Source organism: Chiloscyllium punctatum, chromosome 2, assembly GCF_047496795.1.
Source record: "Chiloscyllium punctatum isolate Juve2018m chromosome 2, sChiPun1.3, whole genome shotgun sequence".
Classification (NCBI taxonomy): Eukaryota; Metazoa; Chordata; class Chondrichthyes; order Orectolobiformes; family Hemiscylliidae; genus Chiloscyllium; species Chiloscyllium punctatum.
The window spans coordinates 53,182,843-53,254,931 of NC_092740.1; the positions used below are offsets into that span (position 1 = coordinate 53,182,843).

General features: G+C 40.4%; 1 protein-coding gene and 1 non-coding gene across 2 annotated transcripts; both read left to right on the forward strand.

Annotated features, from left to right (window-relative positions):
* Positions 1 to 30,597: 30,597 nt before the first annotated feature.
* On the forward strand, positions 30,598 to 34,861 carry cox7c (cytochrome c oxidase subunit 7C). Its single transcript, XM_072582803.1, has 3 exons — positions 30,598 to 30,767; positions 33,552 to 33,682; positions 34,750 to 34,861. The coding sequence occupies exons 1-2, from the start codon at positions 30,690 to 30,692 to the stop codon at positions 33,666 to 33,668; spliced, it is 195 nt and encodes a 64-aa protein (XP_072438904.1). The 5' UTR covers positions 30,598 to 30,689; the 3' UTR covers positions 33,669 to 33,682; positions 34,750 to 34,861.
* Positions 33,743 to 33,807, forward strand: LOC140453567 (small nucleolar RNA Z39). The gene has a single exon (XR_011952436.1). It is a non-coding gene; the product is annotated as a small nucleolar RNA Z39 (small nucleolar RNA).
* Positions 34,862 to 72,089: the final 37,228 nt, after the last annotated feature.

Below are 72,089 nucleotides of genomic sequence, written 5' to 3' on the forward strand. Positions count from 1 at the left end.
AACTCCCAGGTCAGTCCAGAAGCAGGGACTTTAAAATTAGGGGGCATCTTCTCATGGCAGAGATGAAGACAATGTTTTTCTCTGAGGGTTGTGTGATTTTGGAGCTGTAGAAGTGGGGATCATTGAATATTTTTAAGGCAGAAGCAGATAGATTTTGTCAAGCTGAAAAATCAAGGGTCATCAGGAATGTGGAATTCAAAATGCAAACACATCAGCCATGATCATATAGGCAGAACAGGCTAGCAGGGCTGAATGGCCTACTCCTGCTCCTAAATGTGTCAAAATCTTGCAAAATGATCATATAGATGCATGAATCTCCACTTTCTTCAGACCCTAGCTCAATTTTTGGGCATATGGATAATGTCATTTTGATTTAATACAGTTATTGCAGCAGGAGCACTGCTAATCATGAAAGATGTCAGAAGTCAGATGACACCGGGTTATAGTCCAACAGATTTATTTTAAATCACAAGATTTCAGAACATTGCCCCTTCATCAAAACACAAAGAGACAATGCTCTGAAAGCTTGTGATTTCAAATAAGCTCGTTGGACTATAATTCGTCTGAATTCTGACTTTGTCCACCCTAGTCTAACACCAGCACCTCCACAGTAATAGTTTTAAAAGAGGCAACTTTCAATTAAGAGCACAAGTGTCACTGGGAGATCAAATATCACAGAGTCAGAGTGAGATCACACTTGTGAGGACAACTGCGAGCTTGGAAGGTTCCCAAAGACAAACTTATTATGGAGAATAATCCAAACCATCATCTCAGGTTCTCTGGTCCAAAAGAATTACTAAGGTTAATAATGCTACTAATACTAAAACTAACTCACACCATCATGCTATTCAAATATTCCACGTAAAAATATACTCTACCTCATTTGCTGGATGAAGTATCAAAAATTGTCATCGGGGCACTCTGTCTGAGGAAGGCCACTGAACTGAAATCCCCATTCCTATTATCGGCATGAGTTGTCAATTTCTAACACTTACTTGTCTGTGGAATTTAGGATATTGCTCATGCACGAATGGTTGAGCTGTAATTGGCTCTTCTCCACTTTCCTGACTAAAAATACCACAAGTCTAAAACAAAACCAAAAAGAAAAATGGAAATGTACAACAAATTGACAAGGACTAGTGGATTAAAACTTGGTTGGATTCTTCACTGAACCAGAGTGCTGTGAATTCAAGCATGGTCGCTTTTATTGCTTCTGCTCAGATTGTTTACAACTTTTGAATTACCACTTGCTAAGATATGACACGGGTTCTAAGACTCACAAAATGATTAACTTTCAAACAATATTACTATACATTCAATCAGAGTCATGCTGCAGCAGATCAGTGGAACAGCTAATCAGTCAAGCTTCAATCATGTCATTGAATTGATGGTTGAGTCAATTCAGTTAAACTGTATCAGATGAAAAGAAAGGCAGCAAACAGCAGCAAAGTATGGATATCGTAATAGCAGATTAGTCAACTGAAATAGCTATAACTGACAGTTTCAACTGTACTTAGCCAATGGTTCATCAACCTTAGATCTAAGAATAATTTCAGTACACTACATAATATTTTTATGTACTTATCTATCATTCTGGTGCCAAACAAACTCTTTAACTACCTTATCATATCTGGTCCAGTGATAAACAATGTCAAAATATAAATCTATGAATAGATTTGTTTTAAGGTATATATCTTTTGCCCAGTATTCTCTCCCTTACCTCCTCACCTTCTGCTGCCAATCATTGGTGTGAGACTTGAGTTTAATGACTACCAGCAGCTCTCCAGCTCTCAGTGTCACTCCAATCACAATTTTTCAGAAGGGGAAATAATTAGTGAATGCCAACAGCTAACTCAGCCATGAGGGACAGTACAGCTGATCTTAAATCTGATCTTGCCTTACATTCACATAGGTTCATAATAAGAAATTTGTTTATCTCAGCCTTAACAATTCCCAACAATGAAGCATCCATAACACTCTGGTATAGATAACCGCAGGAAATATTCATTCATTTCAATTCCAATTCAATACTCCTGTGTTCTAGATTCTCCAGTAATGGGAAGCAATCTCTCAGTGTCAAACTTGTCAAGACTCTTTAGAATCTGATATGTTTTAGTGAGAGCGCTTATCATTCTTCTAAACTCCAAAGATTGTACATCCAATTTTCTCAGTCGCTTATCACAACACAATGCTTTCATCCCATGTGTTGTGTAGTTAATGGACCTGAAAGGGTGAATGTTGAAGTGCATTAATCCCTATTCAGTCTGATGATCATAGAATCATAGAATCCCTACAATCCTGTAAGATAGCGGTGGAGTAGGACTGTATGTCTGAGGCCCGTCCATTCAGTCTACTTATCTTTTTGTTGCTTTTCCTCTTTCCCTCTTTTTTTGATTTAAAAAAAAAATCTTATTTTGGCTTATTTGTTGTTGAAGAACTCAATCGCAGCAATGGCATTGATGGTGACAAAAGTAGGCCCTGCACAAACTGGTGGCAGTTGGTGAGTAGGCCCAGCACGGACTGATTAGAGACAAAACAAACTGCAGATGCTGGAATCCAAAATAGAGGCCGGAGGCTGGAAGAACACAGCAAGCCAGGCAGCACCAGGAGGTGGAGATGTCAATGTATCAGGTGTAATCCTTCTTCAGGAGTCCTGAAGAAGGATTACACCTGAAATGTCAACTTCTCCACCCCCCGATGCTGCCTCGCTTGCTGTGTTTTTCCAGCTTTCTGCCTGTCAGCATGGACTGGTGGCAGTTGGTGATAAGACCCAATGCAGACCGGAGGCACTCAATGAATAAGCCCAGCGCAGACTGGTGGCAGTCAGTGAGTAGGCCCAACATGGACTCGGGTCAGTCAGTGCGTTGGCCCAGCATGGACTCGAGTCAGTCAGTGCGTAGGCCCAGCATGGACTCAAGTCAGTTGATGAGTAGGCCCAGCATGGATTCGAGTCAGTCAACATCTCTGCAAGATTGTGGTAGAGTAGGCTTGTCTACTCCATCTTTTCCTTCTTTTCTCTTTTTTTTTAGTGCATTTATACTAACTTACATTCTGGAGAGTGGCAGTCTCAGTATTGGACCCATTGAATATGGTTGTCTGCTAGTCCAGTGCGAGTCTGTGGCTGGGGCCTGACCCAGGACTCTCAGTGAGTTCCCGATGCCTGGTATGCAAACCGATAGAGAGGCTGAGGCCTGGCAGAGACAGCACCTGGATCGGAGCTTTGGCAGTCCAGTATGTGGCAGTAGTTGAAGGCCTGGATCTGGACTTTGGCTGTCTGTGATCCTAAGAGCAAGCCCAATGCAGCAACGTAGGTTCCCCTGACATCTGGAGTGATGCTGAGAGCAGGATAGATTGAGTAAGTTCAGGGAAAGTGCCAAATCGGAGGAGATTGAACACTTGTAGGAAATGCAGTGACAGCATGGCTAAGCACTTAAGAAAGACTTAATATTAAGAATTTTTAACTTTTAACGTCATTCATTATTTGTGTTATATCAACAGTGACTGTGATGTTTAACTTTTATCTTTGTTCTTTATTTATTTCTACCTTGATCTTAAGTTTTCGTACCTAGGTATGTGTACCTGAGATGGGGCCACGTGTATTGACATTGAAAACTTTTCACTATACTTGTGTACTTGAATACACATGACGATAAAATCTGAAACAAAATGTTGAAGTAAGCCATTTTGCCCATTGAGTCCACACCAACCAGAAGAGTATCCCAACCAGACCCACCCCCCTCTCCTATGGGCAATTTAACATGGCAATCCGCTTAACCTGCATTTCTTTGGACTCTAGGAGGAAACCATGGAGCACAGCCGCACAGATACAGACACGTGGAGGCTGTACAAACTCCACACAGACAGTTGCTTGAGGGTGGAATCAAACCCTGGTCCCTAGTGTTGTGAGGTAGCAGTGATAATCACCGAACCACTGTGCCACCATTGATGATGATATAATTCCATCTTGGATGGGGAAGCCAGGAGAATAGTTCTGGATCATGAATGGAACAGATCTGTAATTTGTATCTCCCAACAATCAGTATCTGATTGATATCAGGCAATGAACCAAATCTTGTTACGATAAGGAGCTCTTCTTGTTAAGAAGCACAAGCACCTGTACAACTGTCACTGTAAACCAAATTGGCTCTTAAATTCAGTCAAGGCAAGTGCAGTGGCAGCATTTTCTACCCACATATGCCACGTGGTGGGAGTAGTGAGAATACCACAAGGTAGAATCAGGGGAGGAAAAGTCCATTGAATCCAAGGGAAGAAATATCATGAAGACCAAGCTTAAAGACATTACCACTTTAATAACTATTCATGCAGACTGTTAGCACTAGCAAGTGCATGGAACAATAAAGCAGTTAGCAGGAACTCATGGAAAGATCAGCAGGAGAGAAACAGCATTCCAGGCTGAAGCCTTTACTTTGGATCTGGTAAAAAGTGCAAAAGAAGTAGTGCAGGCTAGAAACAGCTTAGAGACAAGTCACGTCTGGTAGTTAGTGATTCCATCAGGAAAGAAGATCTACAGGAGTATTCCCATAAAGAGCTGCAGCTAGGAAGAAAATGTATCAAAGCTCTGCAATTAAAGTTTTAAAAAATCCTGAAAGGGGAAACGATTTAAATTAATGGTACAAGAATGATTGAGAAGGCTAGAAGTAAAAACCAAAGGTATATTTATAGCTCACAATGAGCATTGCCATGATGGCAAGTAAACCACATAAAGCAGAGGTACAGTGGGGAAATCAAGGGCTATATAAATACTTAATAGTGAGTTCACAGTACTAAGAACATCATGAAGCAGAATTAAGGTGACAAAAGGGACAATTTAAAGCTAAAGCAGACAGGATTGAACAGAAGAAGATTGCTAAAAGACAGTTGAGACTGTGATAAGAGCAGGAGATCCATCATTTAAACAGCAGTTCTGGCAAGAAGAATTTATTAAGGCTGCAGGCACAAGCATTTTAGAGAGGTCATAGAAAAAGATTTACATTCTGTATTAGGCCCTGAAACGCAAGAACTTGACCACTTTGCTTAAAGGATGATGAGAAACCTTTGCCTTGTACACAGAAAGTGGAAAAATTCTACTTTAACTATAAAAACATTGGGAAAAACAGTAAACTGTACAGATACATAGTATTATTATGTAACTGAATAACATGCTTTATAAGAAGGAACAGAACACAGCTTTACATATTTTAAGTGTTTTAAGGTAAGGAAGATGAACAACTGTGCTACTTACAACCAAAACTTACAGATGCAAGAGTCATCCACAAAATAACAACTGCATTCAGGTACTACAGAAGTTAAAAAAAATTAAATTCAGGAGAACAAATAACCACATTAGAAGGCATGGAGGAGAATTGAAACCTATTTGCAACTTTTAAGAGAAGACAAGACCAAATGGAACACAATATTGGACATCTTGGAAATTCTGTTCTTAAAATACAGAACGACTTCAATCTTAAGTGCTAAATAACAATTTGAAAAATTAAATGCTCTATTGTGCTCAACATGATTTACAATTGACATGATAAATTACCAAAAGATAAAGGAAGGCAAGGACGCCTCTAAAGTAGTGCCACAAGTTTTAGATAATAAGTTAAGCTGAAAACAATTAAATTGTTAAAGAAACAAGATTTAACAGAAGAGTTCAGCATCCAGATGTATTTATAGATATATTAATTATCTCTACAAGTTAGAGGAAAACTACTACGATGGAGCTTTAAGATCAGAATTCATAAGAAACTGAATTGTCATTGAAATTATTGATGAACCTTTGTCAGACATCATACTGTTCCAAAGAAGATTTGAATTTAAAAAAAAAGCTATTCAGCTTATGCGAGAAGCAGAAACCAAGAAGATTCATATGAAAATCCTGAGAGGAGGAAGAAAGCTTTATCACAGGACAACAACAGAATGTATCTACCTTATGACGTCTGAATCCACCTTATAAGAATGTGACATGTGCAAGTCAATACAAAGTGTGGTACAAGCAGAAATTACAAAGAATCCATGTTAAAAATATGGAACAAAAAGCCTCACAAGCAGTGTCTGGGCATGTAAGCAGAACACTACATCAGCAAAACTATATATTATTTACAGAGAATGTCATAGTCATAGGAATGTACAGCACAGAAACAGACCTTTTGGTCCTACTCATCCATGCCAACCAGATAACATTTACAAGTCTAATTCCATTTGCTTAGGGAACATGAGTTCAAGTCTTGCTGGAGCAACTAGTGGAATTTAAATTCAATCAATAAAAAAACTGTAACTAAAGGTTAGTCTCGGTAATAATGACCAATTAATCGACATCTATTGTCATTTAGAGAAAGAAATCTGCTTCCTTACCATGAGTCCAGCAAGAATGTATCCATGGATATAGAGATTCTGACATCACCAACCCAAGGAAACCTAAACACATAAACAGGATGCAGAACATAACACCAGCACTTCACCAGAGGCTCACTGGTGATGTTACCTAGTATGGTGATGAAATATCTGAAAATGAACCTTCCAGCTCAGTGAGTAAACTTACATGCAGATTCAGAAATAAAACCAAGAACTGAGAATGCTAGAAATCTGAAACAGAAGCAGAAATCGCTAGAGAAATTCAGTAGATTTGGTAGTATCTGTGGAAAGAAAGCAAAGCTCTGCTCTGATAAAGGGTGACTGGACCCAAAACATTGACTCTGATAAATTATTGATCCCCACTACCTCCCCCACTAGACCATGAGAATGAGTTGGAACTCATTTATGTATGTTTCATGGATGATCTTTCCTTATTGCTGTCAACTGTTCTTTTCACTGGATTGAGGTGAAAAATTCATATCTCACCAACACAGAAGAATGTTGTCAGTTTCTTACATGAAATATTCATTACACATGGGAGCCATGATGTGACCGTGTCAGAAAAAGGACCACAGTTTGTTAGCGAGTCTTTAGCCAGTTCTGAATTATAACATGTAACTAATTTACTGGGATATCTGCAGTTGAATGGGGAACCTGAGAAAGTAATGCTGATTTTTATTTATCCTTGTTAAACTTCCAGTCCATCCTCTCCAGCTGACTTATTGTGGGACTAGATTAATATAGGATATCTGGTTGGTGTGGATGAGTCTATTTCTGTGCTGTACATCTCTATGGCTCTAAGTATCTTTTAAAAATGAAAACTTGAACAAAACCTCTGCTATTTAACTAATTGCAAAGCTTTCTAAACATTATTTCCTGTTAACTCACATTGTAAATTCAAGCAAATGTCTATGTGATTATAAATAGTTAGATTGGCACATTCCATCATATAAAGACAGAATTAAAGTAGTTGTAGTAATAAAAGGAAGTGATTATCTGAATATCTTATTACTTCAAGAAAAATTAGTGTAATGGCCACAAAAATGTAAAAGATACATGAAATATGTTTCATTTTAAAGGTTATCAATATTAAAATAATGAATCACCTTTTATTTATAAATTGATTAATTGCTAATTGCAAGAGCACCTCACATTGGATAAATGAATGAAGGATTATTTCAGGTGAAGATTGGTATTCACTGAAGATGAAAGTGTGCATTTCAAACAACTTTGTTCTCCATAAAAACTCTCCCATCATGGGGCTGATGGTCTTCTTTTATTCAGGTGAACTTTTTTTTAAAAAAAAGATTGGTGTCATATTTTGATATTCTTTATTTAGTTGTGTTCTCCTAAATTGACAAAAAAGATTTTTTTTAGAAAGTTTTAAGGTTGCAGAGATTGGAATTAAAGTTGATGGTCATAAATCTCAGTTATCTGAAGGGAGACTTAATGTTCAGGGTGCTAGTTTAAGTGAAACATGGCATTTGGTTAAAAAATGCCACACCAAATGTGGATATAAGCATGGGTGTTAAATATGTGAGCTGAAGATATGTAGAGTGAGCAGGTTGTGACATCAAACAGTTGATTTGACACACATTGTACCATTTTTGACCTTGTATTTTGTTTTGTTTATTTATTCATGGGATGTGGGTGTTACCAGCTAAGCTAATATTCATTGGCCATCTCTAAGTACCCTTGAAAAGGTAGTGATGAACTGCCTTTTTGAACTGCTGCTGCACACTTTGGGATACACAATGCTGTTTACGGAGGGAGTTTCAGGATTTCAATCCAGCAACAGTGAAGGAATGGCAATATAGTCCAAGTCATGTTGGTATGTGGTTTGGGTAGGTCATGTTCCCATGCATCTATGTCCTTCTCCTTCCAGGTAATAGAAATTGTAGATTTGTAAAGTACTGTCAGAGATGCAGTGCAATAGTGAACTATTGCACTGCATCTTATAAGTGCTGCAACAGTGGTAAAGGGATTGTTAGGGTGCCAGTTAAGTGGGCTGTTTCATCCTGGACAAGGTCAAGCACTTTGGGTGTTATTGGAGCTGCTGCCATCCAGGCAATGGGAGAATATTCCATCACATTCCTGACTTACGCCTTGTAGATTGCTGACAAACTTTGGGAATCAGGGCACAAGTTACTCACCACAGAGTCTTTCAAAAACTCTCAATCCTCTGTCAGAAAACAAATCTCCACACCTCTGTCTTAAATGGACGACCCCTTATTTTTAAGTAGTAATTATTCTAGATTATTCCAGATGGGGAAACATGGTGTTCATAACCACCCTGTCAAGATGCCTCAGGACATTATGTGTTTCAAATAAGTCATTTCTTAATCTTCTAAATTCCAGCAGCTACAAGCCTAGCTCATCCAATCTTTTTTCACAACAGAACCCAGCCATTCCACGTATTAAAACAGTAAACTTTCTTTAAACTGCTTCTACTGTATTTTCATCCTACCTTAAGCAAGGAGATGAATACTGTGCTTATTTTTCCGAATGTGGTGTCACCAGTGCCCTACATAACTGAAACACAATTTCCCTACTTTTATATTCAATTGTTCTCTCAATAAACAATAATATTCCAGTGGCTTTCCTAATTAAGGGGAACTTCGATTATCCGGCATTCGATTATCTGAATATCGGATTATCTGGCAAGATCGCAAGGTCGCAATGCTTGGCTAAACTATGTTATCCAGCATTCAATTATCCAGCATTCGATTAAACGAACGAAATCCTTCCCACCCTTGTCCTTCAGATAATCGAGGTTCCTCTGTACTTGCTATACCTGCAAACCAACCTTTTGTGATTCATACGCTAGGACATCCAAATCCTCCTACATCTCATGGCATTGCAATCAATTACCACAGAATCACATGATTATTATGATCAGAATGAGACTATTTGGCCCATTGCGCCTCCACTAACTCTCTGAGTAATTTACATTTGTGGCAATCTCTTGTTTTATCCTCATAACTGTGTACATTGTTTCTATTTAAATAGTCATCCAGTGTTCTCTTAAATGACTAAAATGAACCTGCCTCTAACAGACTCCCAGGCAGTGCACTCCAGACCCTAACTATTTGGTGTGTAAAGATTTATTTTCTCAGCTTGCATTTGCTTCTTTAACAAAGCACTTTAAAACTATGCCCTCTGGTTCTTGATCCACCCCCCTCTCCTTCAAATGAAATAAAATTCAATCGTTTATAATTGGCGCTTTCTAGGGGCTCCCTTACCTTGAGATCATTAATTACTTTTATCTCATTGTACAATACCAGGTCAAACATAGCCTACTCTTGAGTTGGCTCCAGAACCTATTGTTTTAAGAAACTATCCCCAAACACTCTATAATATCTTCTGCTTAACAAAGCTGCCTATCTGACTTTGCCACTTCAAATTCTGTGTGCAATCAGATTCAGGATCTTTACTTTATTATAGAGTCATAGCATTATAGAGACATATAGCATGGAAATCGACCCTTTAATCCAACTAGTCCATGCCAACCATGATCCCAAACTAAACTAGTCCATGCTGCCTGCCTGTTCTTGGCCAAGATCCCTCCAAATATTCCTTATTCATGTACTTACCTAAATGTTATAACTGTACCCGCATCCACCACTTTGTCTGGAAGTTCCACACACAAATCATTTTCAGTGTAAAAAAATTACTCCTTATGTCTTTTATCAATCTTTCTCCTCACATCTTAAAAATATGCCCCCTCATCTTGAAATCCTCCACCCGAGGGAAAAGACACCTGCCATTTACCCTATCTTCACACCTCATGATTTTATAGACCTCTGTAAGGTCACGCTTCAACCTCCTACACTCCAGTGAAAAACAACCCAGCCTATCCAGCCTCTCTTATAGCATAAACCCTCTATTCCTAACAACACCTTGGCAAATCTCTCCTGAACTCTCCTCATCTTAATAATATCCCACCTATAGCAAGATGACCAGAACTGCCACAGTACTTCAACATAACATTCTAATTCCTATGCTCAAAAGCCTGAGCTGTAAAGGCAAGCATGCTAATTGCCTTCTTCACTACCCAATCTATATGTGATGCAAACTTCAAAGAATTATGTGCCTGAACCCTCTAGGTCACTCTATTCTACAATACTATTATTAATTGTATAAATCTTACTTTTGTTTGTTTTACCAAAACACAATACCTCACATTCATCCAAATTTAAATCTGTCATTCTTCAGCCCATTAACCAAGTTGTGGATGATCTCAAGTTTACAGGCAATAGAATGAGGAAGTCCAGCTCGGATTCCATTCAATTTTGAAGAAGTAACAAAGAGGATTGATGAGGGCAGAGTGGTAGATGTGATCTATATGGACTTCAGTCAGGTGTTCGACAAGGTTCCCCAGGGGAGACTGGTTAGCAAGGTTAGATCTCATGGACTACAGGGAGAAGTAGCCATTTTGATACAGAACTGGCTCAAAGGTGGAGGGAGGTGGTGGAGGGTTGCTTTTCAGATTGGAGGCCTGTGACCAGTGGAGTGCCACAAGGATCGGTCCTGGGTCCACTATTTTTCATTATTTATATAAATGATTTGGATGAGAGCAAAGAGGTATAGTTGTTAAGTTTGCTGATGACACTAAAATTGGAGATATAGTGGACAGCGAAAAAAGTTACCTCAGATTACAACAGGATCTTAATCGCATGGGCCAATGGGCTGAGAAGTGGCAGATGGAGATTAATTCAGATAAATGTGAGGTGCCGCATTTTGGGAAAGCAAATCTTAGCAGTACTTACACACTTAATGGTAAGGTCCTAGGGAGTGTTGCTACACAAAGGACCTTGGAGTGCAGATTCATAGTTCCTTGAAAGTGGAGTTGCAGGTAGATAGGATAGTGAAGAAGGTATTCGGTATGCTTTCTTTTATTGGTCAGAGTATTGAGTACAGGAGTTGGGAGGTCATGTTGCAGCTGTACGGGACATTGGTTAGTCTACTTTTGGAATATTACGTGCAATTCTGTTCTCCTTCCTATTGGAAAGATGTTGTGAAACTTGAAAAAAATCAGAAAAAAATTACAAGGATGTTGCCAGGATTGGAGAATTTGAGCTATTGGGAGGGGTTGAATAGCCTCGGTCTGTTTTCCCTGGAGCATCAGAGGCTGAAGGGTGACCTTATAGAGATTTATAAAATCATAAGGGGCATGGATAGGATAAATAGACAAAGTCTTTTCCCTGGGGTGGGGGAGTCCAGAACTAGAGGGGATAGGTTTAGGGTGAGAGAGGAAAGATATAAAAGAGACCTATGGGGCAACTTTTTCACACAGAGGGTGGCACGTGAATGAAATGAGCTGCCAAAGGAAGTGGTGGAGGCTGGTACAATTGCAACATTTAAGAGGCATTTGGATGGGTATATGAAAAGGAAGAGTTTGGAGGGATATGGGCCGGGTGCTGGCAGGTGGGACTGGATTAGGTTGGGATATCTGGTCGGCATAGACGGGTTGGACTGAAGGGTCTGGTTCAGTGCTGTACATCTCTATGGCTCTATGACTCAATGTGGATTTTAGCAATAGGTGAATTGATCCTGGTGCAAAGTGCAGGAAAGAGAACAGAATCAAAAAGCTCGCTGAAAGACTGAGATAAGAGAGATGGAATGGGAACAGATTGGTGAGATTGTAAAAACCCCACTAGTTGGAGTGAATAGCCTATTTCTCTTCCCAATGATTTATGCAATATCATGTCCTTATGATGATTGCCTTGAAGAATGTTCCAACTTTCTCAAGTAAAATCAAAATCTATTAATTCTCGCTGCATGCTTCGGATGCCAATATGTTGACCTTTAGAATTTTCATTTTCAAGTCAATGGTTCCAACTCTTTCCTCTTATTGATCTGGATGGCACTACATTCAAATCTTATATTTCTTTAATGATGGTAAACCATGCCAATTAGTTATCTTTAATTCGTGTGGTTCTAGCAATCCTGCTAAATACCTGGTATTGGAGGAATTTTAATTTTATGTTGTACAGCAGACTTTTCATGTTCTGCAGTTGTCAAGGTAGCTGATTCTTGCCTTGTCTCTATTTTTTGATTTGCCACATCTTGCCAATTTTGATCCCTTAATCCACTATTTAGATTAAAGGCTTCTCGATTTACCTAGTTAGGCAGCTAGCTAGAATACCGCTCTTCAAATAAAAGACAACTAAAAGCCACTGTTCACTCCCAACTTTATACAACAATATATTCAATGCAATACTCAACTAATTCCTTTTGTGCTTTGCTTTGATGCCTGACTGTTGGGTGTCTTTGGCTGTCCTAGTGTACCATGTACAAGATATTGTGCTATCTGAAAGTGGTTGTAGCATGGCTAATGAAAATATGTTGAAATTCAGCGGCAAAGACTGCAGAAGGCTATGGAAGATTCCCTCCAGATTTTCTGAACTTTGAAGACTGCACCTCCAGCAGGAATCTGGTCTGGTTAACCGACAGGCTACAACAGGACATCAGTGGAGCAGCAGTAGTAGTAAGACAACAAATGCTGGCATTCTGAGAGAGGACAACAGGTTCACACTCAATGGAATCAGTGTCATTTGCACAAACTGGCACATTACTAAGTTCAATGATCTACTGGAGCACAAATTGCTGACATGTTTGGAAACATGCAAGCTCCTTTGTCATTGTTATCTCCAGTTATGATTGAACCAGTCAGAACCTGCATGGCACAATGGGGACTTTGTATAGCAATGAGCTGAGATTTCAGTACTTTGATCTGAATTTCCAATGCAGCACTTAGATATAAAGTAGCTTCTGCATGTGCTGAAAAGGAAGCTGAGACATCAGATGTTACAACATGGTTCGTTCTGCGGACGTCCTCATGGTGTTAGCCATCACTTCCACATGAAAAAGAAGGGACTTCCTGTTCTGTGTAAAGTTCTGCACTATGTTGAATTGGACCTCTGACCCGATGCTCCTTAGTAAACAATAACTGTCTTGCAGACCTGTCAAGGTTGGGATATCTGGTCGGCATAGACGGGTTGGACTGAAGGGTCTGGTTCAGTGCTGTACATCTCTATGGCTCTATGACTCAATGTGGATTTTAGCAATAGGTGAATTGATCCTGGTGCAAAGTGCAGGAAAGAGAACAGAATCAAAAAGCTCGCTGAAAGACTGAGATAAGAGAGATGGAATGGGAACAGATTGGTGAGATTGTAAAAACCCCACTAGTTGGAGTGAATAGCCTGTTTCTCTTCCCAATGATTTATGCAATATCATGTCCTTATGATGATTGCCTTGAAGAATGTTCCAACTTTCTCAAGTAAAATCAAAATCTATTAATTCTCGCTGCATGCTTCGGATGCCAATATGTTGACCTTTAGAATTTTCATTTTCAAGTCAATGGTTCCAACTCTTTCCTCTTATTGATCTGGATGGCACTACATTCAAATCTTATATTTCTTTAATGATGGTAAACCATGCCAATTAGTTATCTTTAATTCGTGTGGTTCTAGCAATCCTGCTAAATACCTGGTATTGGAGGAATTTTAATTTTATGTTGTACAGCAGACTTTTCATGTTCTGCAGTTGTCAAGGTAGCTGATTCTTGCCTTGTCTCTATTTTTTGATTTGCCACATCTTGCCAATTTTGATCCCTTAATCCACTATTTAGATTAAAGGCTTCTCGATTTACCTAGTTAGGCAGCTAGCTAGAATACCGCTCTTCAAATAAAAGACAACTAAAAGCCACTGTTCACTCCCAACTTTATACAACAATATATTCAATGCAATACTCAACTAATTCCTTTTGTGCTTTGCTTTGATGCCTGACTGTTGGGTGTCTTTGGCTGTCCTAGTGTACCATGTACAAGATATTGTGCTATCTGAAAGTGGTTGTAGCATGGCTAATGAAAATATGTTGAAATTCAGCGGCAAAGACTGCAGAAGGCTATGGAAGATTCCCTCCAGATTTTCTGAACTTTGAAGACTGCACCTCCAGCAGGAATCTGGTCTGGTTAACCGACAGGCTACAACAGGACATCAGTGGAGCAGCAGTAGTAGTAAGACAACAAATGCTGGCATTCTGAGAGAGGACAACAGGTTCACACTCAATGGAATCAGTGTCATTTGCACGAACTGGCACATTACTAAGTTCAATGATCTACTGGAGCACAAATTGCTGACATGTTTGGAAACATGCAAGCTCCTTTGTCATTGTTATCTCCAGTTATGATTGAACCAGTCAGAACCTGCATGGCACAATGGGGACTTTGTATAGCAATGAGCTGAGATTTCAGTACTTTGATCTGAATTTCCAATGCAGCACTTAGATATAAAGTAGCTTCTGCATGTGCTGAAAAGGAAGCTGAGACATCAGATGTTACAACATGGTTCGTTCTGCGGACGTCCTCATGGTGTTAGCCATCACTTCCACATGAAAAAGAAGGTACTTCCTGTTCTGTGTAAAGTTCTGCACTATGTTGAATTGGACCTCTGAGCCGATGCTCCTTAGTAAACAATAGCTGTCTTGCAGACCTGTCAATGCACTAAGCATTTCTGTGCACATAACTATTGGTGTGGCACCCCACAGAAAATCTCATCTGAACCTGATGCAGCAGACTTGTGCAACTCTGCCCTCAGGAACGTTGGCATACTTGCTTTCCCATCTTACTGGCCTGGCATCAGATCAGTCATGCTCAGTGATTCACTATGTTTCTATACTAGCCCCAAGACTACTTGCAGTTTCTATATCTGAGCCGATGGCTCAGCATGTCTGATTAAATTGACGACTAAATGACAGTGTTTCTGCCTTGTCAGTTTGTTATTGATCTACACCACCATCCTCAGTCATCACATTCTTTTGCGACTATATCAACATAAATAATCAAAGGGAATGTTGGTGAAGAAAGAAGTGGTGGAGATGAGTGGTTGGGGCAAAGTGAGATTGTAGCACCATCTGCAGCTTGTACCTCACAACAGTATCCATCTCTCATTAAGGCTCAGTGTCAGTATGGAGTCCAAAGTAGGCTTGTCCCCTGTCCTTTTGCAGCTTTTGCCACCTATTGTAGATCATCTTGTCTGACAAACGATGTAGAAGTGCTTTAGTGAGAATTATGCTATATGTTTGAAAGGTAACTGCCTTCCACAGTTGAATAGAACTATGTGCAAGCTGTGAGATATAAATATATGGCTTGCAATTGTGCTAAGTGTATGATGGTGAGGTGACATTATGAATGTGAAGTTAGATCTGTCAATGAATTAGATTGTTGGTAGGAAAATGAAGTGATGCAATGAATGGTGCAATATGAGGCCATTTGTAGCTCACAGCATGTAAGGATGTATTTACTGAGCTTGATTAATACAGTAAGGTCATTAAATTTCTTGGGGCCATGTATCGAAGATTTTGGAACAAGAGGGATGATATGGATTGCCCTTGCTTCTGTTGTCTAATGCAAATCTCTTTAGGTGGCCTCTTTTAAAAGGAGATAATCTGGTCAACCTCTTGCATCATCTACATCTGTGATCTCAATGACATTTTTATGGTCTTCTGATGGTCTTAAAAAGAATGTAACTTGTCTTTAAAAGATGCAGTCTGATTTTTAAAAATGCAGGTTTGCTTTAAGTAGTGCTAGCCTCACACAAAGTCAGGTTTCCTTGTTAAAGCCACTCAAGAGCACATTCAGCACTGATGATTATCGCATGATTTGGGAAATTGGCAAATGTAATGAAGTTTAGCTGTTGCCTGCCACACTTTGAACAGGCATAGGGTAACAGTATGTCAGAAAATTCCACATCCAATTTTGGGGGCTTTCCAATTTAGCTCCCATTTTGTTATAACTTGGTCAAAGTTATTGCTGATTAAATACACCTTATATTCTGGGTGATGTACTCAAATGGTGATATACTTAAATAAACAGTTTGGTAATGATACCACTTGTATAACAATTATGCAAATGCATCTATCAGCTTGTTTGTGTAGTGAAAATAGTGGTTGTATGAACAAGAACATTGTGATTGCCCAGATTCACTGTGCTGAATGTCTGAGGAACTAAATTGTAGTTAGCAATCAGTCATCTTTTATCTAGCACATTTGAATTTCTGTATTAACCCTGCAAAAGACAAGAGCTGGTTAGAAATCACAAAATGTGAAATCTGACTTTAATCCTTCGTACAGGTATCCACCAATATTTGTTTTGCATATTTGAATTTGCAAATTTAGATTTAAGATTCACAATTGTGGGCGGCATGGTGGCACAGTGGTTAGCACTACTGCCTCACAGCACCAGAGACCCGGGTTCAATTCCCGCCTCAGGCGACTCTCTGTGTGGAGTTTGCACATTCTCCCCGTGTCTGCATGGGTTTCCTCCGGGTGCTCCGGTTTGGCCACGCTGAATTGCCCGTAGTGTTAGGTGAAGGGGTAAATGTAGGAGAATGGGTCTGGGTGGGTTACGCTTCGGTGGGTCGGTGTGGACTTGTTGGGCCAAAGGGCCTGTTTCCACACTATAAGTAATCTAATTTAATCTAATCTAATTTCCAGCTGGATTCCTCACAATTCAGAAAAAACAACAACAGTAAATAGAAATTGAGACATGTTCCTCCAGAAGGCAAGGGCCTTTTATGACACTTCTGTAGCCTAGGAAGAGCAGGAATAATCTCCAGGTCCCTCAAGAAAGCCTTTGTCTCCCCATGGCCTATTCAGTCTTAGTTGCTCCTCTGTTCACAGAGGACTTCATGCTCTCCATCTGTCCCTTAATCCTGTAGCCTCAAACTCTGAGCCTGTAGCTCCATCCCCAACCCCTGACAAGGTTAGAGAGGTCTGCTTTCTAGTTCCTTCTCTCTGAATTGTGTTTATTCATCCCCACCTGCTTGCCAAGTGTAGTCTTTCATTCTCTCACAGCTCCTAATTGTTGGAGGCTTCCCCCAAGTGATCTCAGTTGAAGCTTCCTGTCATGGGTTTTGGCTGGCTGCTACTCAAAAAATGCAAAATAAAAATTATAATAAGACTTGAAAACAAAAGTGTAGTATAATTGCCTGTGCTAGCTGACTGCATTACACCAACACTATCCATGCCTTGGCTTAAAAATTTGGGACATTGATGATTGTATTTTTTTCTCTTACTAACAATGCCAGAGATCTCTTCATTTCAATTTACATTCCAAATTCCTTTGCAAGAATTGACAATGGCGTCAAATTAGTTGGAAATATTGACAAAATTTCCGTAAAGCTTCTATATAATCTATTCATGAAGAACTCAAACATCTATACCACAGTCTGTCCTTGATGAATTACTCAAACTGTTGCATAGAGCAATTCAACGTAATTCTCTGGATGTCTTCTGGTGGACAGCTTGATGATTGATTTGAATAACTGCTTTAAAAATATTCATAAAATGCCAAGCAGTATTGCAGGAATTTATTGAACTCTGTGACCAGAGATGCAGCAGAAAAAAATGTATCAGATAGATGACAGTCCTTTGAGAGATCTTTGCTGCAGTAAAGCACTCTATAGTCATATTTTGTGCCTGTGTCAGAACATAAATTTGAGTTGAGTCTGCTAAGACTGCAAATCTATTTTAAGGTCCTTTTGTTCTTTTTCCAAGTCTAAACCAATCTATATCTGATTGATCCCTCTCCTCAACTTGTGTTTAAAAAGGGATGCACTATACACTCAAAGCAAAGATGTGGGTCGCATGCACCTTGAGCATGTTTGCAAAGACCAAGGCATCTTTTGCACTGATGTACTATATAAATTTAATCACTGAAAGGAATTCTTTCATCTGTGAGAATGCAGTTTTCAGAAGGCATTGTACTTGTTGAACTTTGATACATTCAGCAGACCACAAGATAAATATAAATAAGACAATTCAGTTTATTCTAGCTTAGCAATTGTAAACGGAGATGAAAAATGAAAGAGATCTGAGAGACTTATTGACAATAAATTTAAGCTATCAAAACAATTTTCAGTGGCATTGAGTCAAGGAAATTAAATATTGAGATGTATTTGAAGGTCAATAGTGAGCTGAGCTGGTGATATAATTCTGCTACAGTATCTTACAAAGCCTCAGTGTAACCATGCATAAGGTATTGTGCAAAGTTCTAGCCGCCACAATATATTTTTAAAATTTGCAACAATTGAGAGTGTACTGGAAAGGATAACCAAAACAATACAGGGAAAGGAGGAATTAGATGATAAGGAGCAATTATTTCAATTAGGTATGTTCACACAGGAAAAATAATATTAAGGGAGGACAAAACAGCAGGATCGGAGGACAAAATATTCACTTTACGAGAAGTAAATGCAAACCTAATCTGCAAAAACACAGAAGACATTTTAACATCTGAAATGAGTTGATTTGCATTAGCTGAGATGTAAGTCATAGAGTCATGCAGCATGGAAACAGACCATTTGGTCCAACCAATCCATGCCAGTCACAATCCCAAACTAAACCAGTCCCATCTGCCTATTGTTTGGCCCATGTCCCTTCAAACATTTCTTATTCATGTACTTATCAAATGTCTTTTAAATGTTGCAACCGTTCCCGCATCTACAACTTCCTCTGGAAGGTTATTCCATATACAAGCCACTCGCTGTGTAACAAAATTGCCCCTCGTGTTTTTTTTAATCTTTCTCCACTCACCTAAAAAATATGCCTCTTAGTCTTGAAATCCCCCTGCCATTCACCTTATCTATATTCCTTGTTATTTTATAAATTTTATTTTATAAATCTCTAAAAATGCACAAAATTTTAAAGTGAACCCCAACCCTCTTACTTGAAGTTTTAATAAAGGAAGGATGAGTGAATAATTAATCATTACATTCAAGGAATCCCTACATTGTAGAAGAGGCCATTGGGCCCAGCATGTTATCACTGACCATCCAAAGAGCAACCCACCCAGACCCACACCTCCATCCAATCCCCACAGCCCCACCCTTACTGTAGCTAACCCACCCGGTCTGCACTTCCCTGGACACTGCAGAGTAATTTAGCATGGCCAATCCATCTAACCTCTACATCTTTGGACATCGTCTGCAGATCTCTCATTTAAATATGATAAATGAAGTTGTGCCTCAGACTTGTTCCCTCTCTGGAGCTTTCTACAATCTTCTGTACTTATGCCACACTCGTTCTAATATATTCGCCCATCTTCCATGAAAATACATGAAAGATGTCTTTAAACTAATGCAAACGTTGGTTGTGGAATGTTTGTGAGACCTACGGTTTTCAGAGATTTGAAGAAAATATCCTCAAGCTGCTTGTGCTATTTGGAGAGATAGGGACCTATTGGGTAGTTCCAAATATTTTGTTCTGAATGATATGTCTTTGAAAGAAAAATGTGCCTCTAAGAGATGTTAAGCGCAGTTTAAAATTATTAAAAGTAAACATGAATATGTGTGAATAATGTAATAATTCATTATGGCTGTCAAGGCATTTCAAGCTTCTGCCTTTTCAATTAGAAAAGGTTGCTATTTTTAAAAGAAAATCAGTGCTGTCATTTCAATGCTAACCTATTATTGGATTAGTGCTATGTAACTGATTCAACCACTTATTATTTCAATAGAGTGACTGTTATTTCATGGTTTGATTGAGAGCTCCAATAAAGTATTACATGTGGCACTATGTGTGCAAATGCTTATTTTTATAAGCAATTAGGAACTTGCATGAAACATTTATTTTTAAGGGATTTAATAGCTGAAGAAATTTAAATATATTGGATGAGGTTTTATGTTTCTTTAAAAAGAAGCATTGTAATAGACACAAAGAAATTTATTTATTTCATCTCAGCTTGGCTCCTGAGGTCTGCCCATAGTGGATACCAGGTGGATTGGCATGAAAGGTATAGAAGAAAATAGTAGCAGGTGAACAGTATTGGTTGGGGGTATTAAATTGGAAATAAAGGATCATACGGATGGATAGAAAAGCATTGGTTGGAATTAGGGTATCAAGCACCATGTGGATGGCTGGGAGCTATAATGTGCCACAAATTGCAGTGGATGGGGCAGAGGAGAGTGAGGGGACTATGAGGGTTGAGAGTTAGAGGTCTATTTTCTTGTATTTTTTAAGCTTCTAGGGAAAGTGGATAAATCCTGGAACAAAAACCTGATCATCCAGACCACTTTCCTCCCAGTCAGATTGGGAAGTTGGGCCTCTCAACTCCTGACTCAAGAATAAAAACTCTCCCTTTGTTTTCTAGTGTACGTCTGACATTGGCCTAAGTTAATTTCATTGATTTAAACTGTTTTATTAGATTAGATTACTTACAGTGTGGAAACAGGCCCTTCGGCCCAACAAGCCCACACCGACCCGCCAAAGCGCAACCCACCCAGATATACTCCCCTATATTCACCCCTTCACCTAACACTATGGGCAATTTAGCCAGGCCAATTCACCTAACCTGCACATTTTTGGATTGTGGGAGGAAACCGGAGCACCCGGAGGAAACCCACGCAGACACAGGGAGAATGTGCAAACTCCACACAGAGAGTCACCTGAGGCGGGAATTGAACCCGGGTCTTTGGCGCTGTGAGGCAGCAGTGCTAACCACTGTGCCACCATGCCACCCTGAATATTCAAATGCATTATGTTCATTGAATTATCCACTATCAACACACTGGGGCTTAACATTCACCAAGAACTGAATCAGACCATGTACTTTGCTGGGAAATCTGCAGTGAATAATTCACTTCCTGGCTCCTGAAATCTGCCCACTATCTAAAACATACAAGATGTAAGTATACCTCCAACAAGAAGTGCAGCACCCTCCAGGAAAAAGTTGCACATTTGATTGGCACCCCATCAACCACCTTAAATATTCACACTCTCCATGACCTACATATAGTGGCAGTAATGTTTACCATCTACAAGGCACAAACCAGAAATTTTCTAAGGCTACTTTAACATTCCAAACTTATGACTCTCTACCACCTGAAAGGACAAGGGAAGCAGATGCATGGGAACACCACAATCTCTTCCAAGCCACACACCATCCAGACTTGGAACAGTATGATCATTCCTTCACTATTGCTGGGTCAAAATCCTGGAACTCACTTCATAACCAAACTGTGGCTAAACCTATACCACATGGAATGTAGCAGTTGGGCAGGCTTTTCTGTACTATTTTTGATTTTACATAACAATTTAATGCATTCTGTTAATAATCTAACAGTTCTATGAAGAATATTTTAAATATGATTTCCCCTTTTGAAGTGAATATCCAATTTATAATCCTTTAAAATGACTTCCAAGCTTTTCCATAATGAACCACATTAATTCAATTCTAATTTTTCAATGGTAGAAATTATCCATTACATAGTGAATAAAACCTGATTACATGTGAGAAAAATGTTTAAAAAGTGAAAAATATTTTCTGTCACAGTAAATTAGTAGCCTCATAAAAGTTTCTCTTCCTTTGCTGTCTGAGCATTTCAACAAAAAAAGCTTTTGTAGAGCAATGGGTGATGCCTTGTTCAAATCCAGTGCTTTATATCAGAACAAAATCCAAAAGGACTGTAGATGCTGCAAATCAGAAATAAAAACAGAAGTTGTTGGAAAAGATCAGCATGTCTGGCAGCATCTGTGAAGAGAAATCAGAGTTAATGTTTCAGGTCTGGTGACCCTTCCGCAGAACTGATGATAGCTCAGAAAATGTCAGTTTATATGCAGAAGACAGGGTGGAGAGAGGGTAAGTAGTAAACAATAGGTGGAGATAGAGCCCAAAGAGAGAGAACAGCTGGACAAATACATCAGAGGGGTGACCATGGGTACAAGCATGGGCCCCAGTTATGCCTGTCTCTCCGTGAGGTATATAGAACATTCCTTGTTCCAGTCCTATTCCGGCCCACACCCACAACTCTTTCTCTGATATATCGATGATGTTATCGGTGCTGTTTTCCCCTCTCATCCAAAATTGGAAATGGTAATCGATTTTGCTTCCAATTTCCACTCTGCCCTCACTTTCACCTGGTCTATCTCTAACTCCTGCCTTCTCTTCCTCACCTCTGTTTCCATTTCTGGGGATAAACAGGCCCTTATAACCACCAACTCCCACAGCTACCTGGACTATAGATCCTCATACCCTGCTTCTTGTAAAGACTCCATTCCATTCTCCCAGTTCCTCCGTCTTGGTCGCATCTGTTCCGATGACAAGGGAACTTTGACAAGGGAAACCTCTGAAATATCCACCTTCTTTCTCAACCTAGCACTGGTGTTGACAGGGCTCTCAACCAGGTCTGACCCATCTCCTGCACTTCTGTCCTCACCTCCTCTCTTCCCTTCCATTCCCCTTCTCCTTGCCTATCATCCCACCAGATCCACATCCAGAAAATCATCAGCCTCCATTTCCGCCAACACAAGTGAGATGCTACCACCAGACACATATTCCCCTCCCTTCCCGTGCTGCTTTCCACAGGGACTATTCCCTCAAGGACACCCTGATCCACTCCTCCTTCACTCCCAACAACCACCCATTGTCCCACGATACCTTCCCCTGCAACTGCCGAAGGTGTAACATCTGCCCATTTATCTCCTCCCTCCTCAGGTATCCAAGGGTTGAAACATACCTTCCAGGTAAAGCAGCACTTTGCCATCACTTCATACAATCTAGTCTACAGTTTTAGCTGCTCACAATGTGGTCTCCTCTACATTGGGAAAGTGAAGCATAGACTGGGTGACTGCTTCACAGAACATCGACATTCTGCCTGCAAAAATGACCTTGAACTTCCGGTTTAACACACCACCCTGTCCCCAGGCCAACATCCTTGTCTAAGGCTTGCTGCGTTGTTCCAGCGAAGCTCAGCACAAGCTGGAAGAACAACATCTCATTTTCCACTTGGGACCCTGCAGCACTCTGGACTCAATATCGAGTTCAATAATCTTAGGCCCTGAACTTTCCAATGTCTTAGCCCCCAACCCCACACACCAGGCCTGTTATCACATAGCCTGCCATTACACACTACCTATTGTTAGCCACTAGTAGTCTCCATTAACATCTATTCACTCATTTCATTATCCATTCCTTTATCTATCCAATTGTTCACTCTCTTTGCGCTCGATCCCCACCTATCATTTACTCCTTAACCTCTCCCCCCACCCTGTCTTCTGCAGACAAACCAACATTTTCCTAGCTACCATCAGTTCTGAGAAAAGGTCACCGGACCTAAACGTTAACTCTGATTTCTCTTCACAGATGCTGCTAGAAATGCTAAGTTTTTCCAGCAAATTCTGTTTTTGTTTATATCAGAATAGGTTGATCTGAAAGTAATTTATAGGAATATTTTTATTTAGGGTTGGGTTAGGCACTGGGAGAGGCAGAATAAGAGCAATATGTGAGTAATTTGCATCATGATAACACGAGAAGTGTGAAATGTTTGAGAAAAAGTATTAGTTCTTCATTTTGATTTCCAAAGCTGTCAACTATTGTGGTTTGCTCCTGCTGAGCTAATCTTTACCATGAACTTTAGAACTGACATAAGGTGAAAAAAGTATTCTAAACCTGCATTTGCTATCAATGCCATTCCTGATGAAGGTTGTTTGCCCAAAATGTCGATTTTCCTGCTCCTCGAACGCTACCTGACCTGCTATGCTTTTCCAGCATCACTCTAATGTTTGCAATCAGTGGTCAGCTAAACCATACAACTGGTGACCTTCCAATTGGCTCCTGGGCCTCCCATCTGACTAAAATATTGAGCGACATAGCCCAATCAAGAGTAGGAGCTCTTAAAAATGAGAACACAGAAAATAATAGCAATAGGCCATTCAGCCCTTGTAGCCTGCTCCACCGTTCAATATGATCATGGCTATTCATCCAGCTCAGTATCCTGTTCCCGCTTTCTCTCCTAACCATTTGATCAATGTATCCCCATTTCAGAGGCTTGTCACTTTTTGGGTGAAGAAATGTTTCCTCATCTCTGTCATAAATGGTATATCATTCCCTTAGACTGTGAACCCTGGTTCTATACTCCCCAGTCATCATTACATCCTTCCTGCATTATTCCTGTTTAATCTTGTTAGAATTTTAGAGGTTTCTATGGGATCCCACCTTGTTCTTCTAGACTCCAATGAATATGGTTCGAATTGACCCAGTGTTTCTTTATATGTTAGTTCTGCTATCCTGAGAATCAGTCTGGTAAATCTCTGTTGCACTCACTCCATAGCCAAAGTTTTCTTCCTCAGATAAGGAGATGAAAATCACACACAATGCTCCCAGGTGTGGCCTCACCAAGGCCCTGTGCAATTGCAGCAAGACATCCATGACCTTGTCATTGAATCCTCTCACTGTAAAGACCAACATACTATTTGCCTTCTTCGCTGCCTGCTGCATCTGCATGCTTACGTTTAGCAACTGGTATACAAGATTTCAGTATACCACTTTCCCTTTTCCCAGTTTATTGCCATTCATATATTGATCTGCCTTTTTGTTCTTGCTACCAAAATGGACAACCTCACATTTATCCATATTATACACTTCATCTGCAACACATTTGCCCACTTACTTTAATCCAATACAATCCTGGAATTTATTTACCAGACACTAGTTTAGAAACAGAGAATGTTTTTCTTGTCCAAAACAAGAACAAATCTTAGTAATGATACAAAATAAAAACCATGCAACTCTGTCTTGCAGGATCTTACTGGCACTGGAAATGTTTACAAGGGTAAATATCATACACTTCCTCAAAGGTGTCATAATTCATTGTGGCAAATCAATTTAAAATGAGTTGCAACATGGATTCCTGCATTCTCTTTTTCTTAATGCCTTCATGATATGCAGACGTTGCTGACAAAGTTAACATATGTTGCCCATTCCTGCATGTCCCTTGAACTGAGTTTCTTGCTCAAGCAATTTCAGAGGGCAGGGAGAAAGTGAGGCCTGCAGATCAGTATCAAAACGCACGTCACTGGAAAAGCGCAGCCGGCCAGGTAGCATCCATGGAGCAGGAGATTTCGAGAAAAAGCTCTTCATCAGGAATGTGGAAGGAGGCCCAAGGGGGCTGAGAGATAAATGGGAAGAGGGTAGGGCTGGGGGGGTGGTAGCTAGAAATGGAGCAGATAGGTCAGAAGGAAGATGGACGGGTAGGACACTTCAAGAGGGCAGTGCCAAGTTGGAGGGTTGAATCTGGGATAACCTTGTGGGGAGTGGAAATGAGGAAACTAGTAAAATAAATATTGATTCCGTGTGGTTGGAGGGTCCCAAGGTGGAAGATGAGCCGTTCTTCTTCCAATCGTCAGGTGGATAGGATTTGGCTGTGGAGGAGGCCCAGGACTTTCATGTCCTTGGTGGAGTGGGAGGGGGAGTTGAAATGTTTGGCCACAGGGCGGAGGGGTTGTTTAGTGCGTGTGTCCTGGAAATGTTCTCTGAAACGTTCTGTAAGTTGGTGTCCTGTCTCCCCAATATAGAGGAGACCATATTGAGAGCATGGACACAGTAGATGACATGTTTGGATGTGCAGGAAAATCTCTGCTGGATGTGGAAGGATCCTTTGGGGCCTCGGATGGAGGTAAGATGGGAGGTGTGGGCGCAGGTTTTACACATCTTGTGGTGGCAAGGGAAGCTGCTGGGAGTAGAGGGTGGATCGGTAGGGGGTGTGGACCTAACAAGGGAGTTGCTTTCAGAGGGCAGTTAAGAATCAAACATTGCTGTTTGTATCACACATAAATCAGGCCAGATAAGGTCAGCAAATTTCCTTCCTTAAATTAGTAAATCCAGTGGGATTTCACAACAAGCGATGATAAATAACAGTGTGGTTTTATATTCGTTAATGTTTCTCAGCATAAGTTTCAATTCCAGATCTTTATTAATTGAATTTAAATTTCATCAACTACTGTAGTGAGATTTGAAGTCACATCTCCAGGATATTAGGCTAGACCTCTGGATTGCTAGACTAGTGACATTACTACATCACCACCACCTCGCCACTCTGGGTTCATGAGAGATTGTCCCATTGGTACAGATCCCAATTTCCCCAGTATTGATGCCAGTGCCCCACAAGCCAGAACCCACTGAAACAGTCATACAGCTCAGAAACTGACCCTTCAGTATAACTGATCCACATCGACCAGACTCCCCAATATGACCTAGTTTCAATTGCCGGCATTTGGCTCATCTCCCTCTCAGCTCTTCTTAATCATATATCGATCCAGATGCTTTCCAAATATTGCAATTGTACCCACCTCTACCACTTCTTTTGCCAGCTAGTTTCATACACACAGCAAGCTCTGCGCAAAAAAGATGCTCCTCAGGTTTTTTTCACATCTTTCTCCTCTCACCTAAAATTTATGCCCTTTAGGTTTGGACTCCCGTACCTTAGGAAAAAGGCCTTCTTCGACAACTAATCTTTGAGTCACACACTATTCTCTCTGTACTGATTTTCACTCCACCAATTTTCACATGATTAAGGTAGTAATGTAAAGATTATGACCTTTAAGGTTCTGTTTCTTAATTTGACACCTAGCTCCTCGTACTGACTATGCAGAACCTCCTTGTCTGCCCTGCTTAATTGTACATAGATTGTCTACAAGCTAATGGAACTTCCCCCTGTCACTCCAAGTTCCTCTCCAGCCCTGACAGCAACACAGCTATCTGGACTCACACTCAGAAAACAGTGCCAATCACCCTCACTGTCCTGTATCCTACGACCTTTACATTCTTTCTTAGATCCTCTCTTCATGTATCACAATGCCATAGACAGTTAGTTTATCCAACCTGCAACCCTCACCCTTGTCCAAATAAACTGAAAGGATCTTAAATCTATTTGACATTTATAGTCCTGCCTTCTGGGTCCCCTTACCTGCCTTATTCACTCTCCTATCCTGGAACACTGATCAAATCAGATGAATTTTCCTTACTCGGGAAAGGTATTATTACTGTGGAAGGAGTGAAACGAATGCTCATCAGACTTGTTCCCTGGGCTGGCAGGCCTATCCTATGAAGAGAGACTGAAGAATATGAGCCTTTGTTAGGGGTGATCTAATTGAACCCACAAAATAATTTAGAGATAGAATGAGATGGAAGTCAGATGTTTCCCCCGGTTGGGGAACTTAAAAATAAAGGGGGATGTCATTCGTACCAAGATGAGGAGAAGATTTTTTTTCACTCAGATGGTTGTAAATCTTTGAAAGTATCTAACTCAGATATCTGTGGAAGCTTAGTTTCTAAATATATTTAAAGTAGAGGTTGATAGATTTCTGATTATTAATCATGTAAAGAATTATGGAGATAGGATGGATAAAGTGTCAGAAAGGGCTTCAAGATAAATAATCAACCATGATCTACTTGAATGGCTGAGTCAGCTTGACAGCTTGAAAGGCACTGTTTCCATGTTCTTAAGCAAAGAGTACATATTATACAGGTTTTGAAAACAAAGCAAAACTCAATATTGATATAACCACAATGAAGAAACAAATTGTGCCTTATTTCTTATCTACTAACTGACTAGATTTCATTTTGAAATTTTTTGCACAAAGGTAATTATGCATTGAAGATCAGAAGTAACAAAGGAGCATGTGCTCAGATTATTATATTACTATTCATGCTAAGACATGTTTAATGAAATTTTAATTGTGCAGTTGAACCTTTTATTCAAAGTCTGAACCAATTAGTTTACTGTAATCATTCAACATCATATTTCATTTAAATGCAGAATTTTAGCATCACTATTTTATTGGAAGAGATATTTATGCAAGAAGAAAAGCCTTAAAATGTTGTATCACTTACAATTATTTAGATTGTGAGGTTCCAATGTACACAATTCCAAATTGCTATTTCTCCAATTTGCACACTGTTCAGTCACTACAGTGCTATTGAAAGCCTTAGAACAGTTGAGGTTCAGGAATATTTTCTAAGGCTTTTTTTATGAGCATGCATTGGTACCACACTGAAGAGAGCTGATTGACTTTGTCTCTGTTTAGAAGTGGCCTAATGGTAAATTTGAGGATAGACTCACAGGAATGAGCATTGATGAGATGCTATGGTTTTCTCTCAGTACATTATCAAAGGGCATTGGTCCCCAAATCCCCACCTCCTGCTGCAGTCACTTGGCCTTGATTTTCCAAATATTTGTACTGTTCTTTTCCTTCAAATCATCTTCCTGGCACAACCATCTTAATCTTCTGTTCTTGCTACAACTTAAGAAAAGAATTATTGGAATATTCTTTTCACTGAAGGCAGGGAGGGGAGTTGGCATATATGGCATCCCTCAGCCTGTATCCTGTTCTGTGCACCTGAATGGCCAAGGGGTAGGTAGTCAACAGTGGTTAGAATCCTCCACACTCATCCTCCTAACAATGCACTAGTAACAGCATATCTCTCCAATAATTCCAATGTCATAGAACAATCAACACTCTAAGGCTCGGGATCTCTAAGGTTTTGGATGTCTACATACACACATTGACTGCAAAGACAAAAGAAAAAGACAAAGCATGTTATGACAGTGAGAAGTACTTCTGCTCCAACACAAATAACTGCTGTGTTGCCTTTTACTATGAATTTTTAGATTAGATTAGATTAGATTACTTACAGTGTGGAAACAGGCCCTTCGGCCCAACAAGTCCACACCGACCCGCCGAAGCGCAACCCACCCATACCCCTACATTTACCCCTTACCTAACACTACAGGCAATTTTAGCATGGCTAATTCACCTGACCTGCACATCTTTGGACTGTGGGAGGAAACCGGAGCACCCGGTTGTCAGTGAAATGGGCTGAAGAATGCACTGCAAATGCTCACTTCTGTCTGAAATGGCAGAGTCCTGTACAAAGAAGCTTGCGTATTGAAAGGGCTGATCTCCAGAGACAGGTGGATATTTCAAACACATAGCAATACATAAAAATGGTAACAGTAATTTTACTGATCCCATTCCAAGACTGTTTCTGTCCTAATAGTATGTTAAGACCAAGTAAATATTAGCCCAATCATCCTTCCCTGAAGCTTTATTGCCAATATACTGTAAGTGTTAATTTGGTCTTCAAAAAAAACACAATACATTTTAGATTAGATTAGATTAGATTACTTACAGTGTGGAAACAGGCCCTTCGGCCCAACAAGTCCACACCGCCCCGCCGAAGCGTAACCCACCCATACCCCTACATCTACATCTACCCCTTACCTAACACTACGGGCAATTTAGCATGACCAATTCACCTGACCTGCACATCTTTGGACTGTGGGAGGAAACCGGAGCACCCGGAGGAAACCCACGCAGACACGGGGAGAACGTGCAAACTCCACACAGTCAGTCACCTGAGACGGGAATTGAACCCGGGTCTCTGGCGCTGTGAGGCAGCAGTGCTAACCACTGTGCCACCGTGCCGCCCACAAAGGCAGCTCCCGCCCCACCAGGGGAGATGCTGGTGGTTCTGAGCCGCTACTCCAGCTCCGAGACATGGGAACAGCGAGGCCTTTTACTGCACTCTCCCTCGCCACAGTAACGTTCAACCCGCTACAACTGTGAAGGCGGCGGACTGACCGGCCCGGGGGGAGTGGAAAAGAGTGTAGGAGACAGCGCTCGCCTTGGGCCAGGTGGTCCAACAACATCGCGGCCTTTCCCACCCACCGCCCGGAGGAGGCCTCACGCCTCCCGGCATACTGAGCATACTGAGAAAACAAAACATATCAAATAGTATGAGTTATCAAAAACAGCATCATCCATACTGGTTCTCCTTACAAGTTAAGCTTTTCTCTGCTTTCCTATTCTTCTGCTGTCTCTTTTTCTTCCTCTACCCGATTCATTCATGTTCCCTCTTGAATTTATACTTGCTATCACTATCACCAGCCCTTTTTCTCATTCACTCACCGCAATGGCATTTTGCTTCATACTGTATTCAATTTTGTTTACTGATCAGTGTTTCACGTATCCTCAAACAATTTTGCCATTGCACATCAGTTTCGTTGAACACAATAGCCTTTTTAAAAAGATTTGTGATCAAGATGAGAAAATTATTGTGTTGGGGCATGAAAGTCTTCCCATTTCAGGCAATTTTAGACACATCCATGTCAATTACACTGCACCCAGATGTAGATTATCTATACAATAAACTTGAAACTCATTAAATCATGTTGAAGAGGTGCCAATATTGGACTGGGGTGGACCAAGTTCAAAATCCCACAACACCAGGTTATAGTCCAATAGACTGTGCTTCCAAATAAACCTGTTGGACTATAACCTGGTGTTGTGGGATTTTGAACCACATTAAATCAGTGAGGCCTTATTTAAACAGAGCTGAGTCACTCGTGAATGCGCGTGCGCGGTGAGGGTGGTGCATGCTGGTCTTTGTAGTTCGGTCTGGGCTGCGCCACGATTACCCACAGTGCATTGCGACCTCGCTGACGGTCAGGGGAAGGTCAGGAAAAAGGTTCGAGTCGTCAGTGAACGGGAAGACATGTTGTGGGCACGGACGGTTCGCAACTTCAGCACCTCGCTGATCCGCAGGTCACACTATGAGGAGGGACCGGGAAAGGTACGGAACGGACGGACGGGCGAACGAACGAACAGAGATTAAAGTGTCTCGGGCGGGGGCTCCGTTAACTGCAGCCGGGAGGCGTGAGGCCTCCTCCGGGCGGTGGGTGGGGGAAGGCCGCGATGTTGTTGGACCACCTGGCCCAAGGCGAGCGCTGTCTCCTGTCTCCTACCCTCTTTTCCACTCCCCCCGGGCCGGTCAGTCCGCCGCCTTCACAGTTGTAGCGGGTTGAACGTTACTGTGGCGAGGGAGAGTGCGGTAAAAGGCCTCGCTGTTCCCATGTCTCGGAGCTGGAGTAGCGGCTCAGAACCACCAGCATCTCCCCTGGTGGGGCGGGAGCTGCCTTTCCGTGTCTCTGCTTCAGTGTCATTCTCTTCCGTGTCGGAAACTCCCCCCCCCCCCCCCCCATTGACTGGAATCAACTCCATGTAATGCCCTTGTTTCACCTTGTTCCTTTACCACCTCAGTGCCCAATGCTCCTTTTCGATGAAGGAACGATTTATGTATCACTTTCAATATAGTCTGCGTTATTTGACGTGCTACACTGGGGAGGCCAAACGCAGACCAGGCAGTTGCTCTTCAGAACCCCCCTGCCCAGTTCTCCCCCACGATCCTGACCTTTAGGTCATTTGCAATACTCTATCTTCATCCTGTGCATCAATGTTGTAATAGGCCCCTCGCAATCTGGAGTGGCAGCACACTGTTTATTATTGAGGCACTCTGGCCTTCTGGCCATTAGTTCCACAGCTTCAAACAATGAATGCTGTCCTCCATTTTGATATTTGTCCCCAGTGTCTGTGTCTTGACTTCCTGTTTTTGCTTCAGATTTGAAGTCAATTTGGACCTGATGTTAACCCTTTCCTTTCTCCACAGATGCTGCCAAACCTGCTGAATTTATCCCAGCAGCTTGTTTTTGTTCAAAAGCAGAAATTGCTCATGAAAGCATTTGTGGGCAGAAAGCAGTGTTAAATGTTTGAAGGCCATTGAATCTGTCAGGATTATGATTTTTTTTGTTTCAGATCTCCAGCATCCACAGTTGTGGATTGCTGTTATTTCTTTTGTTTCTTGCTATTTGAACCTATTGTCTTCCACATTGTTTTCCTTTTATTCACTTAACTTTCATCCTTGTGATTGATCTTCACCTACTCTCCGTTTGATACCCAAATTACGTAAATCAGTTTTGTGTCCTTGGTATTCCAGCATAGAACTTGGGAGCAGCAGTGTACCATTTGGTGCTTGAATTTGCACCACTACTTGTGTCTAAACTCTGCTTTTTTTTTTTTGCTGCTTTTACTCTTAAACCCTTTGCTCTTGCCTATCAAAAAATTGCTTCAAGTTTAAATATATAAATGTAAACTCCTGCCTGCCATGACCCTCTGGGAAAAGAATTCCACTATTCTTAATAATTTTGAGTGTAGAAATTTTGCCACATCAGACTTTAAATAGGAGATGCTTCATCTTAAATGATGTCCCTGAGTTTTAGTCTCAGCCACAGTAGATTTCTACTTTGATAGATCCACCAGATTTCTACTTTATCTGCTCCCTTCAAATCTAATTTCACTTAGTTCACCATTAGTTCTTCTTAACTGCAATGAATGCAGGCCTAACCTGTTCAACCATTTTTCATAACACAAGCCCACAATTCATCATGTACTTTTTATGGAGTCATTGGAAAGTGGAAAACTGCTAATTTGCATTTGGAAACAATGGTTTAGTCCTCAGCAGTTATTATTTTCTTCTATAAATTTGTATTTTAGTGACTACACTTTTTTTTAATGGCCTGTACCTTTTCTAAAACTTCAAAATCAGGCATTTTGCTGTTCCTATATCCTTGCATTCACCTTGCAGATGGGTATGCCTTTTCTCTCCATTTATTTTGAATGACTGATGGCTGTTTTTTTTTAGCAAAATGTTTAGTTTGACTGTGATATTTCTCAAAAGTCTAGAATCTGTATTGTACAGTAAACCAGTAATGCTAACTGCTCAGATGAGTAAACGCATCCTGGATATGTAAAGAACTAAATTAATTTCATAATTTTTAACCACAAACAAATTGAAAATACATCTGTAGTTGGTTTGAATTATTAGTGGCCCTAAATCAGTGATTGGCACTTTGAATTCTGATGTTTAACTGCAGATAGTCCGTTTGGACCAAACTCCATGCACTTTGAGAAAGTTCTCTTGAAAGCACTGGACAGAGAACTTCCCCTTTATGCTTTCAATGTTAATACCTACTCTCAGCAGTAACTATTCAGCTTCTAATATGTATGTCAATTCTTATTTCGCTCCATGTAAATTTCACTGAAGCTAATCACTGAGAGAATTTTATCCTTTCGTCTTTAGTGTGATTCCCTACTTTAGGAACATTAGTTAGACAAGGTTGCCTGATTTTTATGTTATCAAGCAAGGAGCATTCCATATTGTGGAGATCGTTGAAGTTTGTGACAAATGTTACCACTGACTATAATAGTCAAATGGGATATTCTAGCATGTTTTCATGTTGTTTTCAAAAGGGAATCTTGACCTTTCTACTACTTTGAAGTAGTATTACTTTCATAAAGACTATGTTGTGCTATCTCTAGTAGTTGACACCATTTGGGTCAGTTTTGTATTGAATGCTGTGACTGTATGATGGTGTTTTTCTAGAAGTATCTGGTACAAATGATGTGAATTCTTTAAATGAATGATATCATGACACTGTAAACGCTTGCTGATGTACCAACACCAAATTTATTATTTGCTGCTTTATTTGACTTGGATTAATTTGTTTCCTTTTTTTAACAGAACTTGCCATTTTCTGTGGAGAACAAGTGGAGGCTGTTGGCAATGATGACAGTATTCTTTGGCAGTGGCTTTGCTGCTCCATTTGTTTTAGTCTGGCATCAAATGCTCAAGAAATGAGACTGCATTATTCAGTACGTGACAATCTAAAAATTTCCTGTGATTGAATAAATTCAAAATCAATTGTTTATCTGGTGCATATGATGTGAATATTTTTGTTATGAGTAATACTGTGATACTGTAAACGCTTTCTGATGCACCAAACCCCATAACTTGTTTACCCTTACAATGCAGTTGTCACTTTTGTATTTGGTCAATGAGTCATTAAGTAGGTATTGATCAACCATGTTATCATGTGGCCATATTTAGACATTTGAGTATAACTTTTGTGATTAGCATCAGCAATTACTTTGTAGGTGTTACCATGCAATTCCCGTCAAAATACTAAGTTTCTAGCAAGTATTCAGTTTGGCACATATAATTTAGTAGGACAGAAAGCATTTGACAAAGTTTCATTCTGCATTATAATTGTCCAGTGCTGGATCACTTGAGTGTAGTTATTTTTCAGGGCACTGTTAAATCTCAATCACAATTTTAAAGAATTAATGATTTTGTGTAGGCCACAATTGATTCTATGCTAAATATTTTACATTTAATGTAGCTTCATGAACCTGGATTCAAGTGTCTTTTGGAAACTGTAAGCTAGAGTTAGCACATTCTGGATTTAGGGACAAAATTAGGATGGTAATGAAAGGAGCATAAAAGCAACTTTTTTTTATATAGATCATAGATGTAATTACATCTTTCAAGAACAAAACCAGTCTTGTTGATTAGAGTACAATACTTGTTTAACTTATTGTTAGTTTGGATAATCTGCATGTGCTTTTGCAGAGTTTCATAGTACCACTTCAGAATTATTGGAAATTGCATTGTTGGACTTTTTTCATTCTCCATCTGTTTAAAGGGAGCCAGCTAGGTATTGAAGTACTTTGCACCCCTACTTCCCCTTCCAAAGCTTGATATTGGCAATGAAAGGTCACAGATCAGAAATGGCAGCTCCGTCCCTTTCTCTACAAATGTTTGCAAGACCTGTTTTTTTTTTCTAAGATCTCGTTTATACTTAAATGTTTTGGTTAAGTTTCTTTTTTCTTTGATTAGACTCTGACTCATAGTACTTCTAAACTTTTTTTTTCTTTTCCAGATTAAAAAGCCACCTTAACTGGGTAGATATCTGCTGAGCAACTTATATCCTCAAGAGTCTGTTAATCTTTCCAGTGAGGTGTTCTTGTAAATAAAAATATTAAGAAATTAAATATTCCCCTCTTTGTGCTTTATCTTTATCTACTTTTGGTACTTGGCTGAGTCTCAAATACTAAAATTTACATCTTGGGTGTTAGGTTTAATATGAACCTCCCCTTTGTGTGCTTTCTTTTTGCAAATCATCTTGCTTAATCTGCAGGTTTAGGAGAAAGTGAGAACTGCAGCTGCTGGAGATCAGAGCTGAAAATGTGTTGCAGGAAAAGCGCAGTAGGTCAGGCAGCATCCAAGGAGCAGGAGAATTGATGTTTGGGCATGAGCCCTTCAGGAAAGAAGGGCTCATGCCCAAAACGTCGATTCTCCTGCTCCTTCGATGCTGCCTGACCTGCGCTTTTCCAGCAACACATTTTCAGCTCTAACCTGCAGGTTTATATTAATATAAGTAACTATTAGTAATCTTGGTTCTTCACCATAGGTAGGTGAATCTTTTGAGCTACAGGAGAAATGTTGTTTAGCCCCTTGAAAGTAGCTGATCAGTACAGTTCTACTTCGTTATAAAGTTGGAACTGGGAATAATCTAGTCGCATAATGCTACCACTACAGTGCTGATCACATTTTGTGATTCTAAGTGCACTGGCCTATAGTTCAATTATAGTGATCTCTCTTGTTAACATCTGGTGACTTGTTGCAGTGGGGAGAAATGACCCAACAACAACCTGACAGTCACACCTGCTTCCTAAAAGTCCCATTATCCTAGACTCCTCAGTCACCATCCTTGCCAGTGAAACTGATTAGCCTCCAGAGATTGACTCTGGATCAAAGATGTTTTGGCATCAGGTCAGTAATAGGTGAGGACATCTGGTTACCAGCTACCATTGATCAGCAATGATCAATCAATTGAGGGACTAAGCTGAACACTCAAAAGCACCACCCAGAGTAGCAACTAACATGTCTCACCAATATGTCTCTGACTGAGCATCAGTCAGAGGTACCACCACAACCATGTGGAGACAAGTCCTGTCCTCAAACATTCCCTTGAATAGTGGGGTAATACCACCATGTTCAAATGGGATAAATTGAAAGTACATAGCAATTTGAATGTAGCATCAATGAGGCATTATGGGCTATTGGCTGCAGCAGAATTACATTCCATTACAATGTGTGACATGTGTAATCTCTCAACCACTATCAAGCAAAATGACCAACCAAGAATGATGAAGACAGCATAAGAACAAAGAGCTAACTGAAAATGAGGTGAAGGTATTGGATGACAAGTAAATTGTGGAAGATGCAAGTTGACAGCTGAGGAATCCCAAAAGCAGTAGAACAGATCACATGCTAATATGAATGGTAACTGGCAAATTAAAGAAATAATGGAAGGAGGCTTCCTGAGCCCACCATCTTTATTAACACTGCAGCCCAGCACGTGTGCAAAAAAGACCAAGCTGAAACATTATTGGCAATCATAATTGCTGAGTGGATAATTCATCTGCCTTCTGAGGGTCCTAACAGTACATGCAAGTCTTCATACATTTTAATAACTCCATGTAATATCAAAAATTGGGTGAGCAGATGACATATAGCAAAGGTTATATCTAGAAACTGGCCACATAAATACTGTAACCTAAAAAAGCAGAGTTAAAAATCACACAACACCAGGTTATAGTCCAGGTTTAATTGGAAGCACACTAGCTTTCGGAGTGACGCTCCTTCATCAGGTGATTGTGGAGAGCTCGATCGTAACACAGAATTTATAGAAAAAATTTGCAGTGTGATGTAACTGAAATTATACATTGAAAAATTGATTGTTAAGCCATTCATCTGTTAGAATACAGTGATAGTTTCACTTTCATGTGTACATCACAAAACCCTTTTTTTTAAAGTTGCATTCTCGGGTTAGCTGTTAACAATGTGTTAGCTAGACAATATGTCCAAATCATGACTAAAAAAGCAGATAATTGGCTGTGAATTCTGCCATCAGCAACTTAGTTCATAATTCCCCAAAGCCTGTCCACTCTCTAAGTGACACAAGAGATTGCTCAGCTATTCCCCACTTGATTCGGTGAGTGCAATTCCCAAGTCTGAAACACCCAACACCCTCCACAGCAAAACAAACCCGAAACATTCACAATCCTTGACAAGGAGCACACGTGGTGTGTGTACTGTTGCATCATGACAAATTTCAGACCACACACACACTACCTTTTCAGACAGTTACATGACGTAACATTCCAATACCCACAGCCAGTTATGTACGGGTAATGTACAGTGATGTCAGATTAAGAGCGGAATTTTCCCTGGTATGTGAGCAATGACAAGAAAAAAGAAAATATACAATCAAAAAGTTAATCATATTTTTGACGTTGAGTAATTTTTTTTTCTGATTTTCTCCATAAATCTTAAAAGGCAATTTAAGAATCTCACTATTGAGGGCAACTACATCTCATTAAAGTCCTAACTTATTTTTCACCATGAAACTAGACAGCACAAATTCCTGACATAAAGCAGATTGGGTACCTAAAATAAACAAATTAGAGGAATCCTTCAAGACCGTCAATAATACCCTGACTGGCATAAAATTCACAAAAGAGGAAAGCAATAGCAAACTACCATCCCTAGCTGCCACAGTAGAGCAAACAGCCAATAGAGAACTCCAGTGTCTACAGGAAAATACATACTGACCAATATAGAACTACAGAAGCAATCAACCCAACACCCAAACAAGGCTGTATTAGAACATTATTTCAATGAGCCACCACACACTACAGCACAGAGGAACTACACAGAGTAGAGGAAAATCACTTATACAATGTATTCAAAAAGAATGGGTACTCAATGAACACAGTCTGCCAATTTCTCAGCAACAAATCCCAACAAGCAAACAAAACATGTCCAGAAACCCGGGCCACCTTCCCCTGTATCAAAGACATTTTGGAAATGACTGCCAGACTTTTGGCACCATGGTAGCCCACAAACCTACCAATACACTAAAACAGCAGCAAATGAACTTGAAAGACCCTATACAGACAACAAGCAAAACTAATGTCATTTACAAAATAACTTGCAAGAACTGTAACTAACAGTACATTGGACAAACAGGCACAAAACCAGCCACCAGGATACCCGCCACAAAAAACCATGACCCACTCTCACTAGTATCCTTCCGTACAGATGAGGAAGGTCACCACTTCAAAGGGGACAACACATCCATCCTAGGACAAGTCAAACAGAGACACGCGTGAGAATTCCTAGAAGCATAGCATTCCAGCTGGAACTCTATCAACACATTGACTTGGATCCCATTTATCACTCCCTGAGAAAAAGAACAGGAAACGGCATCACCATAGTAAATGACATCACTAACCCAAGGAAACCTAAACACATAAATAGAAAGTGGTCCATGCCACCTGTGCTTCATCTGGACGCTCGCTGATGATGTTACCTAGTATGGTGACGAAGCGTATGAAAATGAACCTTCCAGCTCAGCAAGCAAACCTACATCCATATCCAGGGTGCTGCCGATGCTGTCTGTTCATATCCTTCCCCTGTGATGAGGAGGGGTAAACAGGTCAGATAGTAGGATTCTCCATTATTGCTGGCTTCTCCCAGATATAGAGCACTATTCACTACATCCATCTTATATTGAGGGCACACTATCATCAATCTGCAGGATTTGGCAACAGAAAAAGCTGCCATTCCATCAGTGTTCAAGTCCAATGTGACCATCAAAGACAAATTTTGGAGGTCTGCTCAGATATCCTGGGGGTTACCTTGACATTTCCAGATTAGAGGGACTCACAAAGGTCCTGTATCTTTCTGTGGTCAGCAAACTGCAGAGGGCTGTCTGTTGGGAGACAAGGGATATGTCTTCTAAATATGGCCCAACCCTGAGACGGCCACAGAGAGAGGCTTAATGCTTCTTCCAGCAGGACCATAGTCATATAGAGAAGAACCTAGTTCAGATGAGGTTTTTCTCTCTCTCTCTCTCTCTCACACACACACACACACATTAAATGATATCTGAGTGCTGTATTCTATGGTGAAGTCCCTTATGATAGCCAGGAGGTTGAATAGAATGCTGAGTAATCTCTTCTTCAACCTTCAATCATTATCAAGCCTTCAGTTTTTCAGAGTGCACACAGACTGTTAACTTGCCATGAAATTCTTCAGCATTTATAGAACAGTGTTGAATTTGCAAGAGACAGCATTTTGTGGAGCAGAATGCTGCACGATGATGCAGAGTGAACATATGAACTGTACATCTCCCAGATTTGACAGCATGCACTTGTGTAAAGTTGATACATAGAATGAACATTTCTTCTCAGAGATGTGTGGATTTGTCATTAATTCCGTATACTCACAATGTAAATGTGTGCACAGAAGGCACTAATATAATCCTTGCATACTGTGTTTAGCCTCAGTATTGTTCACATTCAAGTGCAATGTCTTTGCTGCAGTGCTGAACATCATGTTTCAAATGTCCCTTGTGTTTAAGTCTAACTGCAGTCAAGAGGGTTATGTGTGTATGGAATGAGTTGCCAGATGAAGTAGTGGTGGCTGGTACAATTGCAGCGTTTAAGAGGCAGCTGGATGGGTATATGATTAGGAAGGAATTAGAGGGATATGGGCCAAGTACTGGCAAATGGGACTAGATTAATTGAAATATCTGGTCAGCATGAACAAGTTGGACCAAAGGGTCTGTTTCAATGCTGCACATCTCTATGACTCTAAATAAGTGGTGATTGCTATTTCTTTCAGCATTGGGATGTCTATACTCATCATTCTCATGGGTGTGCCTTAACCACAAAGGGTCATAGAGTCTTTTCCCAGGGAAAAGATTTTGTCTATTTACCCGATCCCATGCCCCTCATGATATTATAAACCTCTATAAGGTCACCCTTCAGCCTCCGACGCTCCAGGGAAAACAGCCCCAGCCTGTTCAGCCTCTCCCTGCAGCTCAAATCCTCCAACCCTGGCAACATCCTTGTAAATCGTTTCTGAACCCTTTCAACTTTCACAACATCTTTCCAAATTGCACGCAATATCCCAACAGTGGCCTAACCAATTCCTGTATAGCCACAACATGACTTCCCAACTGCTGTACTCAATACACTGACCAATAAAGGAAATTCCCTCCAACAACTTGCCCACCACCGACATCAGGCTCGAGGGGTTTATAGTTCCCTGGCTTGTCCTTACCACCCTTCTTAAACAGTGGCATCATGTTAACCAACCTCCAGTCTTCCGGGACTTCATCTGTGACTATCGATGATACAAACACCTCAGCAAGAGGCCCAGCAATCACTTCTCTGGCTTCCCACAGAGTTCTCGGGTACACCTGATCAGGTCCTGGGGATTTATCCACCTTTACCCATTTCAAGACATCCAGCACTTACTCCTCTGTAATCTGGACATTTTGCAAGATGTCACCATCTATTTCCCTACAGTTTATATCTTCAATATCCTTTTCCACAGTAAATACTGATGCAAAATACTCATTTAGTATCTCTTCCATTTTCTGCGGCTCCACACAAAGGCCGCCTTGCTGATCTTTGAGGGGCTCTATTCTCTCCCTAGTTACCCTTTTGTCCTTAATGTATTTGTAAACATGTTTCTGTAATTGCTATGATATCCCAGTCCCATGTTCCTAACCATGCCCTGAGTTCATCTGCCTTCCCTGTTAGGCCCGTTGCATTGAAATAAATGCAGTTTAATTTATTCGTCCTACCTTGTCCCTGCCTGCCCTGACTGTTTGGCTCACTTCTGTTCTCAACTGTACCAGTCTCAGATTGATCTCTTTCCTCACTATCTCCCTGGGTCCCACCCCCCACCTTACTATTTTAAATCCTCCCGAGCAGCTCTAGCAAATCTCCCTGCCAGTATATTAGTCCAATTTAAGTGCAATCTGTCCTTCTTGTACAGGTCACTTCTACCACAAAAGAGTTTCCAATGATCGAAAAATGTGAATCCTTCCCCCATATACCAGCTCTTCAGCCGTGCATTCATCTGCTCTATCCTTCTATTCCTGCCCTCACTAGCTCGTAGCACTGAGTAATCCAGATATTACTACTCTCGAGGACCTCCTTTTTAAATTTCTGCCTAACTCTCTGTAATCTCCCTTCAGAATCTCAACCTTTTCCCTTCCTATGTCATTGGTTCCAATGTGGAGAATGTCCTCTTGCTGGCCTCTCTCCCCATTGAGAACATTCTGCACCCTCACTGAGACATCCTTGATCCTGGCACCAGGGAAGCAACATACCATTCTGCTTTTTCGCTGCTGGCCACAGAAACGTCTGTCTGTACCTCGAACCAGAGAATCCCCTGACACAATTGATGTCTCGGAACCCGACGTTACCCCTCGTTGCATTAGAGCCAGTCTCCATACCAGAAACTTGGCTGTTTGTGCTACATTCCCCTGAGAATCCATCACCCCCTACATTTTCCAAAACAGCACACCTGTTTGAAATGTGCATATTCACAAAAGACTCCTGCACTAGCTGCCTATTTCTCTTACCTTTCCTGGAGTTAACCCATCTATGTGACTGTATCTGAGACTTTCCCCCCTTCCTATAACTGCCATCCATCACATACTGTTGCTGTTGCAAATTCCTCATCGCTTCTACCTGTCTTTCCAACCGATCCATTCGATCTGATAATATTTGCAGCCAGCAGCATTTATGGCAGATATAATCCGCAGTAACCCTTAAACTCCCACATCTGACCAGAAGTACATATCACTCTATTGAAAGCCATTTTTGCTCCTGCACAATCTACTGACCCAGAAAATAACGCCATCTTATTCCTCTGCAAATCCTGCCCCAGCTTTAATTAATAGTTATGGCTTATATTTCAAGTTTAATCAAGAGACATATCTCCAAAAACATATAATCAATACTCTACTCACTACTGCAGATTCTCTGTAGGTCACACTTAAAACAACGATTAACTTATCTGATTCTGTGCTGTGAATGTCACCCAACAGTTCCTCCAAGATTAGTTGTGAATTTCACTCTTTGATAATTTTCCCAGATGCACTCATTAAGTTTTCTTCTTTCTGTATCTTCCACTAGGTTCTAAGTTTAGTCCTGTTTTCTGCAGCTGCAGTGGAGCTACTCTGCGATTGGCCATGTTGGCTCTTTCAAGACATTGTCAGTTATCTCTTCATGCCATTGGGCCTAGAGGGATCTGGTCTGTTGACAGTCTCCTGCCCAAACGCAGGCTGACTCCTCTTAGCTTGAACTGCTGCAGGCATTGGGATCACAGTCCAAGAGGAGATGGTGGAAGTGGCTGGGCAAGTCTGAAGTGTCATAAGAGGCTACTTTTGTGGGACGTGTGTGTTGTTTCTCCATGCTGTGGATGCCTGCCAACACCACACACTCCTTAAGAGGAAGGAACATTTGGAAGGAGGTCAAGGTCCCCTGTCCCGCTGTCACCTTGCCAATGACGCCGAGCTGCTATAGCCAGTGATAGAATGTGGATGCATACGCGTATATGCCACATACTGAATATGCTGGACCTGGTTCTCCACAGCGAGCACTAACCCGTCCATGGAGACAGGCAGGTGCATTGATACCAAAGACAGCATAGCACTGATCATGTTGATGGGGTTCTCCATCTTAATGTGTGCGTCTGACAAAACTGTCTAACATTCCCATGCCTGTCTGCCTTTTGATGTCCAATACTGGTTGAGAACAAGTAGCAAAGCTTGTGCACGGTCTCTGAGTATCAGAGACATAAGCTTTTCTTCCTCAGCCAACTGCAGAGATATGTCAGTGATGTACCCATCAGATTGTACTTTAAGCCACATCTAGAAAGAGTATCTACTAAGGTGATAGCTGTTGGAAGATGCAGGTGAAAGCCTGCATTCTCTGGGGATCGAGTGGCTTCCTCCTCAGAGGTTGAGGTGGGGCTGAGGATCTCCTGCATTGGCCTTTTTGTGATGGTTGCTGGGTCTTTCTACTGCATTCATGAGAGAAGGGAATTAATTAATTGAGAGGGGTACAACCTTGTGCAGATTAGAATTAGGTAGCACTACTGTGAATGGGAGAGCAGCACAGTGAAATGTTGCTCATGGGGTTGTTGGTCACACAGTTCTTCCATCCCCACGAGTGGTTATGTGTTTCGCAGATTTGATTGAGTATTTTTGCATAAAATAAAGAAGGAGCTAACTGCCTGCGAATTGCCCCTGGTCTTGGACCTCTTCGTCCAATTGTGAGCCAACTTTTCTTGCAATGAGACAAAGGGAGAAATGAATTACAGTGAAAATGGATGGAAGGGCAGTAAATGGAGATGTAGAAACAGGAAAGTTGGTGAGGAGTCTCCACTGAGGAAGTTTCAAGTGAAGGAAGGATTAATCATTTGGCAAGTGGGTGAATGTCCAGGAGGAACAACCTGATGCAAGCAATGTTAAGATTGTAGTCGATGAGCCTTGGTGAGATAACTGTTCAATTGCAGAGTCGGAGTGGTGTTTCTGAGAGTATTAGGTTGCAGAGAGAAGATGGTGGTATTGACCATTGCAGAGTGCAGATCATTGACCACTTCTTGCACTGGCCAGGCTGCAATGTATGTCTAGGCTGATCTGGTGTAATTGTGTGGCCTCCTATGATAGTCAGCTGGAAAAATGTTTGCCCTTTTCTCCACCACCTCGTCCACCAAGGCATCCAGGTAGCTGTTCATAAGGCAGAGAGTGAGTTTTCCTTTCCTCTAACCATGTCATAAATGTACAGACTGAAGCAATACAATGCCTAATGACATAAACGCTAGAATTTCATGGATGTGGCAAATAGTTTTGCAACATGATTCTCTGAGAAATGTTCCCAACAATGAAAGATTGTGTGTGAAATGTCACTCTAAGGCATGGCAAATCAGGCCTGTGACACTCAGTTTCTCTCTGTACATATATCACATATATATTTCTCTACATAATTTTCTTTACCTGTGCCATTTTCAAAACCAAGGATGCACAGCAAAATATTAAGCAATATTTTCTATGATGAAAGTGTGTATCCAGCATTTAACAGCACTGGAATGTTGATTAAGCACTGGCAAACAGTAACTAAATCCAAAAGCATTAGAGAGGCAGGTGATAGTAGTTCAATTAAATTACAAAAATTGATTTGCGTTTTATAATGAGTTCAATAATCATATAAATAGATACTATATTAGCACAAATAAATATAGATTGCCGTCATTATATATCTCCCTCAGTACCTTTTGAATATTAAAATACATGGCAGCTTTACTTTCAAACTACAAAACAGAAATTGCATTTTTTGCATTGCTTGAATAATATGTGGAAGGGCCATGCTTCTAACTGATATGCTTGATTAATGGTCAATCTTGCAGTCAATTAGAAATACTTTGTGTCAGAATTAAATCAGGAAAATTATACTTTAAATTATAAACCTAATTGTAACAAATATTTTGTGTTACAAGATTAATACTGTATGCAAAAAATTATTTTACTCTACTTCCAAGATTTTCTATTTGACTGTAAATAATTAGTGCCACATTGAAGCTACACGAATAAATGTTGGAGGAGTCATTAGATTTCAAATGGTAATACTCTATTTGAAGTTTATTTGAAAGCTTATTGTAAATCTACTTCACTTAATCATCTCAGTTTTGAAAATATAATATAAACACTGCCACATGCAAAAAAAATTTTTGTTTTAGTAATTTGTTTGGAATTTGTAATAACTAAAAGCCTCCACAAGATTGTAATTGTTTTGATTTGAGCTGATCAGAGGAGTGATTAACATGTCAGTACCTAAGTGGCTAAAGGTTGCAGCTATTTTGTTTGCAGAAATTCACCATATTTTAAATAGTATTTAAATATAATTTAGTTCCAAACATTCTTCCTGTCCACTTTGCCTAATTTGTGGATATTACTTAGTGTAAAATGGAAAAATCTTCTATCTACCACGTGCAGTACTATGAAAGATGCATTAGTGTTGCTTGTGGTGAGTACCTTTGTGCTGCTGAGTAGGACTAATGGTTTCATTAGAGCCAAGTGTGCTTATGAAATGTTTTAATATTCACTTTAGACAATGTTTCTATACACAAGAATGAAGAATGACCACTTAATTCAGTGCTAATCATTGGAAACTCTAAATGATAGGCAGTCAATCTCTAGTTGTGCTGCATCCAGCAACTGAGGCATGAATTATTTTCACTTTTGTCAATTATTATAGATTGCTTCAGTACATTTGCTGGAGGTTCTAGTAATGCAGTGGTTGTTCTTAATTTTGAGCCAAATGGCCCAGTTTTGAGCCCCACCTGCTCCAGAGATGGATAATAATGTCTCTGAAAAGGTTGAATAGGAAGTATCTTCAACACGTTTGCTGGGGTTTTGTGGTGCAGTGGTAGAGTCCCTACTGCTGAGCAAGGATGCCTGGGTACAAGTACATCTGCACTAGAGGTATGTAATAAGTGTGAACAGATTGACCAGAAAACATTTATGCAAACAGGTAAAAGAATATGGCTGGTAACAAGGCTGGGAAGTAGGTACTAGCAAGTCTGTGAAAGACTTGAGTTCAAGCAAATGGCAGTATTTGGATGAAAATCAGGGGTATTCAGAGTTTGAATTAGATATTGGACTATGTTTCGACAAAAAGGGATCTGATTGTTAATGCTACAGCATGAATATTTGAAATCTCCCTGTCTAACCTCCATTGTTAGCACTTGGAAGTTCAGAGAATATAAAACTAAATTATAAATGTTGCTACCTTTATCTGGGTGAACTGTGAAGGTGAGTCTGATTGACATCTTCAGACAATCAGCCAAGTAACACCTTTATCTGTGGAACAAGACATCATGAAAACCACTTAAATAATCTGGACAATTTTGTTATTTTTTTTTTATCCCTTAACTGTGTTTGTTTCTCTGTATCTTCTGCGGGAATGGGGTCTGAAAAACAAAGGGTTTTGGTTCAAAGCATAGACCAATTAGATTGCTTTGTTATTGAATTTTAGTCTACTTAAGTTGCTGTATTGTTAATAAATTGCCAAGTCTTTTGTTTAAGATACAAACCAGTGCCTGCAATTAAGTAATTACAGAGTCTGGGATTGGTTATAGAAACGTCAGGTTAGGAACCATGAGGGTCAATTTTGAGGGTCTCTGAAGGTCATAATTTTACTATGTTGCAAATACAAAGTTAGAAAGGCTGATTTAGTCAAGCTGTCTATCTCCATGATGTAACATAAGTAAAAATTTTGTCACACAACTGAGTGAAGAGAACAATTTGGCCTCAACCTCCAAAATTGTACAACCAAGCGGATTAGATTAGATTAGATTACTTACACTGTGGAAACAGGCCCTTCGGCCTAACAAATCCACACCGACCCGCCAAAGCACAACCCACCCAGACCCATTCTCCTACATTTACCCCTTCACCTAACACTACGGGCAATTTAGCATGGCCAATTCACCTAACTTGCACATTTTTGGACTGTGGGAGGAAACCGAAGCACCCAGAGGAACCCCATGCAGACACTGGGAGAATGTACAAACTCCACACAGTCAATTGCCTGAGGTGGGACCACACCGTCAGTCGCCTGACTCTCTCTCCCTTATTCCCTCAAAAATTCTGAAAAATGAAATATTTCTAACTCAAGCAGTATCAAAGGACCAACTCACAGGCTGCCCAATTGAGGATCACGGTTTGTGAATTGTGGTTGACAATAATATGATATAATCACAAAAACAACTATGAGAAAGCCATTTGATTCCATTCTTATTCATTTAGTCATCAATCCAGAAACTTTGCTCTTCTTTGTTCCACAGATGACATTCATGAAAAACAATTTGTCTCATCTGTCCTGTCTGTCCTATTTGTGAATGGATGCATGTGTGTTTGGGTTTGAAGGGGGTATAGTTTCAGTTTGTATGCTGATATTTAACAGTCCATTTTACTACATGTTAAAGGGTAAACTGTTTATCAGTTTTTTTTTGTTCATTGGTGAAACCTAGTGTGAGACTTTCTATCTCTAATGATTGCAATATTATATTAACTATCTTAATGATTAATTTGGTCATTATAATTTTTGTGACAACTTATGGAATAGTGTACAATGTTAAAAATCACACAACACCAGGTTATAGTCCAACAGGTTTAATTGGAAGCACACAAGCTTTCGGAGTGATGCTCCTTCATCAGGTGGTAGTGGAGGGCTCAATCCTAACACACAGAATTTATAGCAAAAATTTACAGTGTAATGTAACTGAAATTAAACATTGAAAATTGATTCTGTTAAATCTTTCATCTGTTAGAATATGAAAGATTTAACAGACAATCAATTTTTCGATGTATAATTTCAGTTACATCACACTGAAAAATTTTGCTATAAATTCTGTGTGTTAGGTTTAAGCCCTCCACTACCACCTGATGAAGGAGCGTCGCTCCGAAAGCTAGTGCTTCCAATTAAACCTGTTGGACTATAACCTGGTGTTGTGTGATTTTTAACTTTGTACACTCCAGTCCAACACCGGCATCTCCAAATTATGAAATATTGAATTATGATTTGCAGTGCACTCTTCCCTTCAGGGTTGTGACAAATTTGGTAAACCGTTTTTTCATTCAATCCAACATTCTTATGATGACAACATTACTGATGACTATGTATCTCTAAACTTAATTCTTCACAAGTTGTCTTCGTTGTAAAACAAATGTAGCATCCAATGTCTAGGTTGGTACGGTTCCAGAATACAAAACTATCCATAATTGGAAGTGATTTGGCAACTTAATTTAGGAAAGCTATTGGCAATGTCTGGATGTAATAATGTGATCCTGGTTAAGGGACATTGTTAGTGTACTGTAAAGGGAGCTTTCAGAACCTATATTGTAATCATGTAATGATAAACCTTGGAATGCTGTTAGTGTCAATGAATGGAAGAAGTTTGCACTTCTGACATCCCCATTTTAATTAGCATAACTATTTCCTAACATTTTATTTAAACTAAAGAATATCCCCTTATGTTTAAATAGATAAATATACCACATTGATCCTATAATTATCTCATTGTTCCTACTCTACAGAAACAAAACAAGAATGGAATGGCCCTACTTATACTGCCTTAATTGTTAATACTGTAGAAATAAATTCAGAAGATATTTCTGCAACATGATATGCCATGGACCTACTTTTAACTCTATGCTAGTGGATGTGTTTTGAATGATTTAAAATCTTGCTCCTCAGGGAGTCCAGAACTAGAGGGCATATGTTTAGGGTGAGAGGGGAAAGATATAAAGGAAACCAATGGGGCAACGTTTTCACACAGAGGGTGGTACGTGTATGGAATGAGCTGCCAGAGGAAGTGGTGGAGGCTGGTACAATTGCAACATTTAAGAAGCATTTGGATGGGTATATGATTAAGAAGTGTTTGGAGGGATATGGGCCGGGTGCTGGCAGGTGGGATTAAATTGGGTTGGGATATCTGGTCGGCATGGACGGGTTGGACTGAAGGGTCTGTTTCCATGCTGTACATCTCTATGACTCTATGATAAAATTAGTTATTTTCTTTAATAAAAATTGAGAGAATGTTGGTTCTGTTATTAATAGTAAAATTACAAACTCAAATACAAAGTAAACCTGTATAAATGCAAGTATAAATAATGCAGTTTTTACTCTCTAGTTGCGCTAGAGAGTAACAAGAACCTCATCTCCAGTATTTAAAATAGATCTGCTAATGTTTCTTGGTGAATAAATAGTTCTTTCAGTCTGAAATAAAGTCAGAATATGTCAGGACTGGTAAATATTTGATAACCCTGCCAACTAAGATGTTTAATGCTAATTTTCTTCAATACCATTTTTGTTACACTTCTTTGATTGCCAATGCTTATGCTGTCACTATGTTTAAATTCAATAAAGGAATAATGCATGGGAGTCAAGTGTGCACTTGTTTGTTCAAAACAAATGCAACTTAATTTGTGATGTTTACTAGAAAAAAAGCAGCAAATGACTTAAATAAAATCTTAAATTCTCCTAAAGTAACTTATGACAAAATCTGTATTTTGGCTGCCTGGTCAATGAACACAAATGGCATTCTATTCAGTCTATGAGTTTGCAATATCCAAGACTCCTATATGGCAATAAAATTCTGCCAAAGATTGAATATCAGCACTGTGCACAAGTAAAACTATAAACTATAGTTTTCAGTTGAACAAAATGCAATAAAACATTTATCTCTTCATAGCATTATTTGTACTTCTCTGATGAAAGCTATATTCAGAACTTTACAAACCTTCATAATACTGTTATAGCTTCAAGTCTCAGAAGTGTGACCATTCACTGAAGGAATATAGGCCAACAGTAGGGAAAGCTAATGGAGTTTTGAAGTTACTGCCACATTGGTACAATAAAAATCTGAGATGATAGGACATTGACCATGAAGGGTTTTGATTGATTCTTACTTTTAAAATTGTGTATGATTATGGGCCTCATATATTGATGGATTTCAGTCCCAAGGATGATCTTAGAGAACTGGGTTTGTTGACTACCGTAGAATCCCACAGCACAGAAAGAAAATCTTTAGTCCTTGCTAGCACTATGAATACCCAATTAATGTCCTGCTCTTTTTCAACAAAACTGCAGTTTTACAGGATTTATTAAATTTCCTTTTCTAAGTTATGATTAAACCTGCTGCCATTAACATTTCAGGCTGTTCATTTGACATCATAATAACTTACTGTGAGAAAAAAAATCTCTTCATTGCACCTCTGATTATCTTGACAATTACCTTAAATTAGTGTCCTCTGGTTACAAATCCTTCCGCCACTGGAAACATTTTCTCCTTTTTATTCTAATGAAATAATTCATAAATTTTAATGTTTCTATTAAATTTTCCTTTAATTCCATGCTCTAAGGAGAACTGTCTGAACTCGTCTAATCTCTCGATGTAATTTAAATCCATCAGGCTGAGTAAAATTCAAGTAAAACTAACGTGTACATTTTCTAAAGTCTTGACAGATATTGCAGAAATATTAAAGCTTTTCTTTGTCTGGTAGAGAAGATTCAATATCAAAGTAACCAAATTTTCAGCCAATTCAGACATGTTTTGTCAGATTACAAATCATGCAGTGCAATGTGAAGTTACCACATTGATAATGAAAAGATGTGTAGGGAATTTTAATATATGGAGACATTAAATTGTTTGTTAGTTTTATTATATTGAATAGATAGCAAACCTAGAAGATAAGCAAAATATGACCAACAACTTTAAAATATTTGGCAGCTCAACTCCAGACCTAAAACATTTAAAGATGAGAGTCTGCACAAAAGTACAATGGGATTTGGGCTGCTCATAATCTAAGATGCAGCATATTCAACCTTTGATCGCTTTAGTTGTGCTAGCACAAAATGGAGAAAAAAACAGTCTGCGGCAATAGTAACCGTGGAAGTTACCAAGAAACTGAGTTTTCAAGTTTTGAAATTGATTTTCATGGAAAGACTGAAGCCATTGTTTTCGTCCCTGCTCCAAACTCCATTTCCTGACTATTGACTTCATCATTCTCCCTGGCATCATTCGAAGATTAAACCAATCTGTTTGCAGCCTTGGTGTCAAATTTGTTCCTGAAATAAGCTCCCAATCTTATAATCACACCATCAGGAAGAGCATCTATCTCCAGCTCCACACATTACCCAACTTCAGTCCTTACTCAGCTTGTCTGCACCTGAAGAATTATTCATAATTACATTATTTGTTAACTTTTTACAAAAAAAAATCACTCACAGAATGTGGACAGAGTTGGCTGGATCAACATTTATTGCCTTTCGCTAGTTGCCCTTGAGAAGGTGGGGGTTAGCTGCCTTCTTGAAACTTTGCAGTTCACTTGGTGCAGGTACACACACAATGCCTTTAGGAAATGAGTTCCAGAATTTTGACTCAGGCACATTGATGTATTTCCAAGTCTGGATGGTGAGTGGCTTGGAATGGAAGATGCAGATGGGGGTGTTCCAATGTATTTGCTGCCCTAATCCTTCTAGATGGTATTGGTCATGAGTTTGGAGAATCTTTGCACAGTGCATCTTATAGGCAATACAATGCTGCTACTGAGCATGGTGCTAAGTATTCACTTTGACTGTTTTATTATATTCCTAGCTAATCATCTGTAGTTTGCAATCTAAGGTCATCCAACATTCTGCTTATTGTGTCATAAATCACAGTAATTTATATTTACTTATTTGCTGTACCTGCATATTAAGTTTTTTGCAATTGATGCACTAAGGCAGCCAGATCATTCTGCATCTCAGAGCTCAATAACCTCTCCCTATTTAGATGACATGTTTCTTTTTTACTCTTAATGCCAAATTGTGCAATATCATTTTTTCCAATGCTATATTGAATTTGCTCAATCTTTGCCTTCAAACTTAACCTTTCTTATCCCTTCAGTTTCCTTATGATCTCATCACAACTTGGTGTCATGCCTATCTTTGTGTCTTCATCAAATTTAGCAACACTGTCTTTGGTCCCATCATCTAAGTCATTTATATACTTTGTAAAAAGTTAAGAGCCCAACACTGATCCCGTGGCACATCACTCATTGTATTTTGTCAACCAGAAAATAAGCCATTTATGTCCATTCTCTGATCCCTGTTTTGAACCAATCTTCTATACATGCCAATATGTTACCACCTACACCATGAGCTCCAACAGTTTGCTTATACCGTTCTGTGAGATTCTCCCACCCTTGAATTTTCTTGTTTATAGCTATTTCTGGGATGTTATTTTTATCCTCTATTGTAACGATTGATGCAAAACATCTGTTCAGTTCATCTGCCATCTCCTTATTTTCCATTATTAATTTCCAATGCCAATTTTCAACACTAAATTGTATTTTTCTTAAATAGCCAAGGAATCCCTTGTTATCTGTTTTTAAATTTCCAGTTAGCTTTCTCTTATTTGCTTTTTCTCTTGATAATATCTGTCATTCTGAGGTATTTTTCATATTCTGTCCAATTTTCTGACCTGTCAGCCATCTTTGACCAATATTATGCTTTCTCTTGGAGTCTGATACTATCTTTCACTTTTATTCTTAGTTATGGATAGTGGATCGATCCTCTTGGAATTTTCTTTTTCTCTTTGCGATGCAGTTATTCTGTGTATTCCGAAATATCCCCTTAAATGTCTAACATTGCTTATCTATTAACATACCTTAACTTCATTTGTCAGTTCATATTAGCTTAACCATCATCATTATCCTTCTTAGCATTTAACTTAGTTCCTTCTTTTCTTTCCAGCAAACCGAATATACAGGTCGGTCATATTGAGGAGCATATATACAAATTTGACCTGTTTTCTATAGAAGTTAGAAGGTTCAGGGGTAACTAGGGCTAAGGGAAGGTTAAGGGAAGACCAAAGTCTTCAAGATATAAACATGAAAATACAGAGTATGTGAAGGTAAGCTATTTCCACTGATTGGGGAATCTAGAACTGGAGGTATAGTTTGAGAATTAGGCTGAGATCATTTAGGACAGATGTTAGGAAGCACTTCTACACACAAAGGATGCCAGATGTTTGAAACTCTCTTCTTCAAATAGCAGTGGATGTAGGATCAGTTGTTCATTTTAAATTTGGTTTGGATGAATCATTGTCAAGCAAACATATTAAGGGAAATCGGCTAAAGGTAGGTATATGGAGTTAGGCCACAGATCAGCTTGTGGAGCTGAATGGCCTACTCCTGTACTTATGTTCCTATATTATGACCAATGCTACTTATAAGATGTGTCTTCACTATAAGGTCATGAAATAATCCTATCTCACTGCCCAATGTCAGACCTAGTATTGTCAGCTCTTTGGCTGATTCTGGAACACGCTGTTCTAAAAGACTATCCCAAGAACTTTCTATGGACACCTTTTCTATGTTACTTTTAGCCACCTGACTTTTTAAATGTATGCATAGATTTCAATCTCCTGTGATTGTTGCTATATCTTTCTAACAAGTTTCCATAATTTCTTCCTTTAAAGTCCATCCTATCGTGTGGTTACTGTAAATGGGTCTATATATCCATTCCCACAATTACCATCTTGCATTTATTATTTCTCATCTCTATAATACCTCTACATCCTGGCTTCCCAATTTTAGGTCATCATTCTCAATTGTGTGAATACCATCATTATTTGGAAAATCATCTCTTCATACTTCCTGTCTTCCCATCCTTCCTAAATGTTAACTTCCCTTCAATATTCCTAACCCAATCTATGTCACTCTGCAGATTCGTCTCTGTGATGGTTATCAGAAAATAATCATCTGTTTTTATTTCTTCGATCAAATCATCTGCTTTATTTGGAATACTAACTATGTTCAGGTACAGAGCCTTTAGTTTGGTCATTTTATTGTTTGTATAAACTTTAGAGCCTTAGATTTGCACACTCTACCTTTCCCTGTCATGGTCTATTTTTCATTTCCCTTATTAATACCTTTTTTGCTTACCCTGTCTGTGTTGTTTGATTTACTACATCTGCTGAATATGATCCTTTGGTTATTTACCTTAATGCCCTCTCTACCTCCTTAGATGTGTCTCGAGAGGGTGGTGCTGGAAAAGCGCAGCAGGTCAGGCAGCATCCGAGGAGCAGGAGAATCGACGTTTTGGGCATAAGCCCTTCATCATGATTCCTGATTTATTACTTCTAATCTCTATACTACCTCTACATCCTGGCTTCCCAATTTTAGGCTCTGATCTCCTGCATCTGCAGTCCTTGCATTCTACTTCCTTAGATGTGTGTCTTGCTAGAGCACCGTTCTCAGTGATACAGCTCCCACTTTCCCCACTGTTGATGCCAATGTCCCATGAATTAATTTCTCCCACACCAGTCTCTGAGCCGTGCATTCATTTCTCTAGTCCGATTTTCCTGACATCAATTTGGTTTGTATCTCTTTGTGCTGACTATGCAGAACATCTTTCCTCACCCTACCTACATGGATCATAACAGCTGGATCCCTCCCCACCATTGACGTTCTTCTCCAGTAATTTAGTTTTGAATAAGACAATAAGTCAAGAATCTCTCTCAGAAGGATTTAAAAGATTTGGTATAAAGATTTTTTTTAAAACAAAAAGACATATTGCTAGTGTACTGGCTAACATTTATCATTTAACAAACATCACTTAAAAATTTAATGTTAAATTCAATTATCTCTATTTCAACAGAGACTGCACTTATCAGTTTTGGGTCTAGAGTGATGAAGATGCCCCACAGCTGTGAAAATTGTTCTTTAAATACATTTCTTAATAAAATTTAATGTTGATTACAGTGTTAAACATCAATAGCTGTTTGATTACATTATATTTAGGATAAAGGACACATGAGAACATAAAGGCTTGAGAGTGGAATCATCAAGAGATTAAAGCATAGTGAAGGCCATTCTACCATCATGTCTGTGCAAGTTCTCTACAAGATTAATTCACTTAGTGCATTTTCCCAACAACCTTACAAATGTTTCCTCTTCAAACCATAATCCAATTTTTGTTGAAAGTCACAACTAAATCTGTCTTCATAGCAAACTCAGGCAGGGCTTTCCAGTTCTTAACCAATACCTGTGTAAATAATATTTTCCTCATTTCTACATTGCTTCTTTCAAACCAGCTATCCTGTGGTTCACAATCCTTCCTTAAACAGGGACAGTTTTTCTCTGTCGACTCACTCTCCAGAACCCTGTCTGGATTATTTGACTGGTCCTATTTGGCTCTATCAAATATCCTTTCAATTTTTACTTCTCCAAGGAGACCAGCCCCAGCTTCTTCAATGTATCTAGGTGACTGAAGTTCTTTAATGCTAAAACCATGTTCTTGCACATTTCACTCGCGGTAATATCTTTACATCTTTCTTTAGTGTGACACCAGAGCTGCCCACAATAGTCCAATTTAAGCAGAACCAGAATTTTATACAGGCTTGAAATAATTCCAATGCTATAGCCAATCAAAGTTACTTCTTTTCCTTGAACAAGTATAAGATCATGGTTCTGAGGACTATCATGTCTGTACCAGCTCTTCAAATGAGTATAATGACCTTCTGCCATTCTTGTGTTTTTTCCCTGTGATCATGCTCATTTCTTCTCTTGAAATAACCACCTCATGCCCTCCTGAAGGATTCAATCATTGCCTGATTCCACCACACTCCAGGCAGTACATTTCAGACTCGAACAACTTGGCATGTGAAAAGTATTTTCTTATGTTGGATTTTCTCCTTTTGCAAAACACTTTAAACCTGTAGTAAAATCTGAGCTGTACACCATCTTTTAGTATGTATAGCTCCCGTTCAGATATGAATAAACATTTAAACAATGAAACTTAGCATTGTTTAGTCTAAGAGGGAATAAAGGGTTTCATCCTTGAAACCTTAACTGGAATTACTTTTATTGACATTGAGAAACTCATTTTTTTTTCCATTCTTGTCATAGATCATAGCTTCTTAAATTCCTTGCCTTCCTATATGGTCCAGAAGCTGACAAAATTCTGCATGTTATTTTGTCAACATATTACAGCTTGTCACCTGAAAGTATTTAGGCATGAAACACACAACGGTTGTTATTTATTGTAGGGATAACAAATTGGTATTGCAACCATAGCTATGGACAATTCACTAACAGCAAGGACTATTAAATCAAAGGTTGATTGTTAAATTCTTGGATTGGCCTTTTAATTTATGATTTTCTGACTGGCAGGTGAATGTGTCAAACTCGCTCAATTGCATTGATGTACCTGATCAGAGCTGCGAGAGGTAGTGGGATTGATGCCCACATTCTCCACTTTAGCTGGGGCAGCACAGTGACTCAGTGGTTAGCACTGCTGCCTCACAGTACCAGGGATTTGGATTCAATTCTAGCCTCAGGCAGGTGGCTGGGTGGAGTTTGCATATTTTCCCTGTGTCTGCATGGGTTTTCTCCAGGTGCTCCAGTTTCCTCCCACAATCCAAAGATGTGCAGGTTAGGTGAATTGCCCATAATGTTCAGGGATGTGTAGAATAGGTGCATGAGTCAGAGTTAAATATAGGATAATAGCATAGGGGAATGGGTCTGGGTGGGTTACTCTTCAGAGGATTGGTGTGGACTTTTTGGGTCAAAGGGCCTGTTTCCATATTCTGGGATTCTATGATAGCTGACTGCAAGAGCCTCAGCTCTTTTTGAGTGAGAGAGGGGAAATATTAAGCTGATTTCTTGCACAGATTTTTTCAGTGTTGCTCCTGTAAAATATGTGTGTAGATTTCAGACTAGGATGAGACTCCGATTGCTGTATTGCATTAAACCTGCTGATACTCATCCTCTGGAAATTGGCTGTTCAGATGGAGAATCACAAAATTCTATCCGAAGGTTGAATTATACAAATTTCTCAACAAAGTTCTTGATTTGTTAGGAGAAAGTGAGGACTGCAGATGCTGGTGATCAGAGCTGAAAATGTGTTGCTGGAAAAGCACAGGTCAGGCAGCATCCAAGGAGCAGGAGAATCGACGTTTCGGGCATGAGTCTGAAGAAGGGCTCATGCCCGAAACGTCGATTCTCCTGCTCCTTGGATGCTGCCTGACCTGCTGCGCTTTTCCAGCAACACATTTTCAGTTCTTAACTTGTGCACTGAATAATTTTGTTACAATGCCAGTGTTTACAACATCTGCAGAGACCATGCCTGCATTTCACTGGTGAAAAATTCAATTGCTCTATTTGCTACAGATCTCAAAATAGATGCCCTAATTTCTCAAATACATTTCTTCGACTTTATTTTTCAGGTTACTGCAGGACCTCTTACAATAATGCTGACTTTTCTCAAAGCAATTCAACAGTAAACCCTGGTTGTTCCGAGCTGTTTGTTTTTCAGTGGTTTACTACAGCAGACCATTACCAAACTATTATGTTTCAGGCATATTTGCTATGATGTGATTATTTATTCCCCTTTACATTCAAATGCTTAACATTGTGGATCATCACTAACCTGTCTGTCACTCAGTTTTTTAAAGACTCACATCTTTTTGTCTTACCTGTTCTAGTGCCACCGATAACATTTACAATGAATTCATTCACATCAGTTTCTCATAGACAAATTCGAAAATTGCCCAGTCACCAGTCTTGAGGAACCTCATAAAATTATAGTATTTATACTAATAATATGTTTAACTGTATTGACAAATGAACAACACCAGGAAAGAGGAGTAAAATACCAGTGTGACTGTCTTTTATTCATTCGCAGGATAAGGGCATCACTGGGTAGGCCAGCATTTATTGCCCAGAGGGCAGTTAAGACCCGATCACATTGTTTTGGGTCTGGAGTCACAGGTAGGCCATTAGGATAGGGATGGCAGCTTCATTCACTAAAGAACATTATTGAACTAGATGGGTTTTTCCGACAATCGGCAATGGATTTGTGGTTATCATTAGACTCTTAATTCCAGATTTTTATTGAATTCAAATTCCACCATCTGCCATGGTGGGATTTGAACCCTGGTCCCAAAAACATTACCTGGGTCTTTGGATTAACAGCCCAGCAATAATACCACTCAAAAATATATGATTGAAAAGCACTAATAGTTCAAAAGTGGTTAACGCCTTACAGATAGAAAAGGTAGCCTTGTACTGCATGGTGGCTCAGTGGTTAGCACTGCTGCCTCACAGCACCAGGGTCCCAGGTTCAATTCCAGCCTCAGGTGACTGTCTGTGTGGAGTTTGCACATTCTCCCCGTGAATGCATGGTTTCCTCCCACAATCCAAAGATGTGCAGGTTAGGTGAGTTGGCCATGCTAAACTGCCCATAGTGTTAGGTGTATTAGTCAGGGATAAATGTAGGATCTAGGTGAGTTACTCTTTGGAAGGTTGGTGAGGACTTGTTGGGACGAAGGGCCTGTTTCCGTACTGTAGCTAATCTAGGCACTATGTCATTTGTATAAAGCAAAAAAAAAATACAATTTTACTCTAATCCAGTAGAACATTTTATTTTATTAGCAGTTAAATTGCAGACCTTTTCCTATACTTAAAAATTGTTTGTTACAGCAGTTTTACATTGTTTCAAAAATAATCCATTCACTATTTAAACTTACATAATTAGTCAACATGAATATATTCTGATACAAAAACAGATTGCTGGAGAAACCCAATAGGTCTGGCCGCATCAATGGGAAGAAAGCAGAGATAATATTTCAAATCTGGTGACTCTACATCAGAACTGAATGTATTCTGTGTTTGCAGATAGAACAGAACATTCCCATAAATAGAACAATGCTTTCCTTTTTATTTGCTTGGTTTTAGCATTGTTTGTTCAAAAACAATGGAAGAATGAAGAGTTTATTGTGCTTCTGCAATATGTAAGGCTGTCCCCTGAGTTATTACCCATTCTGAGGACTGTGTGAAATCATTGGAAATAATCACAGAAACTGAATTTTTCAACCCCATATTTTGTTGTACAAGTACAATTTTAGATGAACAGCAAGCATTGCAGTATTAGTTTATCAGTAATATAAATTAAAGACTGTAAGAATTACACACTACCCTGCTGCCTACTTGAGGCATTTGTAAACATAACTGTCAGAAATATAAATGATTAATGGAGGTTTCAACATATTGTGCTGAGTGGGTGGGGAATAAGCCGACAACAGTAAGATGGAAAACCTTTCTGCTTAACAATAAATAATAAGGCAATATCAATTTGTAATAGTGTTGCATAGTTAATCGTTGGAACTGTTCTCGGAAAAATGCCTTATTTTACAATTACCTTTCTTAACTGTATTTAACATTAACTCTTGAATTGCTAGGCATGATACTTGCAATTTCTCAGGCACCCTTTTATTTGAAATAATGGGAACTAAATCTCTGCACTTACAGAATAATTTTTAGATTTGTCAGGGATGCTCATAAAATAATGAGTTTTTGCAAAAGTCAAGCTAAAAGTTCTTGTCAAGGTTCTTAATTCTCTGTTAGCCACCATGCTGTTATAAAAAAACAATCTTGCTGGAAGTAGCACTAAATCATATAGGACCAGATCTTTCTGGAGTTGGATGCATGCCTTTTAAACTTGTTCTGAATCCTTCAGTTTAAATAGCTTTTGCATAGGGATTTCCAAGAAGTGCAATCTGATAATGGCACAATGTGGGCAATGGGTATTTGACACTTCGGTGAATGGCAGGACCAATGGCCTAAAACTCCTGAATCAAAGACATTTAAAAAGTAGAAAAGAAGCAGGAATGATGTAGAGGAGGATAAATTAGTGACAAATCAAATATGGAGTGAAAAGCAAAGAGAAGAGGAGGATAGATGAGAGAGGCAGAAAATAATGCAGAGATTGTCAACAGAGGAAGCTACCTCTCATCTAAGGCTGACATCATTCAGAAGAATCCAACTTGAAGGACACTTCTGTATGAAGGAACAGAATTCTTTGAAAATATCTGTCATTGGGAGAAAGTATGGAAAAGGTAGCGGAGAAAGGAGTGCCAGTAAACTCAAGGCCAAGGACAAATTTCACCTCCCGGAAACTTCTGCCAAATGTGGGGTTGGATATTCAACTCTAGGATCAGGCTCATCAGCCACACTATGACCCACTGAATCAATTATCAGTTACTGGGAATTTCCAAGGTGGAATATGATGCTCATTAGGGAGCCAAGGTCTTTTTCCCAGGGTAGGGGAGTCCAAAACTAGAGACCATAGGTTTAAGGTAAGAGGGGAAAGATTTTAAACGGACTTAAGGGGCAACATTTTCACGTAGAGGGTGGTGTGTGTATGGAACAAGCCAGAGGAAGTGGTGGAGGCTGGTACAATTAGAGCATTTAAAAAGCATCTATATGGATATATGAATAGGCAGGGTTTAGAGGTATATTGGCTAAACACTGGCAAATGCGACTATATTAATTTAGGATATCTGGTTGGCATGGAACAAGTTGGACCAAACTGTCTGTTTTCGGTTTGTACAACTCTATGACTCATGACTATGATTATAGGGTCAAAGTCCTGGAATTGCCTTCGTAATGGCATTGTGTGCACAGCAGGTGGACTGTGGCTGATCAAGAAGGCAGCTCAATGCCACTTTCTTAAGGGCAACTCGGGACAGGCAATAAATACTGGCTAGGCAGGAATGCCCACATCCCCCAAACTAAGTTTTGAAAAAATTCTATGAATCTGACTGCCGGCGATGATCATGATATGTAGAAATATACCTATGCTCTTATTCTAACTTGCTGATTGAGGTTAATGGATAGTTAATGAATAATTAACCAGCATGTACATAAAATTAATATGGAGGCTAAGATTAAGAAACTATTTGCATAAAGCAACAGAGAGGCTTCTCAAGGGCAACTAGGGAATAGGCAGTAAATATCATAGCATGGTAAAACTTGAATGCAGACTGGTACATCGCAAGAGTCCACCCCCAGTATAATTGAAACTAGCTTTATTTGCACCCTCTTCTCTGAAAGATAAAACAATTACATAATCAAGAGGTGACTTTCTGTCAAGAAAGAAGAAATAATCAGTCCTCTCATTATTGTTAAGTTTCTCCCTGTTTCAAGTAGTTTATATCTGTGACATTCCATTGGCTTCACACAGGACTTTGCCAGTTGGTAAATTTAAATCTACAGGTTTTTCCACATAGTAGCCTTTCTTTAAAAAAACATACTTTGGAAATATAAGTACAAAACGGCTGTAAATATTTCAGGATTCTGATCCATCATCATGACGGAACAAATACAGTACTGAACAAGCAGATTCCTTTGTCCTTGATAATATTGAGCTTTTTGAACGTGTTGAAGCTACTTCTTTTCAATGGAGATAGATCCAAGGGGAGAGTATTCCTCATCCCTGTAATTTGCCTTGTAAATTATCAAAAGACCATACGAAGTCAAAAGGTGACACATTCGCTGTAAAATGTTGAGTCTGTGGCTTGGACTCAAAGCCACAGTATTTTGATGCCTGATTCAGGTAAGATTCTTAGAAAGGATATTTGAACATGTTTTTGAAATATAGAGTCTTAATGTCATTGAGCTGTACAGCATGAAAACAGAGGCTTTGGTCCAACTTGTCCAAACCAACCAGATATCCTAAAATAATCTAGTCCCAGCATTTGGCCCATATCCCTCTAAACCCTTTCTATTCATATACCCATCCAGATGCCTTTTAAATGTTATAATTGTACTAGCCTCCACCGCTTCCTCTGGCAGCTCATTCCATACACGCACCACCTTCTGTGTGAAAACGTTGCCCTTCAGATTCCTTTTAAATCTTTCCCCTCTCAGCTTAAACCTACGCCCTCTAGCTTTGGATTCCCCCGCCTCAGGGAAAAGACCATGGCTATTCAGTCTATCCAATCACTTTATGATTTTATAAACCTCTCTATATGATCACCCCTCAGCCTCTGATGCTCCAGGGAAAATAGCCCCAGCCTAATCAGCCCCTCCCTATAGCTCAACCCTGCTTTTTGTCATTTATATAAATGATTTGAATGTTAGCATAGGAGGAATGGTCAATATGTTTGCAGACGACACCAAAATTGGAGGTGTAGTGGACAACCAGGAAGACTACCACAGAATACAACGGGATCTGGATCAGATGAGTCAATGGACCAAGGAGTGGCAGATGGAGTTTAATTTAGATAAATGTGAGGTGTCACGTTTTGGATAGACAAATCAGAGCAGGACTTATACAATTAATGGTAAGGTCCTGGGGAATGTTGCTGAACAAAGAGACCTTGGAGTGCAGGTTCATAGTTCCTTGAAAGTGGAGTGACAGGTAAATAGGATAGTAAAGAAGGTGTTTGGTAAACAAATCTTTATTGAACAGAACATTGAGTGGAGGATTTAGGTGGTCATGTTGCAGCTGTACAGGACATTGGTTAGGCCAGTTTTGGAATACTGTGTGTAATTCTGGTCTCCCTGCTCTAGGAAGGATGTGGTGAAACTTGAAAGGGTTCAGAAAAGATTGACAAGGATGAAATGTATTGAGCCATGGGATTGGGAATAGATGCAGATGTAATTATAATATCATGTACTCAAAGACTGGTACCGTACCTCACCACTTCCCTAAAGTGATATTTGCAACTTGAATGCAGGTTTGGGGAAGAGAGGAACCTGCTGGCATCTAGTTAACAGCCTAATATAAAACAAAGAACTGTGGATGCTGGAAAACTGAAACAAAAACAGAAAGTGCTGGAGAAGTTCAGCAGGTCTGGCAGAATCCTAAGAGAGAGAGAGAGACAAAGGATTAGATTAGATTACAGTGTGGAAACAGGCCCTTCGGCCCAACAAGTCCACACCGACCTGCTGAAGCGCAACCCACCCATACCCCTACATTTACCCCTTACCTAACACTACGGGCAATTTAGCATGGCCAATTCACCTGACCTGCACATCTTTGGACTGTGGGAGGAAACTGGAGCACCCGGAGGAAACCCACGCACACACGGGGAGAACGTGCAAACTCCACACAGTCAGTCGCCTGAGCAGGAATTGAACCCAGGTCTCAGGCGCTGTGAGGCAGCAGTGCTAACCACTGTGCCACTGTGCCGCCCACAAAAAGTGAGGACTGCAGATGCTGGAGATCAGAGCTGAAAATGTGTTGCTGGAAAAGCGCAGCAGGTCAGGCAGCATCCAAGGAGCAGGAGAATCGACGTTTCGGGCATGATCACTTCTTCAGGAATGAGGAAAGTGTGTCCAGCAGGCTAAGATAAAAGGTAGGGAGGAGGGACTTGGGAGAGGACCATTGGAAATGTGATAGGTGGAAGGAGGTTAAGGTGAGGGTGATAGGCCGGAGTGGGGTGGGGGCGGAGAGGTCAGGAAGAAGATTGCAGGTTAGGAAGGCGGTGCTGTGTTCAAGGGTTGGGACTGAGACAAGGTGGGGGGAGGGGAAATGAGGAATTCCACCCCAACCTCAAATTTACCTGGACTTCCACCCCAACCTCAAATTCACCTGGACCGTCACAGACTCCTCCCTCCCCTTCCAAACCTTTCCATTTCTATCTCGGGCGACCAAATCAACAAGGACATTTACTATAAACTGACCGACTCCCACAGCTACCTAGACTACACCTCCTCCCACCCTGCCCCCTGTAAAAATGCCCTCCCATATTCCCAATTCCTTCGTCTCCGCCGCATCTGCTTCCAGGAGGACCAGTTCCAATACCGTACAACCCAGATGGCCTCCTTCTTCAAAGACCGCAATTTCCCCCCAGATGTGATCGACGATGCCCTCCACCGCATCTCCTCCACTTCCCGCTCCTCCGCCCTTGAGCCCTGCTCCTCCAATCGCCACCAGGACAGAACCCCACTGGTCCTCACCTACCACCCCACCAACCTCCAGATACATCGTATCATCCACCGTCATTTCCGCCACCTCCAAACAGACCCCACCACCAGGGATATATTTCCCTCCCCTCCCCTATCAGCGTTCCAAAAAGACCACTCCCTCCGTGACTCCCTCGCCAGGTCCACACCCCCCACCAACCCAACCTCCACTCCCGGCACCTTCCCCTGCAACCGCAAGAAATGCAAAACTTGTGCCCACACCTCCCCCCTTACTTCCCTCCAAGGCCCCAAGGGATCCTTCCATATCCGCCACAAATTCACCTGCACCTCCACACACATCATTTACTGCATCCGCTACACCCGATGTGGCCTCCTCTATATTGGGGAGACAGGCCGCCTACTTGCGGAACATTTCAGAGAACACCTCTGGGACACCTGGACCAACCAACCCAACCACCCTGTGGCTCAACACTTCAACTCCCCCTCCCACTCCACTAAGGACATGCAGGTCCTTGGACCCCTCCATCGCCAGACCATAGTAACACGACGGCTGGAGGAAGAGCCCCTCATCTTCTGGCTAGAAACCCTCCAACCACAAGGGATGAACTCAGATCTCTCCAGTTTCCTCATTTCCCCTCCCCCCACCTTGTCTCAGTCAAATCCCTCGAACTCAGTACCACCTTCCTAACCTGCAATCTTCTTCCTGACCTCTCCGCCCCCACCCCCACTCTGGCCTATCACCCTCACCTTGACCTCCTTCCACCTATCGCATTTCCAACGCCCCTCCCCCAAGTCCCTCCTCCCTACCTTTTATCTTAGCCTGCTGGACTCACTTTCCTCATTCCTGAAGAAGGGCTCATGCCCGAAACATTGATTCTCCTGCTCCTTGGATGCTGCCTGACCTGCTGCACTTTTCCAGCAACACGTTTTCAGAGAGAGACAGAGCCAAATTTCGAGTCCAGTGACTTTTCTGACTTTCTGTTTCATTTCAATTGACAGGCTCTGGCTTAATTAGGGCATTTATATTCAAAACGTGGAAATTAATTGTCAGGTTTCCAATCATGAGTTGAAAATCAAGCCCCTTGTTCTGATGTCATACACTGTTAATATGAATATGCTGAGGTTTAATGGCATTTGTTTTCTTACTATCATTGGGTTAAGTCTCTCATATGCTCTGAAAATTGCCCAAAGCTAAGTTTTAAACCTTTCCTGCCTCCTTGCTCCTTCACACATGAACATTTGCTCCATTGAAAGTGTGGCCAACTCCTAGACAGTTTAACCCCTTCTGAAGTCATAAACTCAGAGGTTTACAGCACAGAAAAAGGCCATTCAGACCAGCAAGTCTGCACTGTTAAAAAACAACCACCTAACTGTTTATATCCCATGTTTCAGCACATCACCCATAGTCTTGGCATCTAAATACGTCTGAAATGTTATAAGGGTTTCTGCCTCTACCACCTTTACAGGCAGTGAGTTCCAGGTTTTCATCACCCTCTGGGTGAAACAGTTTTCCATTCCATCCCCTCTAAACCTCCTGCTCTGTAATTTAAATCCATGTCCCCGGTAATTGATCCCTCCACCAAGAAAACATTTTCTTCCTGTCTAAGCTATCTATCCCTCTCATAATTTTATACATCATAATCATGTCCCTGCCTCAGTCTCAACTGTTCCAAGGAAAACAACATCAGCCTATCCAATCTCACTCTTAAAACTAAATCTCTCCAGCCTAGGCAACATCCTGGTAAATCTCCTCTGCATCCTATCCAGAGTAATCACATCCCTACAATAATGTCGATTTCAGAGCTACATACAGTACTGTAGCCATGGCTAGGTTTCCTCCTCACTGTTACTATCCCACCAACATTTGTATCATCTACATACTTACCTATCAACCCTTGTACATTCAAGTTAAATGGAGTTGTATAAACCACGAACAGTAAGTGCCCCAAAACTGACCCCTATGGAACCCCACTCGATATAGGCTTTCAGTTGCAAAATATCATTTGACCATCACAACCATGCCCCCCCCCGCCCCCCCACCCGTGGCCTGGTGCTCAGCTAATTCTGGATCCAAACAACTAACATTTTTTGGATCCCATGGATTTTTGCTTTTATTTTTCGTCTCTCCTGTGAGACCATATCAAAAAGCCTTGCTGAAGTCTAAGTAGACTGTGTTAAATGTATTGCTCACATCAACAAAATTATTGCCAGCACCCTTGCTATTTCCTCCCTCGCCTCACTGAACAGCCTTGGAAATATTTCATCTGGCCCTGGAGATTTATTTGCTTTTAAGCCTGGGAGATCACTCAGAATCTTCTCTCAATTTATGTTCATTTCTTTAGATTTATCACAGTCCTTCTCCCTGATTTCTATCCCCACATTGTTCCTCTCATGGACACAAAATATTCATTTAGAGCCTTATCAATGTCCTTTGACTCCATGTATATATTACCACTCCAGTCCTTAATGGCATCTACTCTTTCTCTAGATATCCTTTAATCCTTCATGTATTTGTAAAATAAATTTGGATTTCCCTTTCTTTTACCTGCCATTATTCATACATGCCTCCTTTTTTGGTCTCCTTTTTAAGTATGCCCTTGCACATTCTGTATGCCTCCAGGACTTCTGTTGTTTTGAGTCATTGCCATATGCAATAAATCTCTCCTTTACTCTTTACCCTCTCTGGTACATTTCTTGATTTTGAAAGATCACAGAACTTGTTGGTCCCCCTTTTATTTTTACTGGAACAGGTTGACTCTGTACAATCCCTATTTCCTCCTTGAATGTATTCCACTGCTCTGACATAGATTTATCTAAAAGTATCTGCTCTCAGTCCACTCTGACCAAATCATACCTAATCTTTTTTTTAAAAAATCATCCTTCTCTCAGTTTAGAACTTTGACTTCAGGCTCATCCTTGTCCTTTTCCATAACAATCTTGAATCTCAGGATTTTCTTGAAGAAAGGGCTCATGCCCGAAACGTCGATTCTCCTGCTCCTTGGATTCTGCCTCACCTGCTGCGCTTTTCCAGCAACACATTTTCAGCTCTGATCTCCAGCATCTGCAGTCCTCACTTTCTCCAGGGCTTTGAGATCTTTCCTGGATGAAGTTTAAGAATTCCACTTTCTCTAAATTTATCACACAATAACTACTCCTGGTTAATGTAGGAGCAGTTGAAATCCTCTATTATCACTATCCTATTACTTTAACACTTCTCTAAAATTTGCTTATATATGTACTTTCTGTTTCAGGGGGCCTAGAGTACACTCCAGCAATGTGATTGCTTCTTTTTGGTTTTTAAGTTTCACCTGCATGAGGAGCATTCTAAGATATAGAACATAGAACATAGAAAAGTACAGCACAGAACAGGCCCTTTGGCCCACGATGTTGTGCCGAGAATTAATCCTAATGTAAAATACATACGCACCCCTCAACTCACCGCTATCCATGTACATGTCCAGCAGATGCTTAAATGTCGCTAATGACTCTGCTTCCATCACCACCGTTGCCAACACATTCCATGCATTCACAAGTCCCTGTCTACATATTGAGTAAGGAAACCCTCCTGAACACATCTGACAAAAACTGCTCCATCCAAACCATCTGCACTAAGGAGGTTCCAGTCAATATTGGGAAAGTTGAAATCACCCATAACGACAACCCTGCTACATTTGCATTTTTCCAAAACCTGCCGGCCTATGAGTTCTTCAATCTCTCTATTGCTATTAGGAGGTCTGTAGAAAACCCCCAATGAGGTGGCTGTTCCCTTGCTGTTCCTAACTTCCACCCATACTGACTCAGTAGACAAACCTTCCTCAACAACCTTCGTTCCTGTAGCTGTGATGCACCCTCTGATTAGCAATGCTACACCCCGTCCTCTTTTTCCACCTGTTCTTTTTAAACGTTCTAAACTCTGAAACATCAAGCAACCATTCCTGCCCCTGTGAAACCCACGTCTATGTTATGGCCACAACATCATAGCCCCAAGTACTGATCCATGCTCTAAGTTCGACACTCTTATTTCTGACACTCCTTGCGTTAAAGCAGACACACTTTAACTGATCTCTTTGTTTCATCGCGTGAGAAACCTTCCCAATAGATTTACTATGTCCTGTCACTGCCCCATCTGCAACTGCCCACCTCTCAGATATGTGTCCCACCCCCCTGCCAAACTAGTTTAAATCCTCTCGAACCACATGAGCAAATCTCCCATCCAGGACATTTGTGCCTCTCCAGTTCAGGTGCAACCCGTTCTTCAATCTTCAACACATTTGCTGCTTTCCAGTCAGCTTTCAGAATCCACAGAACGTTTTGTGAAAGAAAACCATTAATAGAACAAATAACAGGCCCTTCAGCCCTCCAAATCTATGCCACCACATTTTGCCCTTCCATACTAAGATTGCCTTCACTCACAGGATCGGTATCTCTTTATTCCCTTCCTAGTCATGTATTCATCCAGGTACTTCACGAATGCTGCTATTGTGTCTGCTTCCTCCACCTCCTCTGACAACACATTCTAGACACTACCACCCTTTGTGTGAAAATACATTCACTATCTCTGGAGTCACATCCATAAAAACTCTCTCTAGGAAGAATCGTGACCAAAGGAAAAGAGATTTATCAACCTTCAATCCAGTGAACCTTTCAGTTAAACTTTCTTTACTGATTTTAATTTCATAGAGTCATAGATCTTGCCTCCTTACAGGTGTGATTGACTCCTTGCACAGTATTGTAATACTAGCCCTAATCGCACCTCCCCCCACCCCCCCACCACCCCCCACCCTCACCTCTTTTATCTCTTTCCATGACTTGCTGGAAGACCTTTTATCCTAAAATATTGGGCTACCAACCCTGCCCCCACCCCAACCATATTGTAGTCATAGCAGTTACATCATACCGCATGTTTTCATTTGTGCTCTCAACTCATCTGCCTACTTTGTCAGACTCCTTGTGTTAAAATAACTTGAGTCTTAACTAGCCAATAATTTCTATGTCTTCTAGGCTCCCTTACTGTCTGTCCTAATTTTGAGTGTTCATCTCCCCCACTGGACTTTCTCTCAGGAAACCAACCTCTTGCCAAATTAATTTAAACCCACCTCTGCGCTGGCAAACCTACCTTCCCCAAAGATGCTAGTCCCATTCTGGTTCAGATGTAGCCCATGTGCTTTGTATAGGTCACACTGTCCCGAAAAACGATCCTAATATCCCAGAAATCTAAACCCTTCCACTCCTGCACCATTTGTCTTGCTAGGCATTCACCGGGACTAACTTCCTATTTCTATATTCACTAGCACGTAGCACCAGAAGTAATCAAACATTATTACCTTTTGAAACCTGTTTGATTTTCCCCTTCAGAATGTTCTGCAGCCATTCAACGACATCCCTGACTGTGGCACCAGAGAGGCAACACACCATCCTGGAGTCTCTCCTATATCTGCAGAAACACCTGTCTGTTCCCCTTACAATTGAATCCCCACTAGACCTCTAGTTTCTTTTTCCTCCTCTCTTATGCAGACCCACCCAAAATACCATGAAGTTAGCCACCACGGCTTTCCCCTGCACAGTCACCTCTACAAATTGTATCCAAAGCGGTATATCTCTTAGAAAGGAAGATAGCCACAGGGGGCTTCTCCATTACCTGCCTCCTGTACTTTGTCCGGTTGTTCTTCCTGTCCCTTCTGCCTGTTCAGTCTTCACCTGCATGAACAAAGTTAACGTTTAAAGTCTGAAATGATCTTTAGAACTTCAGTTCTAGCATCTGCAATACTTTGCTTTTATTTGGGTTACCCTCGAATGTATTGCTTACCCAGATTTCCCTGCAGCTTGCATCTGACTGACAAAATGGAATAAATCGTGGCTTGGTACAGTCGTGTAAATTAAGTTTGTAGCCTATTTTACATCAGTTCTAATTTTATTTCCCCCTGTGACTTCACCAGCGAATATGCTTTGTTCTATGACAACTTATTTCTTCTAAGAGTAATGTTATGTTTCTGAAAATATTTCAAGATTATTATTGTATATATTGCGTCAACTCTCTACATTACAGTGATTTATACAAGACAGAACTCTGTTTTGATGCATACTTAGGCTGGAAACAACAGCATTTTGCATCTGAGTTTGATTTGAAGTTTTTTTTACATTTGTCTGTAATTATCTATTCTGACTTTATATGTAGCATATTGTACAGGAGTCTTTACCGTACCATTTATTGTACTTGTGAGAATGTTTGTGTGTTTTTAAAGGAGGGAAACCAATATTATTTTAAAAACAAACATCGGAAATTACACATTGTTTCACTAGTACAAAATTCAAGTTTATTGTCACATCAGATTCTTGTGTGACATTGCTATTTTTACTGCAGTCAATAGTATAATCACTGAAAACATTCAATTCATCACAGTGTGATGTGCATTCTGCATGTCGAATGAAGTCATTTTTTTTAAGAACTAAGATACCTGGTCGAGAAATTTTGCAACTGAAGCAATGGGTCGTGAATGAAGGTGACAGACATTGAGCACTCAGGATCAGGTTTTCAATTAAAGAATGAGAAAGCACACCTATTCTGCAGACTCTGCATATTCATGTTACTTCTAGCAATTTATGCATTAGGATTTGAAACAATGTTGCCTGCATGAAATGACTGAATTACAGTTAGAATGTAAATTACAAAAACTGTTCTCCAGATAAAATTTCACCAGCAGCACAAATGATTTTTAGTTAAATGGGAATAAATTGGAAAGAGAAAAATAAAGATTATGCTGAATCTTACGACTTTTAGCTGAGTATCAGCTTCGTTGAGTTTCATGGATGGTTTCTCTGTACAGACCCTAGAAAATTGTCTCACCGTATCTTAATAAACTCACTTCATTGCCGATCTACCCTGTCTCTTTGCCTCCTTTCACATCTGATTCTAGCTCCTTTCTACCTGAAACAAGTCACTGCCTGGATATCCCAGAATGGACTGGCATCCTTGGCACTGGTGCCATCTTTGAAAGACTATTGCACACCCGGATGGGTATGGCTAGTCTGGAGCTGCCTTGCACATTTCCTGACATTTGCTCGGACATGGTAGACAAGGGAAATTTATCACCTCTCTTTGTGGGCACGGTCCTGGTGGATGGAGTGGTGCAGGGGCAAGACGTCCTTTTCCCCCAGGACCAAATGAGGCCACAACACCAGACCCTGCCAGCCTCTCCAAGGTTGTCACCTACATCCATCCAGGCTCAGCCATTTGGAGGACCGTTCAGCACCGTAAGAAGGTCAATGGCCTTCTGCACACTGTCAGGATCATCTCTCCAATACCTCACTCTCTTAGAGTCATACAGACCAGAAAAAAGACCCTTTGGCCTATGGACTGCGATGGTCAAAAACAACCACCTCACTATTCTAATCCCATTTTCCAGCGTTTGGCCCTTGGCCTTGTATGCCTTGCTGTTGCAAGTGTACAAATAAATACTTCTTAAATCCTATTGGGATTTCAGCCTCTACCACCCTTACAGCTTGTGAGTTCTGTATTCTCACCACTCATTCTATCTCTGCTACCCTACCTTCCTCTTTCTATGGTTCATGCTTTACCACTCTCACCATTACCTCCAATATAATCCCCTCATTGCCTTTTACCTCACCAAATCAATACTTCCACCCTACATGCCTTCTGCGCTGCCTATTCACTCACCCAAGATATCTCACTACTTGCACCAGCAATAGTAGCACTGCCATCCACTTTCTTCTTCTTCAGTATCTCCCTTTCTTTCATGTCAAGAAAGAAATGCCCACAGTAGGGCAGAAAGAGCTCTGGTGCCAGGTGGACTGTTTTGACTCTTCACCTCTTGTGAGGAGAGGTTCCTGACTCTGACCAACTCAAAGCAGCCCAAAGTCCTGGACTCATCATCTTCAAGTCACCTTCAAAGATTTTCAAGCTTACACTCCCTTTATTCTTCCACATCTGACAGAGATTTTCCTGCGCAGCCAAACACCTCATCTACTGTGTCCGTTGCGCTCGATGTGGTCTCCTCTATGTTGGGGATATAGGACACCAATTCGAGTAATGTTTCAGAGAACATCTCTGGGACACATGCAGCAAATAACCCCACCGCCCTGTGGCCGACCACTTAAATACCCCCTCCCACTCTGCCAGGGACATGCAAGTCCTGGGCCTCCTCCATTGCCAAATCCTAGCCACCCAACGCCTGGAGGAAAAATGCCTCATCTTCCATGTGGCACCTTCCAACCACATGGCATCAATGTCAATTTCACCAGTTTCCTCATCTTCCCTCACCCGACTTCATCCCAGATCCAACCTCAAACTCAGCACCTCGCTTTGAACTGTGCCACTTGTCCATCTTCCTTCCCACCTATCCACTCCATTCTCTTCTCATCATCACCACGCACCCCCCCCCCCACCACCTGCATTCACCTATTGCCTTCCCAGCTAACTTCCCCTCAGTCCCACCCCACCCTCCTATTTATCTCTTAGCTCCCCCCCTCCCCACATTCTTGATGAAGGGCTTATGCCCAAAAAGTTGATTCTCCTGCTCCTTGGATGCTGCCTGACCTGCTGTGCTTTTCTAGCACCACACATTTCGACTATTTAAAACTTCCACCTTAGGTTATACTACCTCACCCGATCCTTTTTATAAGACCTAACATTCAACCTTTTCTTCATTCAGCTTCATCAGCCACAAGGTTGTTCATTTTACCAAATGTCCATTTCCTTGTGAAGCCTACTAATATCATCCTGACTCTACAATGCCTTTTTGAATTTCATCACATAGAGTCATAGAGATGTACAGCATGAAAACAGACCCGTCCATGCCAACCAGATATCCCAACCCAATCTAGTCCCACCTGCCAGCACCTGGCCCATATCCTTCCAAACCCTTCCTATTCATATACTCATCCAAATGCCTCTTAAATGTTGCAATTGTACCAGCCTCCACCACTTCTTCTGGCAGCTCATTCCATACACGTACCACCCTCTGCGTGAAAAAATTGCCCCTTAGGTCTCTTTTATATCTTTCCCCTCTCACCCTAAACCTATGCCCTCTAATTCTGGACTCCCTGACCACAGGGGAAAGACTTTG

Excerpts from the sequence above, each read along its gene's own strand:
- cox7c (XM_072582803.1), top strand. The coding sequence starts at position 30,690 with ATGTTGTGGGCACGGACGGTTCGCAACTTCAGCACCTCGCTGATCCGC. Across the intron at positions 30,768-33,551 it reads ATGAGGAGGGACCGGGAAAG|AACTTGCCATTTTCTGTGGA; the intron begins GTACGGAACGGA and ends TTTTTTTAACAG.